General features: G+C 39.9%; 3 protein-coding genes across 4 annotated transcripts in view; 2 read left to right on the plus strand and 1 right to left on the minus strand.

The window, feature by feature from the left end:
- Positions 1-3,798: 3,798 nt before the first annotated feature.
- Positions 3,799-36,994, plus strand: VSIG1 (V-set and immunoglobulin domain containing 1). Its single transcript, XM_029930276.1, has 7 exons — positions 3,799-3,920; positions 17,142-17,305; positions 26,884-27,082; positions 32,537-32,692; positions 33,315-33,434; positions 35,080-35,233; positions 36,046-36,994. The coding sequence occupies exons 1-7, from the start codon at positions 3,872-3,874 to the stop codon at positions 36,341-36,343; spliced, it is 1,140 nt and encodes a 379-aa protein (XP_029786136.1). The 5' UTR covers positions 3,799-3,871; the 3' UTR covers positions 36,344-36,994.
- Positions 36,995-45,101: 8,107 nt separating this feature from the next.
- On the minus strand, positions 45,102-53,349 carry PSMD10 (proteasome 26S subunit, non-ATPase 10). Of its 2 annotated transcripts, none has more exons than XM_029931107.1 (5): positions 52,754-53,334; positions 50,203-50,301; positions 49,176-49,322; positions 48,915-49,081; positions 45,102-46,045 (listed from the first exon to the last, which is right to left on the minus strand). In XM_029931107.1, the coding sequence occupies exons 1-5, from the start codon at positions 52,865-52,867 to the stop codon at positions 45,892-45,894; spliced, it is 681 nt and encodes a 226-aa protein (XP_029786967.1). In that variant the 5' UTR covers positions 52,868-53,334; the 3' UTR covers positions 45,102-45,891. The 2 variants fall into 2 exon arrangements, with proteins under 2 accessions (XP_029786967.1, XP_029786968.1); XM_029931108.1 differs by having other exon boundaries at positions 45,957-46,045; positions 48,994-49,081; positions 52,754-53,349.
- The window catches only part of ATG4A (autophagy related 4A cysteine peptidase), a 70,612-nt gene continuing 51,502 nt past the window's right edge, over positions 52,980-72,089 (plus strand). The window contains exon 1 of the mRNA XM_029931104.1: positions 52,980-53,178. Coding sequence (XP_029786964.1) covers positions 53,169-53,178 — 10 coding nt within the window. The 5' untranslated portion in view covers positions 52,980-53,168. The remainder of the gene's footprint in view (positions 53,179-72,089) is intronic.

The raw sequence follows: 72,089 nt of genomic DNA on the forward strand, positions 1-72,089 counted from the left end.
CGGCATAAGAATTGGCCAACAATACAGTGGCCAAGTAAGTTGTGGAACATCGGCCTGTGAAATATCATCCAGCCTTTAGGCAGATGAGGCAGCTCTATGGATACAGTTGGACATGCTGACCTAAGGAGACCATAAAAATGTTTTTTCACGGGGAGAAACAAACTATAGAACAGCATGTGTGGCATGATGACTTTTATGATTTAAAAAACTGCCACCATGCATGTTTGTGTGTGTGTGTGTGAGTGTGTGTAAATTCATAGAAGCTCTGAGAAGAATGTGAAACTCCTATTGCTTGTGAGTGTGGCATGGGCTTACACATGTGGGTGAGAGAATAGAGCCTTTCTTCTTATTCTCTGTATAGTCCTTTGTTCTTTGAAACCACTTTACAATCAAAATGTATTATTTTTGTAATTTTTAAGTTTAAAAAAATGAAAAATATGTCAGAGACTGCAGATTTCTGAAAGTTCCCAAAGAAGAATCCTGGAAGCAGTAACATGTTTGTTACATTAAATTCACATTGTGTGGCTGTGATGGGAGGGACAGCATCTAATGCGTGTTATGTGGCCTTGGGAAGGACACAACGTTTCTGAAGCTCTTTTTTTTTTTTTAATATGGAAAATGTAGATAATACCTGCCTTGTGTGTTTTCATCAGTTGCAAAGATAAAATGGAAAAGCAGTTAAAAATTATAAAGCCTTGTAAAACTATGAAGGATACTTAACAATACTTCATGTCCTAGTTAATGGCCCAGTTCTTTGTCAGTAACATCGATATTCAATACCAAGAAGAGAATTTAGATGATCTCTTTGAGTTGATTTTAACAGAATCCTTCCTGTCCCGATTAGGTCCTACATAGAAGCAATGTAGGCATTGAGAGTTTTGTGTTTGTGTGAGACATTCTGGTGCAGATGGGCTTGGGCAATAACCTTATGTCCTACTCTTCAGGCCACCCATTGCAGGGTCAGCTCGCTTGGTCGTAGTGAATGAATGAGAAAGCTTTTACTTAGAACCTGCTTTGTGTTTAACATTCACCATGAACAGGTAGCCAGCCATCCAAGATTGCCTGCAACTGTTACATTTTACACAGTCCCATCCCATGGAATGGCTAACAGCAGTCTACTCACTCTCAAAAGTGCCCTAGTCACCTAGGGGGCATGGAAGGAAACACAAGAAGACCCTGGCTTCAAACACCAGTCTTAGAAATTTCTTTCCTGGCCCCAGCTCTTCACCACTGGAAAAGCCAGTATTACATTCATGAATTTTTTTAGAGACATAATGGAATCAGAACAAAGGCTGAGAAGAGCTGATGCGGACCTCCAGAGAGCTGCTCCCCAAGGTGCCCTCCTCCACGAAACCTCCTCCCTCATACCATTTCTCTTTATTGCTTTGCCTCATTCTCCCGGCCAGAGATTTATTTGGGGTGGAACAGGGGAGCAAGCGTCCCCTTTTCAATACTGAGAACAGGTTGGGGAACGTTTATGGCAATTGGTTTTTTTCCCTCCTAACATGGAGCTGATTCCCCAGAGGAAGGGGATTGGAAGACTCAGGTTGGAATGGAAAAGGTAATCTCAGAGTGTGAGTAGTTACCCTACCTCAAGGCAACCAAGAAAATCGAGAGGTCAGGGGGCCATTAAAGTTGGGAGTAGAAAGGAAGGTGGGTGTCAGAAACATGCAATAGTTATTTGGGGGAAAATTGTTCTTTTGTACTCAACCCATGTCTTAGGAACGGAAAAGAATGTTCTTATTTGACCACCTACTGATCCTTCTCTTCTTCCCCTGCTCTAAATGGCCCAGCAGCCAGAATTCACACCAGCGGCAGACTATGTGCCACGTAAGTCTGGGAATGAGACTTCCATTTAAAGCATCCTGCTTTGGCAGGAATGGGTGTTCTTGGATTCAGTCAATGGGCTTACCAGTACATTTTGGTATATGCCCTTTCTTTCCTTATTTATTTTTTTAAGTTTATTTATTTATTTTGAGAGAGAGAGAGAGAAAGAGAGTGCACGTGGGGAAAGGTCAGAGACAGAGAGAGAAAGAGAGAGAGAGAGAGAGAGAGAGAGAGAGAGAGAATCCCAAGCAGGCTCCACACTGTAAGTGTGGAGCTCGATGCAGGGCTCAAACTTATGAACTGTGAGATCATGACCTGAGCCGAAGTCGGACGCTTAACTGACTGAGCCACCCAGGCGCCCTGAGAAAATTCTAAGTGCTGGAATTGAGCTGGAGCCAAGGTTTGGCGCCAGCCATGCGCATGGAGAAGAGAGACTGTGGGAAGGTATCAGGCCTGATGGAAGCAGTGGGAAATTGGCCCAGCTCAGCTGAGCTGGGCTCAAACATTTCCTATAAATTTAAGTTCACAGAACATATCACTGCAACGCATACCTGTTTCAGAGCAACCGAGGAAATAAATCATGGCAGCATGTTTCAGGGTGGGAGATTTAATGTGACTGAAGCTCAGATGAGCTGAGGGTCAGATCTTGGAAACTTAGGGAATCCAGATGAAGGACTTTGGTCTTGTTGGAAGTCGTCCTTAATGGTGTTAACTGGAGATGCTTAGTGAGGGCTGGAACATCAGGAAGTGGCTGGCATACAGGACGAAGGAGGAAGAAGTCAGGAAGACCATTTAGGAAGCTGCCACAGGAGACCAGAGCAAAGAGCTAAGTCCCTGGCCCGGGGTGAAAGGACAAATCTGAGAGCCACTGCACAGGTGAAAGCAACAGGACTTAGAGACTGTGAAAGAAGAGCCAGAAGAGGCCTTGCTGCATCTGAACTGAAACACGAGAGGAACACGGTTAGTGAAGGCTTCTCGCCTATATGCAGCCTGCCATTGCCTCCTGGGGAACCCCCTTTCCAAACAAACCCTATTGCACTTACTCAGTGACCTCTTTCTGCAAAAATTCAGATTATCTGGTGAACAGTCTTTATTATCATTATTATTATTATTATTATTATTATTTAAGGTTATTTATTTCTTTTTGAGAGAGTGAGCATGAGTGGGGAAGGGACAGAGAGAGAAGGAATGAGAAAATCCCAAGCAAGCTCTGCACATTCAGCACAGAGCCTGGTGCAGGGCTTGTGCTCTTGAACTGTGAGGTCGTGACCTGAGCAGAAATCTAGAGTGTGAGGCTTCACCACCCAAGCCACCCAGGCTCCCCTCCAGTGGAAGTCTTAGAGTGTTTATTCATTCACCTGATTTTGCAAAGTTAGGAGGGTGAGTAAATGCTACAATATTTCTAACCAGGGAGGCGAAAGCATACTATTCATTCCACTGCCAAGGTAGCGAGAACCACCAGGTCTTCAAAAACAGGTGTGACGTGTCCACAGTCGGTTCACCCAAGAAATGAACACTTTTTGCTTCATAACCCCTGCGTCCTTCCTGTGAGCCCCATCTCCTGAGAAAATCTCAGAGCACCGATTTACTAACGTAATTTGTAAAAGGGGGTTAGTGGATCCATACTGTAAGTCTTTTCTGGAAATATTTGAAATTAATTAACCTTGTTGGCTTTTATTTGTATAGGCTCACTTCCAACTATATAGCCCCCCCCAAGTTTAACTTTTTAATAAGATTGATTTTAAACAATAAAATTTAGAGAATCTGTGTGCAAAGAGCTTGAAGAATTTAAATACATGGGTTTATTATTAACACAGTAGCAAATATATCAAGGAAACACGCCCCATGAAAAGTGTTTCAAAGAAACACAAATCTGCTGTGAGAAAGGAGTATAGCCAATAAGTAAGCCCGAAGAAGCTGTTTGCTTCGTGATACTGGCAGATAAGCCTGGCAAACCTCGGTGTGATTGAAGAAGCCAGTCTGAGACTCAGCCTAGTCCACGCCAGCTACCGGCCCTCTCCTGAGCTCAAGGAACCTGGACACAATGGTGTTCGCATTTTGGAAGGTCTTTCTGATCCTAAGCTGCCTTGCAGGTAAGGGAAGGCTCTCCGAACCAGCAAAGGTGATTGGGAACAGAGTTTTCTTTTAAAATCAAATCGCGAATTTCTATGTCAGTGTTCTCCTCTTGCACTTCGGAGGAATTATCATTCGTTTTGCAGAATAAAACAAATTTCAGAACTCTAGCTTAGCAAATATAGGACGTCGTAAATGTAATTGTTTTATGTAGCATCTGAATTAAAAATTTTTCTTAGCAAAATCACAGTAACTTTCCTTTTGGTAATTGGGAAGGCGAACAGATTAATTTACTCAGAAGCTGAAGTTTGCACTAAGGATAGTTTTTTTTCTTCTGTTTTAGTTTAGTGTTTCCTTTAAAGGGACTCACCATGATCAACTTGCTTTGTTACAACAGGCAGAACCTGGCTTGGAGGGCCTGCTGTGCTTCTCTCTCTAAGATTTCTTTAGGCATTGCTGTTTTCTAAGCCTAAGACGGTATTTTGCAAAATCTTTGAGTGATTTGTTGTTGTACATGGTATGGGTGTTTTTAAGGATCTGAGCAAACCAAAATAATTTTTAGAGTCAAAATCCTGATGTTGGTTTCGACCCAGGAGAGATCGCTAATTCAGAAAATCTCGTGGCTCATTTTTTCAAATATCAGATACATTTATATCTGTTTCTATGATGTTAGCTAGATACAATAATATTGTTTACAGTCATGCTAATATTGTTAAGCCATTTGCTGTATTAGGCAGTCATTAGGATGAGGTTTACTAAGCATATTTAATAACATAAGAAAATGCCCAGGATAAATATTAAGTAAAAGAGCAGATACACACATTTGGCTAGAAGAAATTGCTAGAAGGTTATATACCAAAGTGCTCATGGTGAGTACCTCTGGCCGATGGGATTATAGATAATTTTTATGTATTCCCCAGCGTTTCCGTATTTTCTGGGGTTTCTACAAAGAATATTATACTGTTTGTATTATTAAAAGTGCTACTTTTCAAAACTATATGGTAGTTAGTAGTACTTCTCTAGATATCCCTTAGTAAATGTTTAAACATATGTGTTCTGTGGAATCACCAGAAGGCAATATTGCACCTATCCTGTGATCTAACCAGGACTCAGAGCAGGAACAGGCCACCTTTCTCAGCTTCTATCCTAATGGGACTATGTCATGTCATAATTTTCCCTCTCCTGCAGGAATATTTATTTTAAACCTTAACCGTAGACAGTGCAAGTCTTTGTTCCTTCTTTTTTCAAAAAAATTTTTTATGCTTTATTTATTTTTGAGAGACAGAGAGAGAGTGAGAGCAGGGAAGGGACAGAGAGAGAGGGAGAGAGGGAGAGACAGACTCCGAGCTCTGAGCTAGCTATAAGCACAGAGCCCAATGTGGGGCTTGAACTCACAAACTGTGAGATCATGACCTGAGCCAAAGTCAGACCCTCAACTGATTGAGGCACTCAGGCGTCCCAAGTCTTTGTTCCTTCTTAAAGAGGTTCTAGTCATTAGCTAATTTGGTTGGCCCTGGGTCTTCTGCACCAGCGCCCTGAAATCACACATGAAGTGAATACCTATTTCCTTGTGTGAGGAGTTATGCAGGCCTACACTAGACAGCGGTTTTGGAATAGTTACAAGTATGGTTTTTACTGTAACTAACTAGCTAACTGACTAATAATCAGTTAGTGTATATATATATATATATATATATATATATATATACATACACATATATATATACACACATACACACACATATATATATAATTTACTGATTACAAATGTAGTGTATGGTCATTGTGGAAAGGTTGAAACTATGAAAACATATAAATAAGAAAATAAAAATCACCAGCAATCCTACCACTCAAAGATTTGGGTGGATTTCTTATATATATACATTTTTTCCTTTACAAGTATATATATCACATTACAAAATTGGGTTTATACATTGTATACAATTTCCTATTGTTTAAAAAATAGATGATATCAGGATTTTATTTGGTTGTGACTTTTAGAACAAGGCCCAGTCAGAGTGACCAATAAATGCTTCAGAGCCTTTGTTCCTAAATGACTATATAACTGGGTTTGCTGGTATATAGTTTACACTTCATATCTATACATAGACAATCTAGCTGGCCCATAGCAAAATATGATGGTGTCAGTCTAGCAGATGGAATGGAAATATGGTATAATATATGCCATATATATGGTATATTATTGCTTACATATGTATGGAGGTCTGAGAGAGGAAGATTCCAGTAATCTGTACCTGGCATTGGTAGTGTCCCTCAGTTGATCCAGATGTGGCTGTGAAACGATTGATGATGTTTTTATCAATGTGCAACTTGATGTGCTACTTAGATTTATTTCCTGGGCAGAAAGAATGTCCTGTTTTTTGGTGTCAAGTTTGGTACCTAGCACATAGTGGGCTCATAGTAAACATTTGGTGAAAGAATGAATCATCTGAAATGCTGCCATTTAGAACAACATGGGTGGACCTTGAAGGCATTCTGCTAAGTGAAATAAGTCAGATGGAGAAAGACAAATACTGTAGGATATCACTTATAAGTGAAATCTTCAAAATCCAAACTCCTAGAAACAGAGTAGAATGATGGCTACTAGGAGCTGGGGGGTGTTTGTCAAAGATAACAAACTTCCAGTTAGAGGATAAGTAAGTTCTGGAGATCTAATGTACAGAATGGTGACTCTAGTTAATAATACTGGATATGTACTTGAAATTTGCTAAGAAAGTAGATCTTAAATGTTCTCACCACAAAAAAGAAATGATAATGATGTGATGTGGTGGAGATTTTAGGTAACACTCTGCTGGTAATCATTTCATAACATGTAAGTGTATCAAATCAGCGCATTGTAAACCTTGCGCTTACGCATTATTATATGTGAATTATATGCCAGTAAAGGCTGGAATTACCGTCTCAAGCCTTAAGCATTCAGAAATAATTTTCACTTACATATTTAAAATCAGTTTTCTGTACAACTAAGCAAGACAAATTTTAATCAAAATCCTTCTGTATAATGTTATATGTCAATTGTACTTTAATAAAATTGATTTGATAAAAAAATCTATCTGATGACTTCTTAGGAAGTCTCAGGTTCAATTTTATTGCAGGAAAATCATTTTCATCAAAAACGTCTTCTGAAAAAAGTTCATATTCATATTTAGATACTTGTAATCTATATTAGTCACCTTTTAAGAAGATATGTTAATGTTTTCATTTTCTGGCGGTACTATGCATTTTAAAGCAGTAATATACTTGAACTTCGGTTTCGCAGTCAAATCCACAAAGTAAGTGATCATTTGGCTATATGATAAATCAAAAATGAAGCAAATATATGTAAAGTTTCTGGAAACTAAATCACTTCAAATGCATCATGTTAAATATGGTTATTTGAGGAATATTTTTGTTCTGCTATATTAAAAGAATAATTCCCCTATAAGCAAAGCACCTGCCATATTGTAGGCATTAAGTACCTGGGTGAAAAATCACTACCAAAACATGAGCCATTACAAAAAATCTCTTAAAAACAGTGGTTAATTTAAGTAAAAAGCATACCCTTTGGTTGAGCTTCTTTTAGTAATCAGCAGTAATTTTTAACAGTCATCACACACATTTCAACCACATGTGTTGCTTGTTTGGCTTTTTATTTATTTTTTTAAAATGTTTATTCATTATCAGAGAGAGAGAATCCCAAGCAGGCTCTGTGCTGTCAGTGCAGAGCCTGACATGGGGCTTGAACTCACCAACTGTGAAATCACGACCTGAGCAGAAATCAAGAGTCGGCATCCCTTGTTTTGCTTTTTAATCCAGCCAGGGTAGTGAGGGAGATTGCAGTTCTGAGTTTTGTTTAAATCAGGTACTAATCTTCATGTTGCTGTTTATTCACAGTCTTGTTAATATAGAGATTTTCCCCTGACTTTTTCACTTTTAAAGTAATTTCCCAATGTAGAGTAAATTTATCCAAAGGGAGGAAACTTTTTTTTTTTTACCTGCCACTCACAGAATCACTTTAGGTTTACAGGAAATTCTGTTGGACGGGCTAGAGAATGATCTCAATGGTTTAAGAAATATATGCTAATGGATCATGTGACATATCTTGTACATATATATTTTTTAATTTTTTCTTGAGAGAAAACGAGAGAGAGAATGAGTGGGGGAGGGGCAGAGGGATAGAGAGAAAATCTTGAGAAGGATCCATGGAGCATGACTTGGGGCTCCATCCCAAGACCCTAGGATCATGACCTGAGCAGAAATCAGGAGTGGGATGCTCAACTGACTGAGCCACCCAGGCTCATGTGACATATTTTTTAAGAATTCATCTGGAAACATGTAGCTTTTGGCTCTGAAATGTGTTATTACTGTATTTGGGATGAGCTATTTTATTTTATTATAATTTATTGTCAAGTTGGTTTCCATATAACACTCAGTGGTCATCCCAACAAGTGCCCTCCTCCATGCCCATCACCCATTTTCCCCTCTCCCCTCCATCAACCCTCAGTTTGTTCTCAGTATTTAAGAGTCTCTCATGGTTTGCTTCCCTCCCTCTCCTTAACTGTTTTTCCCCTTCCCCTCCCCCACAGTCCTCTGTTAAGTTTCTTCTGTTCCACATATGAGTGAAAACATATGGTATCTATCCTTCTCCGCCTGAATTATTTCACTTAACATGACACCCTCGAGGTCCATCCATGTTGCTACAAATGGCCAGATTTCATTCTTTCTCATTGCCATGTAGTATTCCATTGTATAGATAAACCACATCTTCTTGACCCATTCATCAGGTGATGGACATTTAGGCTCTTTCCATGATTTGGCTATTGTTGACAGTGCTGCTATGAACATTGGGGTACATAGAGATAGACAATTTCTGAACACCATCTTTTCTTCACAATTTAAAGATTGATTATGGTGCTGAGGATCAGGAATTACGGCAATAAAATGGTCTGGAGGCATTGTCTTGCCAACTGTTACTTGTTTACAGGACACTGTGTAGAAGTCTTAGAAAATACTGTCTCACACTAGATTTGGAGGTTGCTATCCTTATTCCAAAGTGATATTGTTGAGCTTCTATAGATCTCAACTGCTTTGGGCATTTCTATGTCCTCTATTTTAAAAATAGAAGTGTGGAAATGTTGAAATAGTGTTTATAGTCCCCAAATCCTTGATTTTCACTTGCCTTCATTTTGGTCTGTGCTCAAAATGACTTCCCGCTGTGTTGATAAGACAGGCAGAGATTGTCGGTCTTGTTCATTATTGCTTCCCCAATGGCTAGTTAGTTATATATGATACAAAATAGGCTCTACAGGTATTTGTCAATAAGCACCATGGCCTCTTCCATGGCTTACCTTGTGTGAGAATTAATGCTTACTCTGTCTTCAAGCACTTTATGCTGAGAGCAGCCATTAAAGGGTTTGCGGAGGGCCAGGTGCTTACTTTGTTATAAGCTCCCACCATGAGCCAATCCCATAACAGATATTGCAACCCAAACTAGAAGACAAAAATGATGGCCAGATAAAACCTGCAAAATCTTTGAGGGGGAAAGTTCCTGGGAACTTTAATGGCCATAAAATCCGCATGTTGTCCTTTTTATTTTGGACACTTTAAGGACATTTGAAAGTCATCACTTAAGCACAGCCAGAGATGTGTCTAACTTCCAGAAGAAATGAGATGGGATCTTTGAGGGCAGGAGAGAGCTACTTAGCCTTCCCCAATAGTTTCCATTTGAAAGAGTAGCTGTTTTCTATAGGCAAATTTTGTTTTTTGGAAAGGCATAACCAGAACCAAGAGAGCATGGCAAAAGCGCTGGGAAGAGAGAAACTGCATAGAGTTAGAAGGTGCTGCACTGTGTCTATCCTAAATCACTTGTCTCAACTTATCATGGTATCGGTTGCCCTCTAAACAGCCAACCGCTGGCAGAGAAGCTGCTGGACCAGGTGGCCAAGAACTTGCCTATTGAATACAGAAAACCAGGGGTCTCAGTACAATGGTTTGCTTTTTCTTCTAATTTTTCAAAATGTTTGTCAATTCCCTGATTCCTTTTGGCTGTCACTAACTAAGAAAAAATAAAATGAAAGAAGTCTTTGGGTATGCAGAATTAGAAAGGGGGCCAGGATTTGGCTTTCTGTACTCTTTCCTCTGATCTTCCTTCCCATGATTGCTGTATCTTCATTCTACTGCAACTCCTTGTATGTAACCCTCCAAGCAGCTAGAACTCTCACTCTAGTTGCCCTGCAGCACAGACAGCATCTCTTATACTTGACCTTTTCTTCTAATACCTATCTGACAGTCTTATGTTCCATCCTGGAGAAGTTCTATACTCTCTGACTTTGCAATGGATAATAAGCAGTTAATCAGATGAGCCAATGCCTCTATAGCATTCCCCAAAGTATTGTCCCTTATCACAGCCCTTTGATAGATGCTTGTATAGTACTGAGAATTTCAAGTATGGTGGTAGGCTGGGTTTTTGGGTAGGGTGCTCTTGGGTGGTCCTCCAAATCATAGGGGCAGCTCACTCTTTTGGAAGGCCAACAGTTTTCAAACTTTGTGGTCTGAGGACCTTTTTACACTCTTAAAACTTGAGGGCTCCCCAAAACCAAGAGCATACTGTACACACTATGTTAGCCAATTTGATAATAAATTATATTAAAAAAAACTTGAGGGAAATTTCTGTTCTGGATAAAAGGGCATAGATCATGCTTCTTCTTGCTTCTTTCTGCTAAGCCCAAGTATAAACCCTCCTTGGAAATAATGCAAGAGACAACCAAGGGAGAACTCTGAAAGACAGTAAGAAGAAAGCAAAGTGGTGTGGGGCCCTAGGAGTAACAAGTGTTTTATGTCTTTCTACCCAAATGAAGAAAAGTAACCTGTTCTGGCATTTTCCGATCCCAACCTAGCAACAGAGGGCAGCCCAGGGAGGGTTATTTTCCACAAGATCTAATGAGAGGCCCTCTGACATCATGTGAGCCCAAAACCACTGGGTGAGTCATCAGAATCCACACTAACAATAGTAGACAAAGGAAGCAATCTCTTTCTGCACTGGGCCGGAGAACTCACTTTCATCTAGAGATATTGAGGTGGAAGGGTAGAGCAGACAAGAGGAATGAAATCACAGCAAATGTTCACTTGTGGAAGGCTCTTTGTGTGTGTCTGAGACGCTCCCTGCCCCCAGAGACAAGGGAGCAGTCGGGGGTGCCAGTAGGAGTGTCCCACCATACCAATGCCCCACTGAGAGACACCCAGCAGCCTGACCTGGAGAAACCCTTCAACCCTCTCAGGCAATGGAATCAGGGATAAACAGAAGCCCTAGTGACAGTGAATAAGCCACAAAGACCAAAACAACAGTGCCGAGATCCTGAAAATTAAACTAACATTTAGAACCACAGCCCACAAAAGTAGGCTATGACCTGGTGTGTAAAGGATAAATAAAACAAAATAAAAAAGGCTGTCTGCTAAATGACATATTTAAATAGGAGTTCCCTAACAAAATAGACAACATTTCTGTGGGTTTGGACAAATGTATAATGACTTATATGCACTATTATATTGTCATGCAGAATATATTCACTGCCCTAAAAATCCTCTGTGCTCCACCCATTTATGCTTTCCTCCCTTCTCACCCCTTGAATTCAATGGTCTTTATATTGTCTCCATAGTTTTGCCTTTTCCAGAATATCAAAATTGAAGTCACGTAGGATATAGACCTTCCAGATTGGCTTTTTCATCTAGTAATAAACATTTAATGTCCCTCCATATCTTTTCATTGCTTAATAGCTCTTCGTTTTAGCACTGAGTAATAGTCCATTGTTTGTATACACCACAATTTGTTGATCCATTCACCTTCTGAAGGACATCTTGGTTGCTTCAAAGTTTGGGCAATTATACATAAGTCTGCTACAAAAAATTCATGTGCAGATTTTTCATGAGTATACATTTTCAACTTTTGGGGGGTAAATACCAAGAAGCAGAATTGCTGGATAGTATGGTAGGATTATGTTTAGCTTTGTTAAAAAAAACAAAAAACAAAAAACACCAAACTTGTCTTCCAAAGTGCCTGTACTAGTTTGCGTTCCCACCAGCAATGAATGAGAGTTCCTGTTGCTTCACATCTTCACCAGCGTTTGGTGCTGCCAGTGTTCTGGATTTGATAGGGAACATCCTTGTCTTGCTCCTGATCTTATTAGGAAAGCTTCTCGTTTCTCACCATTAAGGATGATGTTAGCTGAAGGTTTTTTTGTAAATGTTCTTTATCAAGTTGAGGAAGTTCCCACATATGCCTAGAGAGTTTTTATCACAAATGGATGTTGGAGTTTGTTAAACACTTTTTCTGCATATACTGATATGATCATGTGATTTTAAGAAACCTGTTGATGTGATAGATTGCATTCATTCATTTTCAAATTTTGAGCCTGTCTTGCATACCTGAGATAAATCCCACTTGGCCCTAGTGTGGAATTCTTTTTTTACATTGTTGGAGTTGATTTACTAGTATTTTGTTGAGGATTTTTATATCTATGTTCATGAGAAATATTGGTCTATAGTTTTCTTGCAATGTCTTTGCCTGGTTTTAGTATTGGAGTGATGTTGAGATCATAGGATGAGTTAGGAAATATTCTCTCTGTTCTATCTTCTGAAAGAGACTGGAGAGAATTGGTAAAATGTCTTCCTTAAATGTTTGGTAGAATTCAACATGAACTCACGTGGGCTTTTGTTTTGGAAGGTTAATTATTGATTCAATTTCTTTTGTAGATACCGAGTAGACATAGGGGTGCCAAAATTGTCTACTTCATCTTGTGTAAGTTTTAGCAGGTTGTGTCTTTCAAGGAATTGGTCCATTTTATCTAGGTTATCAAATTTGTGGGCAGCGAGTTATTTCTAATATTCTTTTATTATCCTTTTGATGTCCATGGTATCTATAGTCATGACCTTCTTTCCTTTCTGATACTAGTAATCTGTGTTCTCTTTTTTCCTTAGTTAGCCAAATTAGAGTCTTATCAATTTTATTTATCGTTTCCAGTAACCAGTGTTGGTTTCATTGGTTTTCTGTATTGAATTCCTGTTTTCAATTTTATTGGTTTTTACTCTAATTTTCATTATTTCTTTTCTTCTCTTTACATTCAATTTGTTCTTCCTTTTCTAGTTTCTTAGGGTGCAAGCTTACATGACTGATTTTAAATCTTTTCTTGTTTTCTAATATACACATTCAATGCTGAAAATCTCCCTCTAAGCACTACTTTTGTTGCATACTACAAATTTTTATAAGTTGTTTTCATTTCCATTAGTTACAAATATTTTTAAATTTCTCTTGCACTTTCTTCTTTGACCCATGTGTTATTTAAAAATGTGTTGTTTAAAAACATAAAAAATGTATTCTTTAATCCCCATGTATTTTGGGACTTTCCAGTAATCATTTTGTTAATTTATTTCTACTTTAATTCCATTGTGGTCTGGGAGCAGACATTGTGTGATTTCTCTTCTTTTAAATGTGTTAAGATGTGTTTTAAGGCCCCTAATGTAGTCTACCTTGGTGAGTATTCATTTTTTGCATAAAAGACCACCCAACAATAGCAGAATGAAGCACCAGCAGAATATTACCAAGATAGAATATCTGCTTGGCCATAAAACAAATCTCCACAAATGTAAAAGAATTGAAATCATGCAGAGTCTGTTCTCTGAGCACAATGGAATCAAACTAGAAATCAAGAACAGAAAGTCAAGAATGTCTCTAAACACTTGAGAATTATACTACACACTTCTAAATGATCTAGGGACCAAAAAGGAAATCTCAAAGGAAACTTACAGAATATAGATAGAACTAAATTAAAATGAAAATATAACATATGGAAATATGTAACATGCAACTAAAGCAGTGCTGAGAGACAAAATTATAACACTAAATGTTTCCATTTGAAATTAAGAAAAGTGTCAAGTCAATAGTTGGAGTTTCTACATCAAGGAACTGGAAGAAGAGTAAAATAAGTCCAGAACAAACAGAAAAAAAGGAAATAATAAAGAGCTGACATCACTGAAATTGAGATAGGAAAACTATTAGATAAAATAAAATCTGGTTCTTTGAAAACAAAATTGATAAATAATATTGACAAACCTCTAGCAAAACTGGTACAAATAAAAAGAGATAAGACATAAATTGCCAATATCAGAAATGAAATATGGGATATCACGACTGATCCCGTTGTCATTAAAAATATAATAATGAGCTACAACCAACAGATTTACATTCATGTATTTGACAACTTAGAAGAAATGTACCAATTCCCCCCAAATGGCAAACCACTAAAACTCACCCAATATAAAATGGATAATCTGAATATGCTTATAACCCTTAAATAAATCGAATTCATCATCTAAAAAGATGCTGAAAAAGAAATATCCAGGCCTAGATACTCTTACTGGATAATTATACCAATCATTTAAAAGATAATTAACAAGAATTTTACACAATCTCTTCCTAAACACTTCCAACTCATTTTATGAGCCTAACATTACTCTGATACCAAAACCAGACGAAGATAATACATACACTATAGACAGACAGTCTGTCTTTCTCTCTCTCTCTCAAAAATAAATAAACATTAAAATTTTTTTTTTAAAGGAGAAATTTATTCTCTCAGAGTTCTGGAGGTCCAAAGTCTGAAGATAAAGCTTTGGCAATATTGGTTCTTTCTAGAAGCTCTGAAAGAGAATCAGTGCCATGCCATTCTGCTACTTGACTGGTAGAACTTCTTGGGGTTCCTTTGTTTGTATATACAATGCTCCAATTTCTTTTTTCTTAACTTTTTAACATTTATTTATTTTTGAGAGAACGAGACAGAGCTTGAGCAGGAATGGGGCAGAGAGAGAAGGAGAGACACAATTAGAGGCATGCGCCAGGCTCTGTCAGCACAGAGCCCACTCAGGGCTTGAACTCAAAAGCGGTGAGATCACGACCTGAGCCAAAGTCAGATGCCCAACCATCTGAGCCACGTAGGACCCCCTACAATGCTCCAAATTCTGATTTTATCTTCATATGGCCTTTCTTTTTGTGTATCAGTGTGAAATCTCCCTCTTTTTTCTTATGGGGATAATAGTCATTGGATTTAAGGCCCACTCTAAATCCAGAATCATCTTGTCCCCAGATCCTTAACTTAATTACAGTGCAAAGATTCTATTTTCAAATAAGGTCACAGTCACAGAAACCTGGAATTAGAACTTGTACATATTTTCAGTGGAATACAATTCAACCCATGGCAGAGGAGAATTACCTCAACTTGATAAAAAGCATCTACAAATAACATATTTTGTATTGCGTTATGTACAAATTGCACATGTAAAGTACTGAAAGTTATAGCAACTGCAATAAGGTCATAAAAAGAAATAAAAACCCTATAAATTGGAAAGGAAGAAATAAAACTGTCTCAATTGGAATCTAGATTATATGGAGACTCAAAATTCAACAGTTGAAAATTAAACAATCCAGTTAGAAAATGGATTAAAGATGTGAATAGACCTTTCAATGAAGAAGATATACAAATGGTAAATTATCACATAAAAAGTTGTTTAGCATCATTAATTTGCATTATGGAAATGCAAATTCAAATTACAGTGATATATTACTACACACTTATATAATGGCTGAAGTAGAAAACAGTGACAACACCAAAGGCTGAGGAGGATGTGGAGAGACTGGACCACTCACACATTATTGGTGGAAATGTATATTGGGATAGCCACTCTGGAAAACAATGTGGCTCATTTTAGTTTTAGTTTTTAATAAAATGCTAAACATGTAACTACCATCTGACCCAGCAACTGCACTCTTCAGAATTTAGCCCATGGAAATGGAAATGTTCACACAAAAATCTGTACATGAATGTTCATTGGCATTTTATTCAATACCCCACACTTGGAAACAACCCAGATGTTCCTAAATGGGTGAATTTTTCAACAAATTGAATGCTGCTAATCAATTAAAGGTAATTAATTACAGATACACACAACAACTTGGGTTCACTGCTAGGTAATTATGTTGAATGAAAAAAAAGGCCATCCCAAAAGGTTACCGTGCTTCCATCTATATATAACAGTTGTGAAATGACAAAATTTTAGAAATGGAAGACATATTATTAGTGGTTACCAATGCTTAGAATCAGGGATGTGGTGCAAGAGGGAGGTGAGGGTGATTATAAAAGGGCAATATCAGGGATCTTCATAGTGATGAAACTGTTCAGTATATTCATTACGATGGTAGATACATAAAAGTACCCATGTGATGAAATTGTATAACATTAAATGCATACACACACACACATGAGTACAAGTAGAACTAGTGCAATACAATAAGATCAGTGGGTTGTCTCAATGCCAGTGTCCTAATTGTGATATTATAGTATAGTTTTAAAAAATACCATTGTGGGAGGCTGGGTAAATTGTACATGGAATAACTGTGTGATTTTTTAGAACCGCATGTGAATGAATCTACCATTATCTCAATAAAATTTTCAATGAAAAATTATTGAGGGCTCCCAAAGAGTTTTTGCTGTGTCACTTATTGCCATCTATATTCACTGAATTAGAAATGAAAACTAAAAATTACTGAAACAAAATTCCACAAGCACACATTTCATTAGGTGCCAAAGCAATGACGTCACCTGCCATGTAGCTAGTGGAACACTCCACTGTACATTCATGAAAGGATGAGAGTGAAAATGACAAATAACATCTTGGCATTATTATGAATATCATTTTGATCTTGAAACCTCTCAAAATGGTCTTGGGGTAGGGTGACCAAATCATCCTAGTTTTCCTGGGATTTTCCTGGTTTAAGTACTGAAAGTCCTAGCAAAACTAGTATGGTATGCCTGAGACTTACTTGATTTTAAAACTAAAAAGTTCCACATCCAAGAAATATGTTAGTCCTGGTCAAACTGGATGTGTTATTCTCCATACTTATGAATCTTTTTGGGTCCCTGGACTACAGTTTAAGAAACTGTGTGTAAGGCCATCCTTATACAGAAGAAATTCCCAGTTTGGTGTTATTACCTCACCACCACATAGGATTTGAGTATTGTCCCACTGATATTTGTTAGACCCCCAAGGCCCATTGCTTGCTCGGTTTTCCCATATAGCCCATCATACCTTCTCCTTCCCTTGGATTTCTCAAAAAACATGTCTTTGAAAGTGCTTTGTAATGAAAGAGTGTCATCAAAATATGAGTATTTTCTTTTTGATGATTGTCTTTTCAGGTCAAGGTAGTACGGTGCAGGTGACCATCCCAGACAGCATCGTGAATGTGACTGTTGGATCTGATGTCACACTTGTCTGCACCTACACCAGCACTGTGGTCTCCCGTGACAAGCTTTCCATCCAGTGGTCATTCTTTCATAAGAAGGACTTACCACCAACTTCCGTAAGGATTTTTCCCTCGACTATACTCCTGTGGTAGTTCTGACTTAAACTGTTGGAATCACTATGTGAAGGAGTGGTAAGCCAGTGACAACCGTGGCAGAACCTCAGATACAAAGAGTTTGAAGACAGCTGTTTAGGGAAGACTATCATCTATGTGACTTGGCCTTTGTCCTCTTTTTATATTCAGTTATAGCCTGTTATCTCAAATCTGAGTAGGTCAACATTGTTTTCTAGAGTAGATAAGAATGGTTCTTCTCATAGATGAAATGAGCAGCACTTATGAAAGGGTTTTCCCTCCCCTCAAATAATCTCTCTATTATTTCTAGAAGACCCCAGTTCAAATACATATCCTTCCTGATCTACAGAGCTCTGCTAAATGTAGTATCTGGGATCTGCCTGTCAAGTGAGCTAAGTCATTGTGTCTGACTGAGTCCTGATGGGATGATACTCCCAGATGGGCAGACAAGGGCCAAGGTAGAGATTACCCTGGGTAATCCAACAGGAAGCTAGAGAATACAGGATAGGCTAGGGTCTGGGCTAAGAGGTTGCTAGAAGAGGATGCATGAAAGTCAAAAAATAATCATTCTATCTGTAAGCTGCCTAGTCTCAGGTTTTATTCATCTGGCCTTAAGGATAATTCCTTTTTAAATTAACCCAAGGACTAAAATTATCTACTCAAAAGTGTGTGTGTGTGTGTGTGTGTGAGAGAGAGAAAACGAGAGAGCACGTGTAGCAATCTGCATGAGTGTGCAACACGTCTGCCAATGCATATCCCTTGAGAGAAAAGGCCTATAACTTTCATCAGATTTTCAAAAGTATGTATAGTCCAAAACAAGGATTTCAGAAAAGAAAGAAATGAGTATGGTTTGGAATAGTTGGATGTAGTTGAATTGGGCCTTGAAGGATTTTGATTAGTAGAAAAATGGAGGGCAAGTTGAGTGGGCTAAGGGAGGTTTAAGGGCAGAGGTAGAGAAGAAGGAGGGTGCTAGTTCAGAGGAGCCACACTTTGACCCGTGTCACTTCAGCCATATCTGCTCCTGTGGAAGCACTAGTTGTTTCTTCACCAGAGGGCCTGAAGAATTTTATCCCAGCTCAAGAGGTGATTTCATTCATGCCACTCTCCAATCAACTTTCAACATTTTTGCTCAGTACTGGTTACTTCAGACAAGTGTCTGAATCACTCTGTGCCTCTCTTCAAAATGCGGTGGAGCACTAACACTGTCCTGCAATCTCATGGGGAATCCGCTAACACAATGTGGAAATGCTTGGAAAAAATATAAAGGCCTGTAAGTTTTCTCCCTTGTAAAGAGCTTTATCACCTTAATCAGCAGCAGCAGCAACAACAGTAATTTTGCCACTTCTTGTCACCCAAATGCCTCGACCCAAGACCCCACATATTGCAATCAACTGAGAAACCCTCCCTTTCCTTTGCAGGCTGCTCTCTCAGATTGTGGATGGCAATAATCACGTGAACTTTCTTCCTTTTGGAAATTCAGTTTCCTGAATAGTCTTTTCAATACATTCTTTATCTGCAGGCATGAAGGCTTTCCCATTTTGCCAGTAGGGGGCGAATTTAGAGTGGCCTTGCAACTGTGTTTTAATTTTTTTTTTTTTTTTTTTTTTTAATGCTTGGTACTCAAATCCAGATGTCCTTAACTGCCTGGAAGTGAGGCTGAAGCCAATCTAAGGTCAAAAATACAAATTGTTCTTTATGCCTCCTCTGATGCTGGAATTTACAAGGCCACCTCTTGGTTGAACTATGTAGTGGTGGGTTGGGAGACAGATGCAGGGCAGGAGGATCTTGTGACCAGCAATGAGTTTTTTGTAGACATGGAGATACACAGAAGGTGTAGCTGATTGAACTGAGCATGGCTTGAGCTCAGGGCATCTCTTAGGGGCACTTTGGAAAGAATCTATTAAAACGTGTTTGTTGAGTAGCTGATTTCTTGCCATTTGCCTCATTCTTCAAGATAGCAGGTACAGGTAAGGCAAGGAACTTAAGGTTTCTAGTTTTTTGGGAGGTCCAAATCAAAGGAGATCCTCTGCACTGAGCCACTGACTCAGTGAGAACATGCTTCTTGATCTTAAAACATTAATTTTTTTAATGTTTATTTATTTTGACAGAGAGAGAGAGAGGGAGAGGGAGAGAGAGAGAGAGAGAGAGAGAGAGAGAGAGAAAGAGGGCGAGAGAGAGACTGTGAGCAGGGAGGGGGCAGAGAGAGAGGAGGACACAGAATCTGAAGGAGGATCCAGGCTCTGAGCTGTCAGCACAGAGCCTGATGGTGGGATCGAACTCATGGACTGTGAGAGATCATGACCTGAGCTGAAGTCAGACGCTCAACCAACTGAGTCACTCAGGTGCCCCATTAATCTTAAAACACCTTGGATGCCTCTCCAAGTGCATGAGACCTGTGCTATGCCTGTGCCTCACTTGCATAGATGACAGGGTAGAGTAGGTCTAACTCTTGGCTTAAAGACAGTGAAAAAATTTCCTCTATAAGGTCAAGGTTTCTCTTCTTTCTTTTTCTTCCATCTTGCTTCAGCTTACCCCAGCGAGATCCCCATTTCAACCATCCTTGGGTGTCGACTTCTAGAGAACTGGAGTCCCTCCCCTCTTTCCCCATCCCCTGCAGGCATGTGCTTCTCTCCACTTTTCCACATGAGTAGTTTTGGAGCACCAGTGGAAACCTCCTGATGGATGTTGGTTCTACTCCTTGCTTTGCTACTTACTTGATGGCTGGGTGACCTTAGATAATTCACTTGACCTTTCAGGGGGTCCGTTTTCCCATCTGTGTAATGGGGCTACTTACCCACCTGATAGGTTTACTGTGAAGATTAAATGAAATGATGCTTGTAAAGCACTGAGAAGCCTTCCACGTAGTAGCCATTCAGTGAATGTGTAGTAATTGAATGTGTAATTCAATGAATTCAATTCAAAGTGAAATTCAATGACTTAGTAGTATCATTACTTACAAAATGGTAATTTTGCAAAATCCCCATCCCATCCATGCCCCCTGCGTCATGGGCACTAGGGAATCCAGCCCTACAAGAGACATTTAGTATCACTTAACACCTGGGACTGAGCTCTTGGGGGAAACCTGGCCCAGTATTGGTTTCCTGTTCCACTGACTGCTCCATCCCGGGGGCTAAAGAGAGGGGTCAGGCTTTAGCCTGCTTCTATTGTTGAACAGAGAGCCTGGTCAACAATGAAGCTGTAGACATCTTCAGTTGAGACAGTATTTTTCAAAATGGGATTTGGCCTCTATTTCAAATTCATTTCCTCTGAGTATGTCCATGCATCCAGAATTCTGTAGACCATGTTGTTTATTAGTCTAGGGATGGCTAGTGAACATTTGGGGGATGGTAAAAAGAGACAGCTGTGCTATTAGACAATTCTATGATTTATGGGAGTAAGATGTTGCCAGACTGATCACTGAGTGATTCAATTCAACTCCTGGGTTGATGTGGCAATTTACCATGTAGCATTCAGCTCTCAGATCCACCCATTTCTGCTCAAACACAGCACAGCCCGTGCCTCAATACTGAGGGTATGGAGGAAAAGGCAGTCAGTCAGTGTCTAAATATGGCGCATGCAAGAGACGCTCGGGGAAGATGTAGCTGGACCTCTCAGGTAAGAACACCTATTGGTGTACTACCAGACCCCTTCATTGTTTGGAGTATGTAGGGCAATGACACCAGCCTTTAGGAGTGGGATGATACGGTCCAAGTGTGGTAACAGTCCAGATCAGCGCAAGCCCCTGGCAAAACTGGGACACTCTTGAGTTTTCATTCTCATGCCCATGTCTGGAATTCTTTTCAGCCTCCTCCAAAAGGCTCAGGGACTTACTGCTGAGAAGGGAAGTGGCCAAATCTTTTCATAGGCTCATATTTTTCTCCTACTCCAATATCATTGTGTTAAAGGAGCAGTTGACTCCAAGATCTAGAGATTCTCAATACTTAGGGGAGGGTGTTATTTCTTTCTGATTATCCCCTCCAAAACGTTCCTTTGCTGAACGGGGAATGCAGAGGTATCCCATAAGTCTTCTGACCAGGAGGGTCAAGATATTTATTAGCATGGCCCTTATCTTAGAGACTACCTTTTTTCAGAAGACATGCACAGCTTTAGATGATCAATCCCTCATCAATGACACTCAGTTGAAGACTAGGCCCTGGAACAGGCAGACTAGCATGGAAGTTTGGGGTGGTTTTGTGCCCCTCTAATCACACTAATTTTCCTCCTCTTCCACCCAGACACTAACTGGTAAAATTAAAGCGATCTCACCTGCCCATGAACAGAACAGGCATTGATCCTACTTAGGAGGGGTCTCACAGACAGTACTTCTTCTTCTAGAATATCCATAGTGGATGGAACCCTTTGCCATTTTCATTTCCCCAGCACATTTAATGTGGACAACTTCCTTCCAGAACCTAATGTCTTCCTATTCTGTGGATGTTCAGATTCTTCCCACTTGGCCTCTCTTTTACAGACAGCATTCTATCAAATGCTTCTTAAATGTTGGCAGGGTAGGGGTGGATCATTTCCTCACATGCACTTGAAAATGACAGGTTGTAGGTTTAATTGTTACAAATGAGAGTCACTGCTGGCAGTTAGTAGGTGTTAGTAGGCTAGTAGGCAGCTAAAGATGCTGAATATCTTGCTGTATGTAGGATAAACCCACATGAGAAAGAATTGTTTCCCCAAAATACCAAGTGTCACTCCCATTGAGAAACACTCCAGGTTCTTCCCCTCCCACCATACCCTCCCATCAAAGTTTATCTATTCTGTATCCCATTACCTCAGTTGCATATTCTTCCTGAATCAGATAAATTAATTTAATGCTAAGGTGTTAGACACCAGTGATATTTTATTATTTTTTATTTAAAAAATCTTTAATGTTTATTTATTTTTGAGAGATAGAGACAGAGCATGAGCAGCAGAGAGGGTTAGAGAGAGAGGGAGACACAAAACTCATAGCAGGCTCCAGGCTCTGCACTGTCAGCAGAGAGCCAGATGCTGGGCTCAAACCCATCAACTGTGAGATCATGACCTGAGCTGAAGTTGGACGCTTAACCAGCTGAGCCACCCAAGCACCCCTACTGATATTTAATTTTATTGTCTTCCAAAAAGACCCTGTAAGCATAGACTTTCTGCACCTTCACCCAAAAGAAGCCATTCAAATGGTGGGATCTTGGGCAACTAGCAGGCTGGGAAAGGAGTAGTTTGAAGGCAGGGATGTCTTTCTTTTGGTGTTCTTTCCCTCCCATGCACAACCTGTCCACTAGAACAGTCCAGAAAAAGTGCTGGGCTTGAGACCATTACCACTCCATACTTTTCCCTTCCCAAGGCTAGACCCTTTATGAATAGGGCAGAAAACAAGAAGCTGAAGGGAAAGAATGGGTGGTTGCTGTGGACTTCCACACCCTCCACATTTCCAAAAGGAGCCCACAAAAGCAGCTCTGGAGGCTAAATGCATTTATGAATTCTAACTCAAACTCAAACAGAAAGCAGACTGAATTCTTTCAACCCTTCTTGTTTATACTCCAGCCTCTAGTTAGAGAACAATACCACAAAGCTGAGGGGGAAAAAATCTTGTTGGACAAATCTGGCTCCCAGCTGCATGGTGTTCTGTGAATAGGAACTTGGCACAGTAGGAGGGGAAAGGCTGTGATTGCAGCTGGCAGATGTCGAAGGCATCAGGTGGCGAGACCACTCGGCATGGGAAGCATCATGCCAATGAATAGCAGCAATTGGCAGGAAAAGGGTCGGGCTGAAGTAGGGGATGGAATGGTCCCAAAAGGGAAAGATAACCTAGGAATCATCTTCCTCGCCTAAGGCAGGACTATGAATGCCATTTTCATATATTCAGGGAGAGTCAGGAAGAAGGTCTAGATTCCAGGTCTGGTCACAAATTGGGTGATCTTGGAAAAATCACTTTCTCTCTTGGAGCCTCCATTATCCTTTTCTGTTATAGAAGAAGATGAATCAGAGTTTGCAAATTAGAGTCCTTTAGGACCCAGTTTGGCTAGTGGATGCATGTTCTTGACCAGCCGGCTATTGTGTGTGTTGCTCCATGGTTTGAAAGCCGTGTTTGTATTGGCTCTCCAGTTCACCGCATTCCCCACTCTCTTCTATGATCTTACCACTATCCAGCATCCCTTCCCAGCTATTTCCCATATCTCCAATATCCATCTGGCTCCTGAAGGGTCATCAACTCTAGAAACCATAAACGAAGTGCTCTATAAGGGGGTCTTATAACTCATGTGTCTCCTTCTCAGCCTCTAACTTCACGAGGAACAGAGAGGACCTTGAGGGGAAAGTAGGGCATCCATGAAGGACAAGTGGCAAAAAACTAACAAGTACCACTTAAGGGAATACTTGGATAGGTTTGGTTTTCTTTAAGCAGATTGGATCTCCCCTACCTCCCAAAGGATATGGCCTGTTGAACATTCATGGCTTTTCCTGGACCTCAAGAGCTTTGATCTCTAAATTGACAGTGTAATTTCTTTGAAAAGGTACAAGCCTCACAGGATCATGGGCTAGGTCTTGGCCATTGTTCAGCTTTGATTTTTTAAATGAGTTATTCTTTTGTGGAAAATGGAACCAGGTTTCAGTACTTCCTGTGTGATTAGATAAGCAGTTTCAGGAAAACACTTTTTTTTTTTTCTTTACAAGGACATGTGACAGCATGGACTTCCCCTAACAGAAAGTCCCTCCATCTCTTTGTCTGGCTACTGGCTAGCCCTGGGTACTTTCCTTCTCAGGCCAAGGTCTTCTCCTTTTAGGAATTCGTTGTTACCCCTCCTTACCTCCATTCCTATCCCTGACACCTTTTAGTATTATCTGTGAAAGGGCAAGGTAGATGAGACTACAGTGTACGGAGCTCAAGTAGAACGGTTGGTGAAGATCCTTTTTATAATGAAGTTACAAGTCCAGGGCCTCATGACTTATTTGCTCATTTCACCTTGCTTCATGACCAACACTGCAATTTTACAGTGGAACATTCTGAATGTTCTAGTCCTGGCCTAAAACATGCTCTCGTGTCTCCCTGCTCTCTGCAGAAACCAGGTCATTCTCATAGACCCTCTGGGACTGACTGAGGGCTGTAGGCAGGGCTGATGTTGTAGCTCATTGTGATGTCGCCCAAGCCTCAGCATAAGACAGGCTGACTTACCCCCCATCCCCCAGTCTTCCTGGGAGCAGGGGTAGCAGCTAGATGTCTACAGTATAAAAACTCTTCCTTGATGAACTGAAAGATGTGTTTCAGGCAAAAGTCCACAAGACCTCAAATTGGTTTTTTTTCAACGTTTTATTTATTTTTGATAAGGAGAGAGACAGAGCATGAGAGGGTGAGGGGCAGAGAGAAGGAGACACAGAACCAGAAGCAGGCTCCAGGCTCTGAGCTAGCTGTCAGCACAGAGCCTGATGCGGGGCTCGAACCCACGAATGTGAGATCTGACCTGAGCTGAAGTCGGAGGCTTAACTGACTGAGCCACCCAGGCACCCCTCAAATTGTTGATTAGAATGTAAATAAGCCCAATGCTGGCTAGTGAAATGGAAAGCTGGACAGCTTTCTTTTACCAGATGAAGGTAATAGACCTTTGATGAGCATGAGCTTAACATGCTCCTGGACCTCTTACATGACTCCTTTGGGGCAAAAGTTTGTGATTTCAGTAGGTGTGAGTGGAGAAATTGAAATATAAATGGCTCATTTGTAGCAGGAAGAAAAGCTAGTTGATATTAGAGAACTGGGGGAGAGCAACAAGTCTTTTCTCCTTCAATATGCTCTTTGAATTTTCCCTCAGAATCTTTCTGCTTTAGTTTACATATATATTGGCTTTCTATTTGAATAGGAATATATCTGAATTTATCTTGACAATATCTTTTGGTTTGCTGATTGCCTTTCCTCCCTCATTTGATTAAGGTAAATAGCACTGGACAAGGAATTAAAAGAACTGGGCGCTAGACCATTCCCCATTGTTAACTTTGTGTGTGTCTTTTTTTTTTTTTAACCTCTCTGGGCTTCAGTTACTTCTAAAACGTTAGAAGAGGGAATTAAATGAGTAAGGTTCTTTGAGTACATTTTATGAAAACATTAATTAGTTCTACTAGACTAGGGTAATACCAGTTTATTAAATAATAAACAATCACTTGAACACACATTTGTATGAAACTAACAAAGTGTGTCCATAGACAGGGTATAATGAGGAAATCTTAGGGATCACCTAAGCCCAATGATTCCCAAGCTTCAATCCTTTATGTCTTTATAATTTTTTGTCTTAATTGTGCACCACCAGCAGAATTATTTAATGTCATTCTCTATACTGACTTGGTTTCTTCAAATTTTAAAAATATCTTAGTGTCACCTGAAACAATAATATCCATAAAGTCACAGACTTGATGTGCTAGATATGTGTCTTTCTAGTAAGTTTTCATTGATGTGCCACTTAAAATCAACTTCTCATTTATGTGCCACCTCAAATCACCTTATGTGCCTAGATCCTGGGAACATATTTCATAATTTGGAGGACCTTGCTCTGGCTCCTGTTCAGATGTGGAAACTCAAGGTTGGAGAGATGATTAAATAACATTGTTTCTTATCACAAAGCAGGTTGCCATGGAGGCATAACCAAAGGCCACCTTCTCTGAGTATGTCACAGTCAGAGGCAGAGCTGTGGCTAAAGCCCAGATCATCTGATTCCTAGACCAGGCCTCTTTCCATCTCACCATGCTGCTCTCGCGGTTACTGTTATGATCAAACTATTCATATCTCGAATAGAGATGGGACTAGAATCCAGGTCTTCCTTGACTGTGGTAAACTATAATAATAATAATTGAATCCTGTTACTTTGTATGAGCCATTTAATCTTTATGGATTCGAGTGCCCTTATTTGTCTAAATGAAATAATAATTCCGGGGAGATTGGTACTAGCTGCCATTGATGAAGCACTTCCTAGGCAACTGTGAGGGGACAGGACCAAATGGTTTCTCAGGGGCCTCTCTGCTCTGAAATGTTTCTCTTCTAACGAACAGGATAAACCCAAGTTCACTTATCCAAAGGAGTATGTGTGTGAGAAAGGAGTATGAATATTCTCTTAGGAAAACCAGACATTCCTGCAGTTCCACTGCATAAAGTAAAATCACATCAAATAAAGTCTATAAAGTGGGGGGTGCGGGAATGATGCTTTTGGTTTTCCCATCAGGCATTTGTGTCTCAGACACTAGGTTTCCTTCAGGTAGGCTCATCAGGTGAGCATCTTGATCCAGCTGAAGCGTAGGAGTTGAATTCTGTCAGCTTCAGCTGTTTATCATCTGTCAGATGGGCATGCATCCCTGCTCTGATGACATCACAAAACTGCTTTGTGCACAGGGAAGAGGTGGTTGTGCACAGCTGTGAGGAAGCTAAAATGCCCCACTGGCTTCAGCAACCTTTGCAGTGGGATCTGTTCCCTGAGTGAGGGGGCGGGTGGGGATGTTGCCTCTTACCAACAAAGGGAACATAGGGAAGAGGGTTCTTCCCAGTAGGTTACCTTAGCCCTGGCCGCTCTCCAGTTCTCATTTCTGCCATTTTTCTGTCCTAGATTTACTATTCTGAAGGTGGACAAGCTACAGCCATCGGACGATTTAAAGGTCGGATTGTAGGGTCCAACGACCCAGATAACGCATCTATCACTATTTCACATATGCAACCGGCAGATAGTGGTGTCTACGTCTGTGATGTTAATAACCCCCCTGACTTTGTCGGAAAAAATCAAGGCATCCTCAAAGTCAATGTGTTAGGTATGGGCAATTTTTTTTCTGTTTTTTTCTCTTCTTGGAAGAACTAAGACCTTAAATGAGCCAGGGCAGTGAATTCTGGTGCTAATTAAGTCCCAAGGGGTAAATATCCTCCTTGCTCCTTTTATTAGCAAGGAAAGAGAGATACACTACCATCCCACCCCTCATAGTAACACTGAGAAATCACTCGCAAAACATGTTGAAACAATTGGCAAACCATAAGTGCTGCCAAAATGTCAGAAAGCAGAAGATGACCCAACCTCCGGGGATCCGTATCTCTAATGGGTGGAATGGAAGCAGATGGGATGATGCACAGTCCCCACTAAATGATCACTAGCAACTCCTTCAAAGAGAAGCACTGATTGGAGCCAGCCCCCCTGGGGGAGAGAACTGTCCAGTTATTATCTCTCCTAAGACAGCCACAATTCCCACCACTAAACCATTCTTTTGAATAAAGGCAAGAGAGTTCCTTTTAAAATGGGTGGAGGCAGGGGGTAGGGGAAATGGGTGACGGGCATTGAGGAGGGCGCATACTGGGATGAGCACTGGGTGTTGTGTGTAAGCAATGAATCATGGGATTCTACTCTGAAAGCCAAGAACACACTGTATACCCTGTACACTACCTAACGACAATAAGTTATATTTAAAAAAACATTAACACTATTTGGAGAAAAGACCACATGTTAAGCCAGAGTTGAGAATTTATTTATATAGAGATATTCATTGTGTGTTATTCAGCAATTCCTACCTGCTTTTCAAATACATTTGGAATGGTTCATTTATACAGTATTTATTGAGTGCCTATTTTGTGCCAGGATGCATGAGGTTGACAGTGATCAAGGCATGGTTTCTGCTCCTGGAGAGTTCACAATTTTTGGTGGCTTCTAGCACTCCTCCCAGTCTCTGAGAGGACAATGAGAGCTTTGCTCCTGTCTGCAGGCCTGTGGAAGTACTGAAGGGAGAGAAAAAAAGGCTGTCAACCTCACCAATCAACCAGTTAACCTAAGGACACTCCCATTTCTAAGTAATCCCAAATGGAGCTGATCTAGTCATTGTTCCTCTTGAGCTGTGTACATCCATCACAGGAAAGAAGGACGTAGATCTAACCAGTGACTTGATAATTGACTAGCTTGGAATAGCAGCAGTTGGTAGCAAGGTACACACCTAGGAGAACCATCCAGAATCATGAACTTGCCTCCCAAGTGATTCCCAAAATGAATTGTGAGGTTTACCCCTGCATCTATCCACCTGGAGAAGAGGGAAAGGTCATCAGGAGCTGATTTTTAAGAGTCGGGTAGCTCAGTCAGTCTCTTATTTTGCTGAGCCCCATCCTAGGCATTGGGGTACAGGGGGAAGACAGAATTACACACAAGCCCTTTCCTGGGAGAGTTGATGCTCCAGTTTGGAAGACTAGTCATGTACATGGGAACTAAACAGTGTGGTATATACACTGGGGGCCAGAAGGCTTGGGTTCTAGCTCGTACTCCACTACTCAGTGGCCTAAGGGAAGTGAGTCCACTTTTCTCTGGCTATCTGGAGATGGGGTTGTCATTTCTGCCTTGTCTTTACAAGTTTGTGGATCCAATGATATACTGGGGTTTGAGGATCAAATGATATGCTGGAGATTCAACTTTCAAAGCATTTGGGGATTAGTCCTCTAAAGTTTTTCTGTGGCTCCCTGGCTCTGGGTTGTCCTTCTGACCAGAAATGACCTAAAGAAGCCAAGCCATGGTCTGAGAGGTTTGGCATGCTGGGGGCAGCAGGGGAGGAGGGAGTAGGGAGGCCGACTGTGGGGAGAGGTGTCGGTATTTCCTTCGAGATCACTCTTCCTAACAATGCATTTCCCAGAGACATTCCATTACCTAGTGATGGACACTCATTGGCATCCATGGGATGGATCCCATTCTTTGGCTCATTCATGCATAAATTCATTCAACAAATCCTGACCACGTGTTCCATTCCTGTGCTCCACAACGGTGATGGAAAGATGGAAAAGACAGGGTTTCAGCCCTCCAAACATTTAGGGAATAGGGACTGAGGTGTCAGGGCACGGTTTAGGTAAAGGAAGCAGCAATGAGCAAAGGCGCAGGTGGTTTGGACCACCATTCATTTGAGAGACTCCATTAGGTATGACAGCCTTGGAAAATGAAGCTTTGAAAAATACCCAGCTAGAAGTTTGAATCATTATTTTGTATGCATTTGGAATAAGCTTCCTAGTCCTTCTGCGATTTGGCACAATAAAAGAAAATGCTGAATTTAGAGAAGGGTTGAGAACACAATGAAGCATTTTTATTTACTTTGTGAGGTGAACCTCTTCCTCCCACCCCAGTTCTGTTGAAAGCAATTATGCTAAATGGTAGATCAATGGCTTTGCCAGTAAAACATCCAAGTTCTACTTGGGATGTTAACTGGATGATATGTGAATTCCATCCTGATTCAGTAGTTTTAGAAAATATATAGGTTTGGGATGTAGTTTAGAGTGATTCGCTAAGTGTTTTGCTAATAAAAAATAAAATGAGAAAAACGTGTCCTGAAAAAAAAAAAACCCTATCTGGGTTTGATTTTAAGCTCTAGAAACATCCTCCCTCATTTAATTTTCAGTTGAAAATGCTCTATTCTGCTATAAAGGAGATCCAATCAAATCATCATGGTGATAATCATGCAGTTTCTAAATCTAGGAGACGGTTGCTATGGGGTAAGGAAGAGAGAATAAAGAGCTAAATAGAAAAATACTTATTTTAATTTTAAAATACCGCCTGTTTAAATGATGGGGCTAGTGAAGGGTGTCAAAGAACTACAGTTGTATCCATCTGTCTTCTCGCTGGTGTGTAGAGTGGGTTAGAGTCCGACAGTGGGAGCTTAACTTCAGTAGCAAGCCATAAAATGTGGGAGCCCAAGCCCAACAGCAAGTCCATATGCAAGGCGTTACAGGCATTATTTTACTTACATAAATTCAGTATGTTTAATTAGTCGGAGATAAAGTCAATACACTAGGATACATAGTATCCAATATGTTTGGATGGTATGGATTACAGATGAGTCAACTAAGGGGTGATTATGTTAGCTTACTCACCTAAATACCATCAAGAGTAAAACAGCAGAGCAAGCAGTCCACAAGTCCAAACTGAGAACTGGAGTCCAGAGCGTTCAAGGCATAACAGGCCTAAGCTAGAGAACCTCTGTCTTTGGGTGTTTCAGATCTTGGGGAAGAGAAGGAAGGTAAGTTGGTAAGTATTGAACTTCAGATTATTCTCTATATGTAACATGAGGCTTCAACTAAGCTGTGGGCAGCAAAATGAATGAGGAAATTCAGATATGTGCTTTTCCATGGGACTTCTTTCTCCACGGAGATGTTTTCATCAGCAGCTAGAACTCAGTATGTCCCAAACTGAACTCATCCTTGCCCCTTCCTCCTCTGCCCTCCTTCCCTGAAAACCTGCTCCTTCTGTATTCTTTCTCTCAGGATGACAAGCCCATGCACCCAGCTGTCCAAATCAGAAACCTAGGAATCATCATTGCTACATCCTCTTCCTTCATGCCCCTTATACATCTGGTCACCAAGTCCTATCGATTTTACTTCCTTGATACCACGTGATGATGTCACCTCCTCGCACCCCCAGAGAACATTGAAAATGACCATCATCCTTCCCCTACTTAAATTCCTTCCATGACGCTACTGCTCTCTGTATAAAATACGTGAGGAGCGCCTGGGTGGCTCGATCGGTTAAGCATCCATCTTCGGCTCAGGACATGATCTCAAAGTTTGTGGGTTTGAGCCCTGTGTCAGACTCTAAGCTGACAGTGTGGAACCTACTTGGCATTCTCTCTCTGCCCCTCCCCCACTTGTGCTTTTTCTCTCTTTCAAAATAAATAAATAAACTTAAGATAAAGACACAATATACAAAGCCCTCCAAACTATGGCCTCTGCTACTCTCTGGCCTCATCTCTCACTGCTCCCCCTCCTCCACTAACGAAGTGTTTCAGGGGGGAGCACCTGGGTAGCTCGGTTGGGCATCCAACTTCGGCTCAGGTCATGATCTCATGATTCCTGGGTTTGAGCCCCACGTTGGGCTCTGTGCTGACAGCTTGGAACCTGGAACCTGCTTCCGATTCTGTGTCTCCTTCTCTCTTTGCCCCTCCCTCACTCTGTCTCTCTCTCTGTATCTCAAAAATAAAAAACCATTAAAAAAATTTTTTTAAAGAAGTGTTCAGGGTTACTCTTGAATTTCTGGTGCCTGGTCCAGCACCAGGCACATAGAAGGCACACAAGTAAATGCACATGGAGTGAAAGATGAATAAACATCTCAGCTTTGCATAGCACATCCTCTCAAAATGGGCTTCCACTACTGATGAGGAACACAGGCAAGATAAAAGCCTGCAATAGCTTTGTGTCACCCACCTCCAGAGAAATTAATGTCAAAAAAATGACTTATAAAGGAAAGGAAAAGTACAGCATTAGTAAAATCAATTTTGTAAAAAGAATAAAGAACAACTTCACATATTTAAGGGTCTTATTTTTCTTTAAAATTGTGCTTCAAAAGTATAAACTCTGTCCTTAGTCATTTAGTGTTTGCTGGCATTTGGCAGTTTTAATAAAGGCATATTTTAAGACACATTGCGGAGATCCATGGTTATGAATCTGGGGAGGAGGCCAACGGAAGAAATGCTGTTGGCATCTTAATGGCCGGTTGACTGGAAGGCCCTTGAACCTGAAGTGCTCTACCCCCACCTGGTGGTACAATCAGAAAATGGCAAACTAACATTTTATTTTTTTTTTTTTTATATAGTAGAATTTTATTATGGCCATTTATGATTACCTGGATTTATTTGTACCACAGGTCACATCACATCCCCTGAAAAATAGCAGCCTACAGGGAAAGAGCTTGAGTACCTACATAAGGCGCCAAATGGAATGAAGAGTTCAAAGTTTCAGGAAGTTGACAGAGTTTAGATTCACTGAAAACATTCATTGAACATCTGCTATAAGCAAGTCATGTTGCTAGATTCTTCTGTTACATTAAAATCTGGGTGACCTGGAGGACCATGGAAGAGTCAGGCCTAGTCTGAATCTTAGTTCTTTTTTTTTTAATTTATAATAGTTTATTGTCAAGTTGGTTTCCATATAACACCCAGTGCTTCTCCCCACAAGTGCCCCCCTCCATGACCATCACTCCCTTTCCTTCAGTCATTGGTTCTGCTGCTAGGGATTTATCCAAAGGATACAGAAGTGCTGATGCATAGGAGCACGTGTACCCCAATGTTCGTAGCGGCACTGTCAACAATAGTCAAATCATGGAAAGAGCCTAAATGTCCATCACCTGATGAATGGATCAGACTAACATTTTAAAGCTTTAAAAATGGAGTGCTCACATTCTACAAAATGACAGGAGGTGACTGCAGTATGTACAGATTGCAATTCCCCCTGAAGGACGTTTACTCTTTGTCATTGCCTTACAGTCAAACCTTCTAAGCCCCTTTGCAGCATCCAAGGATTACCAGAAACTGGCCATCCTGTATCTCTTTCTTGCCTCTCAGTCTTTGGGACGCCTTCCCCTGTGTACTACTGGTATAAAGTTGAAGGAGGAGCCCTCGTCCCAGCGAAAGAAAACTTCAGTAAGTACAGTACTCTGGGGGCCCTGGGTGGCCCAGTCAGCTAAACATCTGACTCTTGGTTTTGGCTCATGATATCATGGTTTCATGAGGTCGAGCCCCACATCTGCTTCAGTGCTGGCTGCATAGAGCCTGCCTGGGATTCTCTGTCTTCCTCTCTTTCTCTGTCCCTCCCTCACTCACACTATCTCTTTCTCTCTCTCAGGATAAATAAGTAAACTTAAATAAAAAGCACAGTCTTCCACAGTCCCTGGCAAGGCATGGTATGTGGTTGGCTAACAGCTTGTGTGTGTGGCTGGTTGCTCATCTTTAGAGCTCAGTGTTCAATCTTTCTGGAAAGGGGATGTCAAAAGATCTCCTAACAAGATGACTGAGGTCTGATCTTATCCCCAACCTCTACAAGTCAAGTCTGTTTTTGGCTCAGAGGTGGTGGGCATGGAGAGAATAGGGATGGTTCCAGATGGGCTACCTTTGGAATTGTCCTTAGGGGTCTAGTTGGACCCTGAACATCTCAGGGAAGGGAAGCCAATGTGGGGATGAGGGTGGGAATTGAGCGATTCTGCTACATTGACATGATCTGTACCCACATAAGAGATTTCAGAAGTCTATTTCCTGTTTCTGACAGACCCAGCCACTGGGACTTTGGTTATTGGAAATCTAACCAATTTTGAACAAGGGTATTACCTGTGCACTGCTGTCAACAACCTTGGCAATAGTTCCTGTGAAATTGATCTAACTACTTCACGTAAGTTGATTATCCAACTTCAATGGTTTCTCTTTAGGTCAAATACCCAGTAAATTAATTAGGATTCTGGTTAATCCTACCTGCCTGTCTGGAGATCTTGGTGGTTTATTTATAGGTTGATATGATGAATTCTTGCTATCTTAAAATCTAATGCTTACATAATACTCAATATGTGCCATAAACTGCCGTAAATCCTTTACAAAAATTTTGTTTACCCTCATAAAATTTCTAGAAAGTAGATATTATATTTAGTAAGTAAAACAACAGTCTTATTGCTAGGACCAGACTGAATTTTCTTTGTGATGCTGTTTGTGAATCTAGGTGAAACTGGCAATCTGTGTCACATATGGAGCTCACAAACTTTCCAGTTTTTCAGTAATTTGTTAAGATCTGCCTCTAATAAAAATAGCAATAATAGCACTTGTACCTACAGTTACACTAGCTAATATTTGTGAAGCACAAATGTTGTGCCGGAAAGTTGTGTCCTGTAACCACCCTGCCAAGGGGGCACAATATATTGTTAGCCTCATTTTACTGAAAAGGAGACTGAAACTCAAGGAGGCAAGTGACTTGCCCAAGGTCATCCAGGGAGTGACTGGCAGAGCCAGAATGCCTTTCAGGGGTGCCTGGGGGGCTCAGTCATTTCAGCTTCTGACTCTTGATTTTGGACCAGGTCATGACCTCACAGTCATGAGATCCAGCCCTGCACTGAGCTCTGTCCTGGTTGTGGAACCAGCTTGGGATTCTCAATCCCTCTCTCTCTCTCCCTCTGTCCCTCCCCCGCTCATAGATGCACCTCCACATGCTCTCTCTCTCTCTCTCAAAACAAAACAAAACAAAACAAAACAAAACACCCAAAACAAACACAACCTTTCAGTTCAAATGTGTTACTAAGCAGAGTTGAGGGCCCGAAGTTGTCAAATTGGGCCAGTAGGGGGCAAGCTCTCATAAGGGCTATCTTGCCACACCTTTGAACCATCACTTAATAACACTTAGTATCATGTCGTCTATTCATTATGTCTAACTCACTTTGAATCTGTGACTTAAACATATACCATATCCAGGTGGCCCGTTCCCTTGGACCATTGCTCTCCGATGAAGCGAAGCTTTCTTCCTTCCAGTTGTCGACATTTTCTCTCTACCCCTCCCTCCCCCACCCCCCTCATAATAAGTAAATCAACTTGAAAGCAAAGAAGTGAGAGTTTTACAAGGGGCGCCTGGGTGACCAAGTCCCTTAAGCATCCAACTCTTGATTTCGGTTCAGGTAATGATGGGGGTGCGGGACAGGGGAAGGGGGTGATGGGCACGGAAAAGGGCACTTGTGGGGAAGAGCACTGGGTGTTCTATGGAAACCAACTTGACAATAAGCTATTAAAGAAAAATAAATAAGTAAAAAATTTTTAAAAAGTGACCTCTTCCCCAAGTAGGCATATGTCTTCTCTATGTGTATCAACGTGAATGCATAACGAGTCCTTCATCTTTCTTCTCCCCCTATGAGTCTGGCAGAGTTCTTGTGGTTTCCAGCCTCTACAAGTCATTTGTCCACCGTACAAGTGCTCCAGATATTCTGCCCTGGTCACAAATGGCACATATAAGAAGCAGACAGTATGTTCTACTTTACCAACCAGCTGCTTATGTCTTCCAGATCCAGAAGTTGGGATCATTGTGGGGGCGTTGGTGGGCACCCTACTAGGTGCCGCCATTATCACCTCTATTGTGTACTTCGCAATGAGCAAGAGAAAGGCAAAGGCAAAGGGGAAAGGAAGGAAAAAAAATTCAAAAACCACCACAGAGCTTCTGTAAGATCTTATTTTGTTGTCTTTATGTGACAGTCAGCTCTTCCTAAGTGCTCCTTTTAGCCTAACATGTTGGGGGTATCTTTCTGCTCACTCTCACTGCTTATATGAAATAACAATGATGGCTGCCATTTCTTGAGACCTGTGTGCCAGATTCTGTTCTAAGCACTTTATGTGTATCAGCTCATTGACTCACCACAACAGCCCTTTTAGGTGTATGAAAATGTGTTCATATATCATGCTGACATACTGGTCTTTCTACCAGCATGGTCATAAAAAATAATTTTTAATATCTGTCCTGTAACAAGAGGACCACATAAAAAGAGTGTCCATGGCCCACAGAAGTCAACGTGTGGCTCTGCCCACGGCCCATTCTCTTGACTCCTCTACTATTTCTTCTTGAATGTGTATCACACTCGTTCCTTTGTTTCTCTCTCCATTTCTATGCTTCCACAACTGTGTCTTGTGTTGTGCAAATCTATGTGTGTATTGCGCTAGATAGAGTTAGGGCTAGCAGTGGCCCAGAGCCATGGATTTGGCCCTCAAACACATTATTGAGACCCTTTCGTCCTGACATCAGTTTTTCTACCTTTTGAATGCTAGTTTTTCTCTCTTGAACTCTCTTTATGTTGTTGAGACCTAACCTTTCTGGTCAGGAGACAAGATGAACTTGTGGTCTGACACTGAGTCAGAATATCAGAAATCACAAACGTTTTGAAGAGATTGGAACCTGCCGTCACTGAAGCAATACATCCTCTGGTTCCATGTGAAATGGCAAGTCCTAACTCCTTCTCCCTTTGGCCTTCTTCCTGTAGACCAATGACGAAGATAAACCAAGAGACAGGGTGCAAGGTCGTACCAGCTGAAGATGTTACCCACCTAGAGGAGCCTTTGCCACCTTCCATCCATGAGAATGACCCCGAGCCAGAGCCTGTCCAGGAGCCTGCCCCACAGCCTGCCTCAGGTCCTGAGCCTGTCCTGGTGCCTGAGGTTGAGATAGAGCGGGAGCTGGAGCCGGAAACAGAGCCCGAAGTGGAGCCGGAGCTGGAACCTGAGCCCAGGATTGGGGTTCAGCCTTTGCGTGGCAAGGAAGAGGGAGAGAATAAGCTATAAGCTGGTAGGCTAAGTACAGTGTTTGTCACTAAGGAACCCATAACTGCATTTGGAATTCAGCTGACTTAACCAATCTCCCACCATGTCCCTCCATTCTGACCAACCCTCTTCTAATAAGGTGCTCCCACCATCAATCTGAAATAAACAGGTCAAGATAACTACTAAATAAGCACAAGGGTTCCTGTGTTACTTACCATTTTACTAACATGTAAGCATAACTAAGGATAAGGCAAGTGATTTCTGATTCAGTTGAAAGTGTTTTGCAGCAACATCTATGTTGTATTTCAGAAAACCTTATTTCTCTATTTTTAGCTGAACTTTGTTACATTCCACATGCACACATGACAAGGTGGCATTAATTGGGTTCACTATTATTTCTACGATCAGTGGTCAAGGCTTCCCTATTCATTTTCACATTTCACATTGGCCCTGAAGACGAGTTTGCCAGCATTCTGTCATAGATTTGAACAAACAATCCTCAAAAATTCCCGAGGAGAATACGTAAAGGGTACATATTAATTGGTACATAGCATTTAAAACTAAGTCTTGAAATCAGTGCTACATTTATCACATTAGAGTTCTCCAAGACCCACCCTGCCATACAGTATCTTGAGCATAGCAACATTTTTAAATAAACCTAAGTTTAAAAATTTTTTTATGGTTTTTATTTTATTTTTGAGAGACAGGGACAGTGCAAGCAGGGGACGGTCAGAGAGAGGGAGACACAGAATCCGAAACAGGCTCCAGGCTCTGAGCTAGCTGTCAGCACAGAGCCCGACGCGGGGCTCAAACCCACGAATCGTGAGATCATGACCTGAGCCGAAGCCGGACCCTTAACTGACTGAACCACCCAGGTGCCCCTAAATAAACCTACGTTTTAAATGCAAAGTAATGGACAGGGAAACAATTCCAAATAGTATTTTCCTTTGGTGACTACACATCATAGGTGATGTACAATTTTGCTTTTAATGAGATACTATGTTAGTCCTGTGTCTGATGCTGTCTACATTGGAAGGGTGAGAAATAGGAAACTGTTCTAAATGAACACCTAAGATCTATTTTGGATAATCCTAACTAATTATTTGATCTGTTTCACTGTTGAGATATTCCACATGAATAGATACCATAAATGCTAAATATTAACTAAAGTGAATTGATGTCACTCTTCTCCACCTGTTAAAATGTTTTTTCCATTGATCATATTTTACCCACGTCCCACCTTGAAGAAATTTACAGGTAGACCTTTTCATCAGTGTAATCAGAGTTTCAATCTTATTTTGAGGTTCCATAAATAATACTAATAAAACCTTTTTTAATGATCCTCAGGTGAATATTTTATTAACATTATTGAGAGATACTTTACATACAATAAACAACACCTATTTCCAGTGTATAATTTGATGAGTTTTGACAGATGTATATACAACCATGAAACCACAATTTAAATAGAGCATTTCACGGGCACCTGGGCGGCTCAGTCGGTTAAGCATCCGACTTCAACTCAGGTCATGATCTCACAGCTTATGAGTTTGGGCTCCACACACACAAAAAAATAGAACATTTCCATCAATCCAAAATGTTTCCTATGCCCTTTTGTGCAATCCCCCCATCACACTGGACCTAGGCGACCACTGATTTGCTTTCCATCATTAGAGATTAGCTTTGCCTTTTCTTAACCTTTGTATAAATGGGATCATACAGTATGTACCTTTTTTTGTGACTTCTTTCCAAGGTGAATCCATTTTAAATGAAGTAATGAATCTCTACCTTATCACATCCAGGTTTTCATGTAGAGAATTTTCTTAAGCTGTGAAGTCCATTATTTATTTTTTAAATGTTCTTTAATGTTTATTTTTGAGACAGAGACAGAGCACGAGTGGGGGAGGGGCCGAGAGAGAGGGGGACACAGAATCTGAAACAGGCTCCAGGCTCCGACCTGTCAGCACAGAGCTCGACACAGGGCTCAAACCCAGGAATCATGAGATCATGACCTGAGCCAAATTTGGAGGCTTAACCAACTGAGCCACCCAGGCGCCCATGTGGAGCCCTTTATATAGACATCATCCCTATACATTAGTTGAGTTAGAGTCTTTGGTTTTAGGGTAGATTGAACTTAAAATTAACATTACAGTTGTCCAGAGCCACGGAGAGAAATAACAGCTTTTACTTAGGTGTTTTCATTAATGTGTCAGTTTTCAGACACCCCCACTCTCGTGTGTGTTCTCCACTTCTCTACTCACATGTGCACTCTTGCTCTCTCAAAAATAAATAAACATAAAAAAATTTTTTTAAAGAGTGCTTGGGTGGCTGAGTCTGTTAGGTGTCTGACTTCAGCTCAGGTCATGACCTCACAGTTAGTGGGTTCTTTTCCTTTGTCTCTGCCTCTGCTGTGTGCTCTCTCTCTCAAAATAAATTAAAATAAACTTTAAAATATATATATATAATTCCATTCATATTAAATATAATATTATGATATAGAGTGTCTGATGGGTTGAGGAAGCAAAATGATGAAGGTTTTAAGAATGATCTAATATTTAAAGATTAAAAACTAAAACACCATCTGTGTGTAAAAATCTCAATGACCAGAACACCAAAATAGCTATAATTCACCTATCTTTGGCCCTTTTTTTATGTTTTTTATTTATTTTTGAGAGACAGAGAGAGACTGTGCGAGCAGGGGAGGTTCAGAGAGAGAGGGAGATACAGAATCTGAAGCAGGCTCCAGGCTCTGAGCTAGCTGTCAGCACAGAGCCTGATGCGGGGCTCGAATCCACAAACCATGGGTACATGACCTGAGCTGAAGTCGGACACTTAACCTATTGAGACACCCAGGCACCTCGAATTGAGACGCTTTAAAAGAGCCTTTAAAAAAGCATGCCAATGGCATACAAAGTGGCACATAGGTAGCACATATTTAATGGTGAAAGAGTAAATGATTTTCTCCTAAGATCAAGAATAAGACAAGAACATTTACTCTCGTCAATTTTCTTTTTTTTAATTTTTTTAAATTTATTTTTGAGAGACAGAGAGAGACAGCACGAGCAGGGGAGGGTCAGAGAGAGGGAGACACATAATCTGAAGCAGGCTCCAGGCTCTGAGCTAGCTGTCAGCACAGAGCCCGATGTGGGGCTCAAACCCGTGAACCATGAGATCATGACATGAGCCAAAGCAGCACTTAACTGACTGAGCCACCCAGGTGCCCCTCTGTTGCACTTTTATAATAGAGGCAAATCACAAGGAAAGAGACTTATACACAATAGTTAATTACTACACCCCCAAATTTCTGATGGATCGGTGCTGAGCAGGAAGGAAGTCATTCTCGGTGGTCTTTTAGAGCTCTTTGCCTAATAGCATTGTTCTGTTCAAAATACTAATGAATAATTGGATCAGTGGTTTTCAACTTTTTTTGAGGTCCTGGAAAATTCTGGACTCCTCCTCATACTGATATACACAAAGTGTTATGTATAGTTTTAGATAAATTAGACTCTCTGAATCCAAGATTAAGAGCTAGTGACTTAGGGTATAACACAAAAGGCACACTTACTAAATCTGTGGATGCCTTCCTTCTGGGGGGAATGGTTACGATGTTATATGACTCAAAATGATCTCCATAGCCTGGAAGCTGAGCTGAAATCAATAGGAATGCAGGGAAAAGACTGGATTTAAATTTATAAAGTACAGGGGCGCCTGGGTGGCTCAGTGGGTTAAGCGTCCAACTCTTGATTTTGGTTCAGGTCATTATCTCTTGAGTTTGAGCCCCGTGTCTCACTCTGCACTGATGGTTTGAAACCTGCTTGGGTTTCTCTCTCTCTTTGTCCTTCCCCTACTTGTGCCCTCTCTCTCTCAAAATAAATAAACCTTATAAAAAATATGGAGAGTACATGTTGTCCATGCAGAAACCTTAGCTGGGCAAAGTTGGGTTGTAGGTGAGGTTAATTTGAAGTGGTATCTTTGGATCTCTCCTTTTAGTACCCTTCCTGGCCAACTGGCGTCTTATTTTCTAGACACCCAGGACTTTCATGCACCTACTAGCTCAGCGAACCACTTAGCTCTGCATCCCTCAGGCAGAATTCATTGCTAGGACCTACCTCTACAGTTGACATCATTAAAAAAAAAAAAGCAGCTGTTCTGTGACCTGTTCTTGTCTAGTGAACATGATCTTTTATCACCCAGTGATGTCTCTTGAGTTGATAATGAGTTAGCTCTCTTTTGAGTATTTACCTTTTAGAAAGGGACTCTTCAACACATATAATTCCTTAATCCAAAGAGTCTAAAAGTAGGGGCACCTGGGTGGCTCAGTTGGTTGAATGTTGGACTCTTGGTTTTGGCTCAGGTCATGATCTCATGGTTTCATGGGTTTGAGCCCTGCATAGAGCTCTGTGTCGGTAGTGTGGAGCCTGCTTGGGATTCTCTCTTTCTCCCCCTCTCTGCCCTCTCCCACTGGCTCTGTCTCTGGCTCTCTCTAAATAAATAAACTTAAAAAGTCCAAATGGTGGGAAAAGAGTTTAAATCGCAGAATTTCATGCACTGAAACAATACAGAGGGGAGAGATTTCTGGGAAAAGGAGTCTTCTCAGCCCATCTCACATCAAACCATGTGGGTTAACCATCTACTATATTTTCAGTAAATTAAAAAGAAATTAATGTTTATTTTATTTTTGAGAGACAGAGACAGAGCAGTGGAGAAAGAGAGGGAGACACCGAATCTGAAGCAGGCTCCAGGCTCTGAGCTGTCAGCACAGCGCCTGATATGGGGCTTGAACCCATGAACCGTGAGATCCTGACCTGAGCTGAAAATTTTTCACTAAATTTTACTTGGGCAGGAAAATGGGCTCATATTGAAGGGCTTTCCAATAAGGGAACAGAACAAAGGTGGATCAGAAAATAAGTAATTGAGGGGTCTGGATGGCTCAGTCAGTTGAGCATCCGACTTCGGCCCTGGTCACGATCTCATGATTCGTGAGTTCGAGCCCCGCATCAGGCTCTGTGCTGACAGCCTGGAGCCTGGAGCGTCCTTCGGATTCTGTGTCTCTCTCTCTCTTTCTCTGCCCCTCCTCAGCTCATTCTCTCTCTCTCTCTCTCTCTCTCTCTCTCTCTCTCTCTCTCTCTCTCTGTCAGAAATAAATAAAAGCTTTAAACATTTAAAGAAAAAAAAGAAAATAAGTAATGGAATAGATCATTACCCAAACATTCTGATTACAAGTCAGCCAAATTATTTCAGCCTAATTCTCAGAGAGGGTACTACCAGATTTATTTTGCTGGAGGTCATTAAAATTTAAGTGGGTGGTCCCAATAAAATCCCAAAGCAGCCTTGGGTTACTTAATCACTTTGCACTACCCAAAAAGATTTCCAGGGACTTTTCTCCTCTGTTTCTGCATTTAGTAACTAAGATATGCTCAAGTCAACAGAACAGCTTTTTGGTTATAGGTCCTTCGTCTCCTCAAATTCATGTTTATTCAGTCACCTATTGGGTATTTATTGAATGGCTACTATGAACCAGATACACCAGTTGGTGATCCAATGATGAGCAGAAGCAGAGCAAGCTCTTGTCCCTGAGGAGTTCACAGCGTGGCTAACTTGGACCAGTTCCCGCACATGATCACCGGCAGCGTGCTGACCGCAGGCGAGGAAGGCTGGGCTTCCTCCTGCACTGGAGAGGGCTTCCAAATTACGTTGCGAGTGGTCTATGAAAAAGGGACTACAGTAATTTTTGCCCAATAGCTAAGAAATCATGTATATGGATATCTCCAGTGTCCTTCAGAGTACCAGGTGGCCTTTACCCCCAATATTATATGCTGAGAAGTTAATATTTGAAGCTCTTTTAAGTTTTAAATGCTTTTTTTGTTTTTTCTTTGTTTTTTGAGAGAGAGAAAGAGCTGGGGAGGGGCAGAGACACAGAATCTGAAGAAGCAGGCTTCAGGCTCTGAGCCATCAGCACAGAGCCTGACCCGGGGCTTGAACTCAACCGAACTGAGAGACTGTGACCTGAGCAGAAGTCGGACGCTTAACTGACTGAGCCAACCAGGCACCCAATATTTGCAGTTCTTACACTGGCCTCTGTGTAACTCAGGTCTGATGAACTTTCAGTAAGGAAAGCTGGAAGAGCTAGAAGGGAGCTTTGAGATAATAGCACTTGACTTTTTTCAACTGCAGCACCCCTGAGGGTAGTAACACATACAATGTGTGTTATTGTGATGGCCTATGATGGGGTGGAGGTGGAAGACAATACAGAATTATTTTCTGGGTTGAGGAGGCAGGAAGGGGTAAATGTTGTTTTAAAAAGCTGGACCAATCTGGGACACCTAGGTGGCCCAATCGGTTGAGGATCGGACTTCCACTCAGGTCATGATTTCATGGTTTGAGTTCGAGCCCCCACGTCAGTCTCTGTGCTGACAGCCGGGAGCCTGCTTTGAATCCTGTGTCTCCCTCTCTTTCTGCTCTACCTCTCCTTGCACTCTGTCTCTCAAAATGAATAAATGGTAAGTTTTTTTTTAAAGCTGGATCATTCCTTCTTATCGGCACCTGCTCCCCAGAGTAGACTGAAGAGAGAGAAAATAATCTGCATGAGATTATACAAAACCAAGACTAGATCCCAAATTCTGATTCCCAGTGTAATATTCTTTCAACTGCAACAAACTACAATGTAAATGAAACAAACTCAAAGCTTTTTAATTTTTTTAATGTTTATTTATTTTTGAGAGAGAGAGCACCAGTGGGGAAGGGGCAGAGAGAGCGAGACACACAGACACAGAATCTGAAACAGACTCCAGACTCTGAGCTGTCAGCACAGGGGACTGATGCGGGGCTCGAACTCCCAAAACATGAGATCATGGCCTGAGTTGAAGTTGGACGCCCAACCGAGTCACCCAGGCACCCCCAAACCCAAAATTTTAGTAAGAAAAAGATCATTTTACAATGTCTATGTGCTGGAAAACGGGTTAGAGCATCTCATGAAATGTTCAAATCAATCAATATTCACTAATCTTGTCTTTGATGTGTTGGTTTCAAAAAACGCAAAACAAAGAATTAGAGATGTTAATGTTAAGGTTCCAGGAAACCAAAAACAAACCACCAAATAATGAAAAGCAAAGCATAGGGGTGGGGGAGCAGGGGGAAGGTGTTACAACTAACAGGTTATTATCAAAATGTCACAGTACTTTCCATTTGGTCCAGTTTTTGAATAGAGGCATAAAGAAAATGGGCCAGGATCCAGGAAAGGTAGATTCCTCTAGCTCTGGGTTATCTTCTCAACTATACAATGGAGATGATTTTTGCTTTCTTAAAGACTGCAGTGGAGAATGGATTATAAATATTTATAAACTATACAGTGTGGTAGAACTATACTGTTGTAGAAACCACATTCCCTGATAAGTGGTTCAATATTATTTTTTTTCCCTCATGACCGAGGAATCAACCTTTTGGGGAATCACAGAACCCTTCGAGGATTTGATGAAACCTACAGAACCCTTTTCACAGAAAAATGCATAATTTTCTGCAGTAGGCCTGTGAGGCTCAAGCCTTAGAACCCAAAGCAAGGAGCCCATCAGATTTGCTCAGAGTGACCTGGGAGCCCTACAGTGTTAATAGGTCATGGAAACAGAAAACAACAGGCACAGCCATGTAATGAATTCACTGTAGTTGGTATAGTTAAGAAATTGGGAAATTAAAACAACGGGTCATACACTGCTGTGTCAAAGATTATGAAGTAAAATGCTAATTTACTTTGAATATCATAAGAATTCAAATTGCGAATTCAAAGATACTTAGAATTTTTCCACCGTTCCTATTTCCCCACACCTTTCAACTTCTTTTCAGTTAAGCTTTCATTTTAAATCCTTATCTTCCTTCAGTTCATTTGGAAGTGACTGTAAAACTTTCTGACCTTGAATCGGCTTCACCTCTGGTGGGTTTCCTTTATGAACAGATAACAATGTGATCCATATCCAATGCCCTTAACATCCTTAGTTTACACAAATCAGTGATTTATTGTTAACAAGACACTTCACTTAAAATGCCAATAGCCTACAAATTAACTGAGGCTCGGTTCCGGTTCCATCTGTTTCTTACTAAAGAACGAAGATCAGTTTTCTTTCACACCCACAAAGCCTACTACCTCAGACTGATAAAGTCAGCATTTACGAAGAAGAAGAAGAGTAAACGCCTCCAGACCTGACAGGCCCGATTAGACACCACCTTACTCTCTGATCATGCTAAAAATTGGAAAGAAATTATTTCCCTGGTCATCATTGCTAACCTTGGCATTCAACAAACAAAAGTTTAGTTCCTTAAGAAGAGGACTTCCTGATTAATATTTGTAAAGATCAGTACTCATGATATACGTACAGGTTTTGCATATTAACAACACGGAACACATTGACACAACTCATTTTAGCTACTGGATTGTTATGTCTCTGATCCCAAATTAATCCAAGTTTGTGCGCTCACCGGGATCCCTTATTTCAAGCAATATTTGCAGCATTAAGATTCAAAATAAAAAAATAATTTGAAGAGCCACTTGGGAGTTCATTAGAGTTTATGACTGGTAATCATTTGTCTCCCTAAATTGAGCTCAAGGTTCCACTTATTTTCTTTTGCTTCATATTTAATTGGCAATTCAGAAGATTACTATTTTTGAAGATTTTAGTGGCAGTTCAAACTTCACTAATATTATTAAGGACTTAAGAGCTGGCAAAAACTAAGAAATATCTTGAAGGATTTTATGGCTTGCATGAGTTCCTAACAGATCTCAAAGAAAAACTGGGAGATTCTCACACCATTTTATTTTTGGTTTTTGAAATACAAATCCGAATCCATTTTTGTTACATATCATGGTAACAAGCTTAACATTTCTTTGCAATACAGGATGATGACTTAATATACGTACTTTCAAACTTCCTTCTTAAAAACAATACATTTTATTTTGGAAGTGTTTATTAAAAAGATGCATGGGTACACAGGCTGTTATTTTTCATTATTTTAGTGTTTATGAATTCTGAACTCAGGTAGCATGCCTCCGACAAAAAATTTGGTCCTTTAAAATATATAGGTATTCTTCCTGTAAGAAAAATAAAGTTGCAGCACATGTTGTGAAAAACAGAAATATGTGGTATAAGCTTCTGAGTGGGCTTGAAAGACAAGTCAGGATGTGTTTCGACCAGACAGGGGGAACATGCGAGAACCTCCCTAGGAACACGTGGCGGGACAAATGGCCTGGTGCTACCAGGATTGTTCTGCCTCACAGGGGACTTGAGGGTGCCAAATACTCACAACAGCCACAGAATCACTTACTCGAAATTAACCAAGATTCAGTACAGAATCAGACGCAACAATAGAAGAACAATCTCAATAGTGAATTGATGCCTGGAAAGCAATTTGCAAACTTGGACCAAACACCTCAGCAGGAACGACATTCAACAGGTTTATAGGACACGCTGAAGACAAGAAAAGACCTCTGTCACCCGCAGATGGTGCTTTGGGCACGAGTCGTTCGCTTCCCAGGCACTGGGGACAAGCACGAGACGCACACAGGAAGAATGAATCTCAGCTGCTTAACTCTCCACCATCCTCTTGAGTATTAAACCCAGGCCACCTTTGGCCACTTGCAGGGGTGTCTTTTCTTCTTTGTTCTCAATGTAAATACTTGCTCCTTGGGACACCAGCAGTTTTGCTTCTTCCACTCTCTCCTCATCACAGGCTAAGTGTCTGGAATTGAGGACCACAAAGATCGATTACTCCCTACCAACTCCATGTAACAACGAGGATTTCCTGACACCTGGTCTGAACTGCATTAGGTAGGATACTATGAGGGTATTTAATCAGGAAAGGAAAACCAATTTGCCTGGGAAGGACTGCTTGTAAATTAAAACTCAGTGGAATGGCCTCATAGTACCCAATAACAAATCATAATTCTGGACACATAGGGATCGAAACGCCAGCCTAGGAGCAACTTCCATATCTTATGCAGATTAGGGCGTTTTTAAAAATTTTTATTTATTAAAAAAATTTTTTAAGGCTTATTCATTTTTTAGAGACAGAGAGAGACAGAGGACAAGTGAGGGAGGGCAGAGAAAGAGGGAGACACGGAATCGGAAGCAGGCTCCAGGCTCTCAGCTGTCAGCACAGAGCCAGATGCGGGGCCTGAACCCAGTCTCCTGAGATCATGACCTAAGCTGAAGTCGGATGCTTAACTGACTGAGCCACCCAGGCGCTCCTGAGTTTTGGATGGTTTACACCGAATGTACACAGTGATTCAGGGTTAGGATTCAGAGAAGCCCCAATCCGTAATGGGTTAATACCAAGTTGTGTGGTTTAAATTTTTGGAAGAACCATTTAAAAGATTATACCTCATGTGGTCCTTATACCCACCTTGTAAGTCAGCATGGTACTACTGTCACCATTTTACAGTTGAAACTGTGACAGAGGTTAGAACCCTTGTCTATAATGACACGGCTGAGCAGTAAATGAGGGAAACTTCGTCAGGCACTTACAGTTTATCAGGCGGGGTGTCAGGCACTTCCCATGTTATTTTATTTAAGCCTCAAAACAATGTAGTGGGGAAGGAATTTTTATTCTCATATTATAGATGAGGAAATTAGGACTCAGGAAGGTTAAGTGACTTCTCCAAGTTACCTAATACAAGTGTTTGGTGTAGTTGGTTAAGTAGCTGAGCTTGAATTCAGTACATAGTCTCCAGCTATTCCTCAATCCGAGCCTCTTCCCAGGACCTTTTCCTGCCCAACTCTTCAGTTTCCTCCTCGTTATGGAGAAAAGAGCTAGAAATCGCAAGTCTTTCTAACACAGTCACTCAGGACTAAAGAAAAGATTTTTATTTATTTATTTTAAAAATGTTATTTATTTATTTATTTTGAGAGAGAGAGCGCTAGAGAGCAAGCGGGGGAGGGGCAGAGAGAGAGGGAGACAGAATCCCAAGCAGGCTCTGCACCATCAGTGCAGAGCCGCATGTGGGGCTCAAACCCAAGAACCATGAGATCATGACCCAAGCTGAAAGCAAGAGTTGGACGCTTAACTGACTGAGCCACTCAGATGCCCCAAGAAAAGACTTTTAAAACTGAGACTTAAGGGGCGCCTGGGTGGCTCAGACAGTTAAACGTCTGACTTTGGCTCAGGTCATGATTTCACCATTCATGAGTTTGAGCCCAGCATCGGGCTGCGTGCTGTCAGCAAGGAGCCTGCTTCAGATCCTCTCTGTCCCCCCGCCCCCGCCCCTCCCCTGCTCTCTCAAAAATAAACATTTAAAAAATATTTTTAAAAACTAAGAATTAAAAATTTTTAAAAAACTAAGAATTAAGAAAACAGTATCTCATTTTGGACTAAAAAGGAGACTCACAGAATTTCTGGATCAAAAAAGTCACCACCCAGTAGGGAAGGAAAGTAGCCAAGTACTGCAGAAAAAAATACCAAGGCAGAGGGCGGCCTCAGGTCACACATGCAAATTGATTCCAGATGGATTTGAGTTAAAAGAAGAACAGTAAGAATAACTGTCAACCAAAACCAATTTGAATGTTTAAAAAAGCCTACAATAAAATACAGATAAGTATTTAACTAATTTCAGGGTGACAAAGGACTTTCTGGTACTGACGGACGATGAATAGGTTTGACTACTTACAAGTTGAAAAACTTTTGTTCTTTTAAAGAATGAACATGGCCAGACAAACTGGGAAAGACCAGTTTCAACTAACATGGCAGGTTAACATTTTTAGTATGTCAATCAAGGGAGCTTAAAAAAGTCACTAAAAATAATTTAATTCCCCGAAAGCAAACAGAGAAAGGGACACAAAAAGTTACAAGTTAGAAAAGAAATCTAATTAGCTGTAGGCATTAAAAAACGTTTAACCTCACTGATAATGAAAACAATGTAAATGGTAACTCTGAAGTACCAGTTTGTCAGAACAAAGGGTATTTCCAGGGTCGGCGAGGGGCAATGAGCAGGCTGAAGCTGCTGCTGGGTGGGCATAATGATAGTCCCTCTGGAAGCAATCTGTCAATATACAGCAATCCTCTTAAAATGTGGCTATTTGTTGACTCAGCAATCCTACTTTTAAGAGTCTATACTAAGGTAACAATGAGCAAGAGGGCAAGAGATTTCTATATGAACTTGGTCAGTGGCATTATTTATATTCATGGAAAACTCAAAAAAAAGCTGAAATGTGCAGGAAGAATTGTGATTACATTTTGGCACATCCATAAAATAGAATTGCATACGGCCATTCAAAAACATTTTAAAAATAGCAACACTGGAAAATGCTCACGATATACTAGGAGGTTAAAAGGACAGGATATAATTACATACATAGTATTATCCCAATTTTGCAAAAAAAAAATTTCAATATACACATCTGTGTATAAAAGAATGGGAGGAAATATATAAAAAGTTACATTGGCAATTTTAATTTTCATCTTCACACTTCTGTGTACTTTCAACTTTTTTTGGTCATAAACATGTATTACATTTGCAAGCAGAATAAAAAAAAAACAATGTGTAAAAATTAGTGAATTAGTGCAAGAGCGCGAATGTCAAGGAGAATACAAATGACTGCTACTTGTCACTTACAGAGGAGTGTTACCCTCAGTGTCTTGGATATTTGTGGATGCTTTGTAGTACAGAAGGATATGAATCATCCTCAAGTTACCCTTGGCTGCCGCCCGGTGCATTGCTGTGGCCTCATAATGGTCCTTCGCATCAGGATTAGCCCCGCCTTCCAGTAACATGACGGCGATCTGGACCCAGGGAGAAGAAAACAATGCAGGCGTCCGTTAGTGGTGGTAGACAGCTTCAGAACTCAAAAACAGCAGCCAAGGAATGGAACTCTACCTCGTGTCTGTTTTTGGAAGCTGCGTAATGAAGGGGAGTACAGCCATTTTGGTTAACAGCATTCACTTGGGCACCTTTACCCAGAAGGGCTTTCACAATCTCATCCCGGCCAGCAGACGCAGCAATATGAAGTGGAGACCAACCTGCCTGTGAAAGAGGTAGGCAGCACAAACATCGGCGGGGTTGGGCAGAGGGAGGAAAGGCACAGGGATTGATACTAGCATTCAGTTACGGCTTACCAGAGCTGTGTGTGAACAGTTAAAAAAAATATTTTTCCCTCATTAAGCACTGCAGAAAATGGGGAGAGTGGATACATACAAGAGGGGAGAGAAATCACCTATAATCCCCTAACACAGAAATAATGACATATAATGTGTTTTCAAACTGGGATGGCAGGATATAGAGTTCTGTGAGTTTGCATTTCCCACAATGTCCACTTAGCGTTTTGTTGTGAGACTTTTGCATGTCATTCTTTGGATTCTTAACTTCATTGGTTAAGGGATTCGCTTCATTTTATTACAGGGATATTCGTACTGTATTCAACCATTAGTGCATTAAATTGTTTTTATTTCTTGGCTATTAGAAGTATTACTTTGGTGACTATTCTCAAAGAGGAATCTTTGCCTACAAAACATTTCCGTGCTTATTCTTTACAAGTTTTATCTTAATAGAACCAATATCATTACGGTAACTCTAACAACAACAAAAGGGTATCCAGGTATTCAGGCAATATTCACCAAAAAAAAACAACCCAAAAACCTACAACTTCCCAACATAATAAAAAGGATCTGTAGTGTTACAGACTTGATTTGCATGTTAACCTTAACTTCCAGGGTTTGAGTGGCAGAATGAACTTTCTAAATGAGGCAACCTCTAGTCCTGTGCGTGGTCACCAGGGCCCCTTTCTGTGACTGCCTAGTTGTAAAGGTTACAATTTTGTTTGTGAGCTTAATACTCAGTTTTCAGTGAACACCAGTCTGGAGGCTACAGATAACTCGGGCATGTATCAACCCTGCCTAGCCCTCACATCATCTTTATCATTCACAGGCACTCCAAGCTGCAGCAAGAATTCAACAATTTCGGTGTGTCCAGCTGAGCAGGCCCAATGCAATGCGGTTCTGCTGTCCTGCAGGGGAAACAGAGACGTGAGAAGATCAACATTCTTGAAGCGACATAAAAGGTGAGAATGCATAAAACTTAATATTGGGGCCAACAAAATATTGGGACCAGTTTGGAAACAAGAAGTAGAGAGCACTGGACCCTCAAGTAGGTAAGCTTCAACCATATTACTTATTGCTGTAAGAGACACCAAGGTTTTAGTAACAGGGAAGAGAATCCATTGACGGATGTAACTCTGTGCAGAATATAGCCATGAGCCATGAAAATGGCAGAGCATTAAACTGATTTCACGGTTTGGCAGAAATAGAGCTTTGCTTATTTACTGTTACATTATTTATGTACTTGTATGCTGGGGCACTGCACTAGGAGTTTTACAAGTATCATCTCGTTTAATCTCCATGATCCTGTACAGTGGACATGAGCCCCATTTTACAGATGAGGAAACTAAGAATCCTCAGGGTAAGAAACTTGTCCAAGGTCACACAGCTGGTAGTAGTAAATGGTGAAGCTGGGACACAAACCCCTGACACAGAAATTTCTAGATGCTTTGGAAAGAACAAACACATCTTTTTTTAAAAAATTATTATGTTTATATTTATTTTTGAGAGAGAGAGGGAGAGAGAGTGAGCGAGAGTGCAGGGGAGGGGCAGAGAGAGAGGGAGACACAGAATCTGAAGCAGGCTCCAGGCCCTGAGCGGGCAGCACAGAACCCAATGCCGGGCTCGAACTCACAAGCTGTGAGATCATGGCCTGAGTTGAAGTTGGACACTTAACTGACTAAGCCGCCGAGGCACCCCGAGAACAAATGACTCTTATGGAAAAGAAATGTCTATAAAACTAGTTGAGATTACCTACATAATCATTTAAAAAACAGACTACACACAAAATTAGACAGCAACATTGCTTTAAAAAAGAACAATAAGCTAGGAGTCAGTCATGTTTCTCAAAGAAAATTTCTTTTTGCATTTTGAGAGCTGTATTTCTCAGCTCTACAGAAAAGAATGTGGTATTTTAAACTTTATTACAAAATAAAGTCATGCAGATAAAAACAGAGGGAATAGAATAGAAACCCATATGCTTAGCACCTAGATTTAATATTTTGCCATATTTGCCTCATTTAGTTTCCTCCATGTTGTTTTGAAAAACAAATCCTAAATATCATGACTTTTCAACTCTAGACATTTCAGTATCTAAAGAAGGATGCTGTCCTACATAGCTATGAGACAATTATTACGCCTATAAAAATTGACACTAACTCCTTTATAACATCTAAAGCTCAGTTTGTATTCAAATTTCCCCAGGTGTCCCCCAAATGTTTTTTTAACAGCTGCCTTGTTTCAATGAGGCTCCAAAGCCCATAATTTGCATATGACTGTTGGTTCTTAAGTCTTTTGATGTTGAATAGCTTCCCTCTTTTTTATGCCACTGACTTGATGAATAGATTATTAAAACTTCATTTGACATTAAGTTGAATTAAAATTATTAAAAACGATCAGACCATAATGAAGGTAAATTAAATAAAGGTAAAGCCATTTTCAGGTTAAGCAATGAAGGAAAGTTCCAGAATAAAGTCTCCTAACTTCTACTCTCCCCAAAGACACAAAATGGGGATTGGCAAGTATGTGACACTGTCTCGCTAGTGCTTGGCAGGGTACCTGTCATGTAGAATGCAATCTATAACTATTTGTTGGCTTGCTGAGGTCACCGTGAATCTCTCTCTAGAAACTCAGGGTGAAAGCATGGGGGTCCTCTGAACTGAACAGAAGTCTGCCTAGGAATGCCCGTTCACCACCCAGGAAAATCCCACTCATCCTTCAAGGTCTAACCAACCTTCCCTCTCTCGCAAAACCCAACAACATTCACTCCTGTGAAGGAAACTGAATCAGGTCCTGCCATTCTGTGTTCTGAAATCACCACGTAAACTTCTCTTCTGAGTATTCGTAGGACAATTTGTTACCGGATACATGATCCAGGGTTACTGTATTAGCGTTTGCTTCTTCCACTCGACTGTATCCCCAGCTCTGGCACTTGATCTTGGCCAAAAGGCCGAGAAGCGATGACTTTATCCCCAACTCCTACCAAACTGCCCGCCACAGAATTGGCATTCGGTCACACGTGTTTCATTTTATACATTTACTAGAAAAAGTAAATAAACCCATTAAAAAAAAAAGCTCCCTCCCCACGGGTATCTCAGAGTGGGGATTTCTGAGAAACGCGGTAAACGTTATCCAAAATTCAGCGTGCTTAGTATGTGCTTCCTCCTCCCCCAAATATTTGAGGTTTGCGGAGCTAGCTCCTACCGCCCGATTCCGAGTCCTGAGGTGACCCCGGGGAAGGATGGGGCGGCGGGGGCGGGGATCTGGCCCTCACAGAACCAGGCTCCGTCTGGGCCAGGCCAGGCGGCCACGTTGGGCCTCGTCGACGCCGCAGCCTGCGGAGGGGCCCCAGCGCTGCTTTACCTGGTCGGTTCTAATCGCCAGGGATTTATCAGCCAGGATCCTTTCCTTCAGTTCCTCCAGCTTCCCGCTGTAGGCCAGGTTGCAGACCATTAGGTTAGATACACACCCCTCCATTTCGCTTTTCTAGGATCTCCGTGCAGCACCGAGCCCAAAAGACCGCCTCACGTCCCCAGCTTTGACTGCCAATCAAAAGAGCCGACAGAGTTCCACCAATCACAGATCTTCCTCGTGCCCTTGCTCTTTCCCACCGCGGGGCGCCTCTGGGAGTTGCAGTTCGAGCGCAATTCCGGGCGGGGAGGCGCCTTTGCGGTTGTCGCGGGCTCTGCCCCTAGCAGCGCGGAACTACAAGTCCCAGGTCCTTGCGGCCGCCGTAGTCAAGTGGCCGGTGGAATTGGCCCAGGATGACAGCTGGAGAATGGAGTCAGGTACGGGAGCGGCTTCTTGTGGAACCGGGGTGGGTGGTCGCTGTTGGGCCATTGAGTTGGCCACGAGAAAAGGGTGCGGGGTTCTGGCAAGAGAGTTATGGGAGCCTTAAGGTCCTGTCCCACGGAAGCCCTGTGACCTGCAGTGGCAGGCGGAAGGGACAACTCTAGGAGCGGAGGACTACCTCCTGAGCTTGTGCGGGTGGCTGTGGCTACCCTCCCCCTCTCTGCCGCCGCCGAAGGAGTGTAAAGAAGTAGGGGTTAATTATTCTGACATATCGGCAGAACGGCATCAGGGCAAAATTCTGTCACAGCAGTGATAGCATATGACTTCATAGTAAGGTGATGTGCCAGGGTGATGCCAAAGGCAGAGTGTGAGGCCATAGGGGCTACTTGATATCTAATTGACCTCGGTGAGTTCACAGCTTGGTGACATCACAACTAGATGAGAGTCTTGATACTGTGGTATGGCGTTGGCCTTTACTGTCCTGATAACAACAGTGGCATGGAGGCTTTGCTAGAAATATTAAGCTAATAGTGTTTCTATTTATGGAAATCCCAAATGGTGCCATAGCAGAAGAGATGCAAGGCTTATCCTTTATAGGGCATATCCAGGAGGGCATTGTGCCAAGACTAGGTAATAATAAGAATACACTCAAGAAAGAGACTGATTATGTTTGTATGTATCCTGTCATAGTGTAGAACAGAGCTTGGCAAACTTTCTGTGAGGGGCCAGATAGTAAATATTTTAGGTGTTGGAGGCCAAAAGGCAAAATTGAGGATAATTTCTAGGCACGTATGTAACAAGACAGAAAACACATTTCAACAAATGTTTGTTGATGAAATCCAAAAAATAAAATAATAGTTGAGTACTTTTATTGTAATACAGGACTACCAATGAGAATTCTTTTTTGGAGGGATAACATTTTGTTTAATGGTGGCTCACAGTCAGTGTTCCCCATTGGAAGAATCATGTCAAATGTTCATCTGTTAATGCTGATCTCTAATGAGATTTCTTATTTCATCTTTGTAAATGTCTCTTCACATTGATAGGTACTGCCAAATACTGATATCAACCGACAAACATATCCTTGTTAACTTTTATTTGATTTTTAAATTTCAGCATAGCTTTAGTTTTATAGAAAAGTTGCAAAGACAGCGCAGAATTCCTGTGTGCCCTTCACCCAGTCTCCCCTACTGTTCCTTTCCTAATTTTAAATGCTTTTTTGAAATATTTTTTACACAGCATAAAATTCACTCACTTCAAATGGACAATTAAATGATTTTTAGTAAAGTTACTAAAAGTTTTAGTGAAGTTACTTAGTAGTGCGGCCATCCCCATAATCTATTTTAGAACATCTTCACTCTCCCCGTAAGACCCTCCTCATACTTATTTATCGTTAATCCTTATTCCCACTCCCAGCCCCAGGTAACCACTAATCCCACTTTATCTCTCTATAAGTTTGCCTATTTGTGAGATTTCATATAAATAAAATCATACAATATGTGGTCTTTCATGCCTGGCTTCTTTCACCGAGCATAATATTTTTAAGGTTCATCCATATTGTAGCTTGTATCAATACTTCATTACTTTTTATTGCCAAATAGTATTCGATTTTATGGCTATGTATGACATATTTTGTCTGTCTACTTACCAGTTAGTAGTTTGTTTCCAGTTGTTGGGTATTATGACTAATGCTGCTAAGAACATTTATGTGCAAGTCTCCCTGTGGACATATGTTTTTATTTCTTTAAATTTTTTTTAAACATTTATTTACTATTGAGAGACAGAGAAAGACAGAGCATGAGCATGGGAGGGGGAGAGAGAGGGGGAGACACAGAATCCAAAGCAGGATCCAGGCTCCGAGCTGTCAGCACAGAGTTGGACACAGAGCTCGAACTCACGGACTGGGAGATCATGACCTGAGCCAAAGTCAGACGCTTAACCGACTGAGCCACCCAGGTGCTTCTGTATGTTTTCATTTCTTGTTTGTAGATACCTAAGGGAAGGGTGGAATTACTAGAACATATGGCAAATTTACATTTAACTTTTTAAGAAACTGCAAAACTGTTTTTCAAAGTGGCAGCACTATTTTGTTTTTCCCCCAGCAATGAATGAGGGTTTCTGTTTCTCCAAATCCTTGTCAACAGTTGTTATTGTCTGTCTTTTTACTATAGCCATTTTAAACGGGTATCAAATGATAACTCATCGTGGTTATAATTTGTATTTCCTTAATAACTAATGATGATGCGCATCATTTTATGTGCTTCTGAGTCAGTTGTGTACCTTCTTTGGTGAAATGTCTGTTCATATATTTTTTTCCATTTTTGAGTTGAGTTATGATCTTTATTATCTTTTTATTGTTGCGTTGTAAGAATTGTTGATATATTCTAAATACAGGTCCCTGCCAGGTAGATGGTACATGGATATTTTCTTCTTGTCCATTACTTGTCTTTTCATTTTCTTAATGGTGTCTTTTGAAGTGCAGATGTTTTGAATTTTGGTGAGATCCAATTTATATTTTTTTCTTTTGTAGGCCATGCTTTCGGTGTTGTGCGTTTTTAAAAAATTTTTTTAAATTATTAATGTAATTTTGAGTTGTGTTGTGTTGCCATCACTGCAGTCTTACCTGAGAGATTTCTATCCCCCCAGAAAGAAACTTCATGCTCATTTTCAGTCACTCCCCATTTCTACTCCCCGCCTTAGGCAGCCAATACTTTCTTTTTCTATAGATTTTCTTTTTCTGGGTTTTCACATGAACAGAATGACACAGGTGTGGTCTTTTGTGTCTGTCTTCTTCAACTTAGCATGTTTTTGGCATGTATCCAAATTTTAGTATTTATCAGTAACTCAGTCTTTTTTATGGTTGAATAATATTCCAGTGTATGGCTCTACAACATTTCATGTTTTCATCAGTTGATGAGAACTTGGGTGGGTTCTACCTTTTTGTTTTTATGAATAATGCTTCCCTGTGAACATCCATGTGCAAGTTTCTGTGCAGACATGTTTTCATTTCTCTTGGTACATATCTAGGAGTAGAATTGCTGGGCCACAAGGCAACTCCATTTAACTTTGTGAGGAACTGCCAAACTATTTTCTACAACAGTCACACCATTTTACATTCCCACCAGCAATGCATGAGGCTTTTAGTTTCTCTGTATCTTTACCAATACTTGTTAATGCCCACCTTTTTTATTATAGCCATTCTAGTGGGTGTGAAGTGGTATCTCATTGTGATGTTGTTTTGACTTGTGACAGCAGGGGAGGTATATAAAGCACGTTGACATTACTTTTGATTCAAACGATGTTAGTTGTTGAAATGACTTTCCTGCAGTGTAAGTTTCACAAAGAAGCACTATTTGCCTTGTTATTTTAGAGTGAATTAATTAAGGAACATTATCAAATCTTCAGCAAAAACTCGCTTCCAGAACAATTCAGTGTTTGATAATAGTGGTTGACGGCAGTTTTCCCAGCTGTTAAAAATGTAAAAATCATTACTACCTTGTTTACCATAGAAAAAAACACGAGTGGACTTCATTTAGCCTGCCAGATGCAGTTTGCTGATGGGCTGGTGTGGAGTGAAAGTGTCCTGTATATAGCAGGTGTTCAGTAAATGTTTATCTTGTTGATTATAGAGTACAGCAGGCTTGTTGTATGGCATTCACACAGGATTGAATATAGTAACATTTTACCTTAACAATACATCAAGGAATTGGAATACATTGCTAAAAACAGCTGGAAAAACAACTCAAAGTACCTCTCCAACTGAGTGACTTGTTTCTGTAATCTTTTATAGATGATGTGCTGTACTTTTATTTTATTTATTCTTATTTCTTTTCTTTTTTTATTTTGATACAACATGGCAGTTAACTTTAAATTCTGAGTCCCTTCAGGCTAAGGGTAAGGTATCCCTTGACTTTCTGAAAGCTGAAAGACAAAGGGATATATAAGGGAGAAGGTCTCTATTGTCTCTGGGCCCCGAGTTATGAGTTATGGAAGAACAATGTGGTTCCTGTTTATCTATCAGGAGTCAAAGTCGCCCCCTGTTGGGACTGACTCCCTTGCTGCTCATATGATTGAATGTCTCCTACTGCCTTTTCTACTGGTCAACTAGATTGTAGGCCCTAAAACAAACCAAGTTCATCTTCTGGACTTAACAATGTTAATAATAACTAACATTTATAGACCACATGTCAATTATTGGTTATCTCATTTAATCCTTCACAACAACCCTATGAGGGAAGTACTCTTGTCCCTCCAGTCCCTACCAATTTAAATATGAGAACGCTGGTTCAGAGAACTACTATAATCTAACATATCTAAGGCCACACAATTCAGTAAAAGTTAGAGCTAAAATTGAAATCCAGAACTATTCTAACCCAAAACCCTAGCACTTAACCACTGCAACATACTACTTGGTATTGCTGAAGATGAAATTATGTATTAATGATAACCTCAAATAATGCAATACTAATTCCTGCAGCTCTTTGCGCTGTATCTCTGCCTCTGATTGTAGGGAAATGACATGGTTTTCATGCTCTAGAGCAATGCTGTTGTATAGAACTGTTTGTTATGATGAAAAAGTTCTGTGTCTATGCTCTTCTGGTATGGTAGTGCTAACTTTAAAACTGACAGTTATTTTAACAGCAAAAATGGGTTTATTCAGCAATAGCAGAGAATCACAATTCAGGACATGCAAGCTACTGCAAAACCATAGGCAAGTTTGGAGAACAAAGGAGAGGAAGACTTTTTTCTAGAGGAAAGGGGGCAGTTGGTAGAAGTGATTCTAAATTTTTAAAAATTTTTATTTATTTTTGAGAGAGAGCGTGAACTGGCGGGGAGCAAAGAGAGAGGGAGACACGGAATCTGAAGCAGCTTCAGGCTCTGAGCTGTCAGCACAGTGCCTGAAACAGGACTCGAACTAACAACAAACCTGAACCAAAGTTGGCCACTTAACCAAGCTACCCAGGCACCCCAGCAGGAGCTGGTCTAAGCAAAAAGTCCATTGGAGTTGTGACAGTCCCTCATTGGCTGGTCCAGTTTTACCTAAGGCGAAAATCTTTCTTCCTCCTGCTGGGATAGTAACATTTAGGGCTTTTTTTCTGTTGGGAATACAAGATAGGTCTCTTCCTTTTGGGGGTCTGCGATTAACAAGCTTCCCCTTCTGGCCTCTTGACTCCATTTTATTGATGTTTCTCTTTATTAATTTTTACAATTGCCACTATTCACATTGAGCACTTGAAATGTGTCTAGGAACTAAATTTTAAATTTTATTTAATTTTAATTATTTTAAATGTAAACAGCTTCGTGTGGCTAATGGTTATCATTTTGGACAGTGCCGAGAGAGCCAATTTCCCTCCAGGTGCTCCTTTCTAATTAGAAAGGTGATAAGTATCATGAAATATTTTACTCAGGGCAAATATTCTTTTTATAGCACAGCTGCAAATGAAAATATTATATAGTGCAGCAAACCTGAGGACACCTTACACAGTGGTGAATGCAAATCCATTAATGGTATAATAGTCTCAGGGATATGCTCTGGGGTATCCCGAATGACACTCCTCTGTCCCTACCACTTACTGGATAAAGTTTGAACAACTGGTGTGAAGATACCTCGCAATTCACTTTTTATTGTTTGAAGATGTAATTTGTCTATGTGGCTTATTGCAAGCATAATTGCCACTTGCCTGGTTTAAGAGGAGATATTTTAATCTGTGGCTCTAATATTTAAAAATTTTTTAATGTTTATTTATTTTTAAGAGATAAAGAGAAAGTGTGAGTGGAGGAGGGGCAGAGAGAGAGAGACAGAGAGAGAGAGAGGGAGAAAGAATCCAAAGCTGGCTCCAGGCTCTGAGCTGTCAGCACAGAGCCTGATGCTGGACTTGAACCCACAGACTCACGAAATCATGACCTGAGCTGAAGTCAGATGCTTAACTGACTGAGGCACCCATGCAACCCTAATATTTTTTAAGCACATATTTTGATCTTACCGATAAATGTCTTTGGTATTGCATGTTGCTGGCCTATATAAACCTTCCCCATTTGAAAAAACATTTTATTTATTTATTTCTTGGCTTTTAGCTTCCACTTTGTTTCTGAATTATTTGCCTTCTAAGTGGTTTAACTTTTTATTATCAATAATAAGAGACTCACAGGTTGTGAAAATATTAAAAAAGTCTCCATATGCTTTTCATCCAGTTTATTGTGCACATTTTTATATAATCATAATACAATATGAAAAGCAGGAAATTGACATTGGAATGATGTGTGTGTACAGTCTTGTGTTACATTATCACATGAGTGGATCTGTGTAACCATCACAGCAATCAAGATACAGAAATATTCCATCATTAGAAAGCTGCCCTTTTACAGTCACACCTACCACTTAACTTCCATCATCGGTACCCCTGACAAATATTACTTTGTTTTCCTTCTCTATTAATTTTGTAATTTTGTGAATGTTATGTAAATGGAATCATCAAATAGGAAACTTTTCCAATTTTTTTACTGCATAAAAATGACCTTCAGACCCACCCAAGTTGATAGGTGTATCTATCGTTTTGTTTTTGTTGTTGTTGTTGTTGTTAAGAAATATTCCATGCTTTGGATATACTAAAATTAGGGTTAAATTGAACCCTTCTATTGAGGGACATTTTGATTTCCAGTTTGGGGCTATTACTAATAAAATCGCTATGAACACTTGAGTATAGGATTTTGTGTGGACCTAAATTTTCATTTCTGTGGTGTAAATGCCCAGCAGAGCAATTGCTGGGTCATGTGGTAAGTATATGTTTAGGTTTTAAAGAAACTGACAGACTATTTTTCCAGAGTGGCTATACCATTTTACATTCCTGCCAGCAATGTGTGAGAGTTCCAGTTTCTCTCCATCCTTGCCAGTAGTGGTATGGTCATCGTTTTTATTTGAGCCATTCTGATAGGTGCATAGTGATTGATACCTTATGATTTTATTTGAATGTTTCTAATTTTAGTATATGTGCTGCCAAAGCGAGCACTATTTGAGTGTTTCTAATGGCTAATGATAGTAAACATTTTTTATGTGTTTATTTGCCGTCCCTGTATCTTCTTCCATAAAATGTTTCTTCATGTACTTTGCCCATTTTCTAATTGCATTGTTTGTTTTTTTTTAACTGTTGTGTTTTGAGAGTTCTTTGTGTAGTTTAGGTATAAGTGCTTGGTCATATATGTAATTTGCAAGTATTCTATAGCAGTCGGTGGCTTGTCTTTTCATTCTATGAATAGGGTTTTTTACAGAGCAAGAGCATAATTGTGGTGATGTCCAATTCATAGATTTTTCTTCTTTTATGGATTGTGCTTTTGTTGTTATGCCTAACTCTTCATTAAGCCCTGTATCTCAAAGTTTTTTTCCTAGATTTTTTCTAAAAGATTTATAGTTACATTTTACATTTTAAGGCCATGATCCATTTTTGGGTAATTTTTATATAAAGTGTGAGATTTGAGTTGAGATGAGTTTTTTTCATGTTTATTTTCGAGAGAGAGAGAGAGAGAGAGAGCGAGAGAGAGCACGAGCAAGGGAGGGGCAGAGAGAGTGGGAGACAGAGGATCTGAAGCAGGCTCTGTACTGACAGCAGAGAGCCTGATGTGGGGCTCAAGCTCTTAACCATGAGATCATGACTTTAACTGAAGTTGGACATTTAACTGACTGAGCCACCCAGGTACTGAGATTAATACTCTAAACTATGGCTTTTCAATTGCTTCAGTTTCATTGAATTGCTTTTGTACCATAATAAAAAAAATGAGTATGCTGAATTTGAATAGGCCTATTTCTGGGTTTTCTGTTCTGATTCACGTGTCTGTCTATGTGCCTGCATGTCAATGTGTCTGTACTCTGCTGTACCCCAGAGTCTTAATTACTATAGCTGTATAATAAGTTTAAAAGTCAGGTAGAGGGGCGCCTGGGTGGCTCAGTTGGTTAAGCATCCAACTTTGGCTCAGGTCATGATCTCACAGTCAGTGAGTTCGAGCCCCATGTCAGGCTTCGTGCTGACAGGTCACCTTGGAGCCTGCTTCAGATTCTGTGTCTCCCTCTCTCTCTGACCCTCCCCCATTCATGCTCTGTCTGTCTCTGTCTCTCAAAAAATGAATAAATGTTAAATAAAATGTTGAGTAGAGTGATTCCTCCTACTTTATTATTTTTTCAATATTGTTGGTTTCTTTTCCTGTTCCTATACATTTTAGAATAATCTTGCCTATATCTAAAATTTTTTTTTGCTAGGATGTTGATAGGAATTTTATTAGACCTGTATATCAGTTTGGGGAGAGATGACATCTTTACTGTGTTGAGACTTCCAATCCGTGAACAGTGAATATCTCTCCATTTATTTAGATTTTCTTTCATTTCTTTTATCAGCATTGTGTCATTCTCAGCATTGTATAGTTTACAGTATACAAGTCCTGTACATGATTTTTGAGCATGATAACTAACTACTTAATTTAGGTGAGTGACTCTTAATAGTATTGTATTTTGAATTTTGGTTTCCATGTGTCCATTGCTAGTATATAGTAATGCAGATGATTTTTTGTATGATAAGCTTGTATCCTGCAATGTTGCTGAATTTGCACACTCTGTTCTAGGGGGTTGTTTTTGTTTATTTGTTTATTTGTTTTGGTCAATTTGTTGGAATTTTCTTTGTAGACTATCTTGTCATCTGCAAATATGGGCAATAATATTTCTTCCTTTTTACTCAATGGCTTTTTTTCCCCCTTATTGTTCTGTCTAGAACTTCTAGGATTGGGTTGAATACCAGTGGTGAAAGCTGAATCCTTGCCTTATTCCCAATCTTAAGGAAGCGGTCAGTTTCTCATCATTAAGTATGATGTTAGCCATAAGGTTTTTGAGGGGTTTTTTTTTTTTGGTAGACATTCTTTCTAAAGTTGAGGTGATTCCTCTTCAATTTCTAGTTTTCTGAGGATTTTTATCATGAATGAGTGTTGAATTTTGTTAAACAGCCTTTTCTGTATGAGATGATATAACCATATTATTTTTCTTATTTAGTCTTAATATGGTGGACTATACAGATTGATTTTCAAATACTGAACCAGCTTTGTATCCCTGGAATAAACCCACTGGTCATATAGTGTGTAAATTTGTTTATATATTGCTGAATTCTATTTGCCAGTATTTTGTTAAGGATTTGTGCGTGTGTATTCATGAATGATGTTGACTTGTTATTTAATTTTTTGTGCTGTCTTTGTCTGATTTTAGTACCAATGAAATGTTGGCCTTATAAGAGTTGGGAAGTAGTCACTCTTCTATTTTCTGGAAGAGATTGTGTAGTATCAGTATGAATTTTCCTTTAAGTGGTTGGTGGAATTCTGCAGTGTGACCATCTGGACCCAGAGGTTTCTTTTTCTGGAGCTTTAAAAGTGCAGATTCAATTTCCATAATAGTTATAGGGCTACTCAAATGATCTGTTTCATATTGGGTGAGTATGTATTTACATTTTTCAAGGAATTGGTCCCATCTATCTAAATTGTGAAATTTCTATGTGTAAATTTGTTTGTAGTATGCCCTTATTATCATTTTGGAGTTTGCAGGGTCTCCAGTGATATCCCCTGTCTCATTCTGATATTAATTTGTGTCTTCTCTCTTTTTGAATTTGTCACTCTTGCTAGGGGGTTATCTCTTTTATTGATCTTTTCAAAGAGTCAGCTCTTTATTTCATTGATTTTCTGTATTGATTTCTAGTTTTCAATCTTATTGATTTCTGCTCTTATCTATTATTTCCTTCCTTTTGCTTTCTTTGGGTTTATTTTGTACTTCTTTTTCTGGTTTTTCGAGGTGGGAAATTATATTTTTTAATTTGAGACTCTTCCTCCTTTCTAAAGCAAGCATTTAATGCTATCAATTTCCCACTCAGCAGTGGTTTTAGCTGCACATGTCACATATTTTTATTGTGGTAAAAAGTACATAATATGAGATCCACCCTCTTAACAAATTTTTAAGTGTACATTACAATATTGTTAACTATAGGCATGACGTTGTATGGAAGATATTTAGAACTTTTTCATCTTGCATGACTGAAACTGTATACCCTTTGAACAGCAACTCCCCATTTCTCCCTACACCCAACCCCTGGAAACCACTGTTCTACTTTTATTTCTTTGAGTTTGACTACTTTAGATACCTCATGTAAATGGAATGATGCAGTATTTGATCTTCTGTGCCTGGCTTATTTTACCTAGCATAATATCAAGGTTCATCTATGTTATAGCATGTGACAAGATTTCTATATACAGCAGAATAATATTCTATTGTACGTATATACCGCATTTTTTAATCCATTCATCTATTGAGGGACATTTAGGTTCTTTATACCTCTTGGCTATTGTGGATAATGCTGCAGTGAACATGGCAGTGCAAATGTCTTTTCAAGATTCTGATCTTAGTTCTTTTGGATAAATACCCAGAAATGGGATTGCTGGATCACATGGTAGTTCCAGTTTTGATTTCTTGAGGAGCTGCCATAGGGTTTTACATAGCAGCCATTCCATTTGTTCATTCCCACCAACAGTGTACGAGGTTTCCAGTTTCCCCACATCCTCACCAGTATTAGTTATTCTGTATTTTTTTTATACTGGTCATCCTAATAAGTATGAGGTGATTTTGCATTGCGGTTTTGATTTGCATTTCCCTGACAATTAGCAGTGTAGTTTTCATTTGCATGTCCCTGACAATTAGTAATGTAGAGGATCTTTTCATATGCCTGTTGGCTATTTGTATGTCTTCTTTGGAAAAATGTCTTTCCAAATCTTTTGCTCAATGTTAAATAAAGTTATTTAGGTATTTTGTTTTTGTTTTTGCTTTTGAGTTGTAGGAATTCCTTACATATTTTGGATATTAACCAATTATCAGATACCTGGTTTGAATATATTTTCTTCTACCCATAGGTTGCCTTTTCATTCTGTTGATTGTTTTCTTTGCTGAATAGAAGCTTTTAGGTTTGGTGTAGTCCCACCCATCTGATTTTGCTTTGGTTGCCTTGCCTTTTTTTTTCCCTTAGTGTCATATTCAAGAAGTTCTTGCCAAGACTAATGTCATGAAGATTTGCCCTGCTTTCTTTGATGCATTTTATAGTTTTAGAGCTTATGTTGAAGCCTTTAATTTTGAGTTGATTTTTGTGTATAGTGTAATGTAAGGGCCCAATTTTTTTTGGATGTGAATGTTATTTTCCCAACACTGTTTGTCATAGAGACTGTCCTTTCTTCATTGTGTACTCTTGGAATGCTTGTCAAAGGTCATTTGACCATATATGTGTGAGTTTATTTCTGGGCACTAAGTTCTATTCCATTAGTCTATGTGTCTGTCTTTTTGCCAGTACCATATTGTTTTGATTGCTGTAACTTAACGTATTTTGAAATTAGGAAATGTGTGGCCTCTAGCTTTGTTTTTCTTTCTCAAGAGTCTTTTGTCTATTGAGGTCCTTTGTGATTTTATATGCATTTTAGGATTATTTTTCTATTTCTGTAATAAATGCCACCAGGATTTTGATAGGGATCACATTCATTGTGTAGATTGATTTTGATAGTGTGGAAATTTGCACAATATTGTCTTCTAATCCATGAATATGGGATGTCTTGCAATTTATTTGGGCCTTTAAATTCCTTTCAGCAGTGTAATTTCTTTATAGACATGTAATTTACATGACTGTCACCTCTTTGGTTAAATCTATTCTTAAGTATTTTATTATTTTTGATGCTATTTTAATGGAAACATTTCTAAATATTTTTTCAGATAGTTCATTGTTGTTATATGAAAATATACCTGATTTTTTGTATATTCATTTTGTATCTTATAAAAACTTAATATTTAGAGTGTATGCTAAATTCACTTATTCACTAACAATTTTTATGGAGTCTTTAGGGTTTTTACATGTAAGGTTATGTCATGCACAAAACTAATTTTATTTCTTCCTTTCTGATTTAAATGTCTTTTTTGTCTTCTTTTTTTTGCCTAATTGCTCTGGCTGGGACTTCTAGTACTAGACTGAATAGAAGTGGTGACAGTGGGTATTCTTGTTTTGTTCCTGATCTTAGGAGAAAAGCTTCCAGTTTTCCACCATTGAGTATTATGTTATCTATGGACTTTTTATATATGACCTTTATTATTTTGAGGTAATGTCCTTTTATCCATAGTTTTTTGAATTTAGAATACTCAACGTTTCACTATGAAAAGGTATTGAATTTTGTGAAATGCCTTTTCTGATTCGGTTGAGATGATCATGTGATCTCTCCCTTCGTGCTGTCCATGTGGTGTATCACACTGACTGATTTGCGTATGTTGAGTCATCCTTATATCCCAGGAGAAATCCTACTTGGTAATGGTGTATGATTTTTTAATATGCTCTTGAATTTGGTTTGCTCATATCTTTGAAGTTTTTGCATCTATATTCATCAGAGATGTTGGCCTGCAACTTTCATTTCTTTTAGTGTCTTTTTCTGGTTTGGCATCAGGGTAGGGCCAGCCTCACAAAATGACTTTGAAAGTATTCCCTCCTTTTCAGTATTTTGGAAGAGTTTAAGAAAAATTGGTTTTTGAAATTACTTTTTAAAGAGAATAAAGTTACTTCTTTAAGAATTCACTTAAAGAATATATTTAAAGTTAATTCTTTAAAAGAAGTTAATTATTTTTAAAATGTTTGATAGAATTTATAAGTTTATCATGATAGAATTTATCATGATTCCATATGAGCCTAGGTTTTTTTTTGTTGGGAGTTACTTTGATTACTGATTCAATCTCCTTACTAATTATACTTCTGTTCAGATTTTCTGTTTCTTTGTGATTCAGTACTGATAAGACATATGTATTTAGGAATTTAACCATTTCTTCTAGTTTGTCCATTTTGATGGCTTATAATTGTTCATAGTAGTTTCTTATAATCCTTTGAATTTCTGTGCCATTGGTTGTGATATCGCGTGGGTATTCACTTTTCTTGGCTATTATAGCTAAAGTTCTGTCAATTTTGTTGCTCTTTTTATTTTTTTCTTTTAAAGGCTTATTTATTTTGAGAGAGAGCAACATGAGTGGGGGAGGAATAGAGAGAGAGGGAGAAAGAGAATCCCAAGGAGGCTCCGTGCTGTCAGCATATGGAGCCCGACGTAGGCCTCGGATCTCACAAACTGTGAAATCATGACCTGAGCCAAAATCAAAAGTCAGATGCTTAACCACCTGAGCTACCCAGGCATCCCCTGTTGATCTTTTTTCAAAACCACCTATTAGTAATTGATAAACATCTAGCCAGACTCACCTAAATAAACAGATAAGTATATAAATTAATAACATGAGAGAGAGAGAGAGAGAGAGAGAGAGAGAGAGAAAGAGTAAGGACTCAAACAATATCACAAAGGAAAGAGGAGAAATAGCAACCAACACCATAGAAACACAATTTTAAGAGAATGTTATGAAAAATTGTATGCCAGCAAATTACATAACCTAGAAGAAATGGATAAATTCCTAGAAACATATAACTTACGTAAACCAAAGCAGGAAGAAATAGAAAATTTGAACTGACCAATTACCAGCAAGGAGATTGAATCAGGAATCAAATCGAAAACCTCCCAACAAACAAAAGTCTAGGACCAGATGGCTTCACAGGCAAATTCTACAAAATATTTAAGGAGTTAATACCTATACTTCTCAAACCATTCTAAAAGATAAAAGAGGAAGGAAAACTTCCAAACTGATTCCATGAGGACAGTATCACCCTGAGACCAAAACCAGATAAAATACCACACAAAAAAAGAGAACTAGATGCCAGTATTTCTGATGAACATAGAGATATGTTCAAAAATCCTCAGCAAGATACCAGCAAGCTGAATCCAACAATACATTAAAAAAAATAATTCACTACAATCAAGTGGGATTTATTTCTGGGATGGAAATAGGTTCAGTATTCGCAAATCAATAAATGGGATACTTTGCACGAATAGGAGAAAGGATAAAAACCATATGATTATTTCAGGAGATGCAGAAAAAGCATTGCACAAAGTACAATGTCTACTCATGATAAAAGCCAAAACAAGCTTGAAAAAGAAAAGCAATGCTGGAGGCGTCACAATTCTGGACTTCAAGTTATATTACACAATTCTGTAGCCATCAAGACAGTATGGAACTGGCACAAAAATAGACATGTAGATCAGTGGAACAGAATTAAAAAAAACAGAAATAAACCCACAATTATAGGACCAATTAATCTTTGGCAAAGGAGGAAAGAATATCCAATGGGAAAAAGATAGTTTCTTATTTATTTATTTTTTATTTTTATAATAGTTTATTGTCAAATTGGTTTCCATACAACACCCAGTGCTCTTCCACCCAAGTGCCCTCCTCCATCACCACCACCTCTTTTGCCCCCTCCCCCTTCAACCCTCAGTTCGTTTTCAGTATTCAATAGTCTCTCAAGTTTTGCGTCCCTCTCTCTCCCCAACTCTCTTTCCCTCTTCCCCTCCCCCTGGTCCTCCATTAGGTTTCTCCTGTTTTCCTGTTAGACCTATGAGTGCAAACATATGGTATCTGTCCTTCTCTGCCTGACTTATTTCGCTTAGCATGACACCCTCAAGGTCCATCCACTTTCCTACAAATGGCCAGATTTCATTCCTTCTCATTGCCATGTAGTACTCCATTGTGAATATATACCACATCTTCTTGATCCACTCATCAGGTGATGGACATTTAGGCTCTTTCCATGTTTTGGCTATTGTAGAAAGTACTGCTATGAACATTGGCGTACATGTGCCCCTATGCATCAGCACTTCTGGACTCCTTGGATAGATCCCCAGCAGTGCTATTGCTGGGTCATAGGGGAGTTCTATTGATAGTTTTATGAGGAACTTCCACACTGTTTTCCAGAGTGGCTGCACCAGTTTACATTCTCACCAACAGTGTAGGAGGGTGCCTGTCTCTCCACACCCTCACCAGCATCCATAGTCTCTTGATTTGTTCATTTTAGCCACTCTGACCAGTGTGAGGTGGGGCATCAGAATTGGCAAAGAAGAAGTCAAACGTTTACTTTTTGCAGATGACATGATACTCTACATGGAAAACCCGATTGACTCCACCAGAAGCCTTCTAGAACTGATCAATGAATTCAGTAAAGTTTCAGGGAAGAAAATCAATGTACAGAAATCAGTTGCATTCTTGTACACTAAAAATGAAGCAACAGAAAGAGAAATCAAAAGACTGATCCCATTCACAATTGCACGAAGATAGTTTCTTCAATAAATGGTATTGGGAAAACTGGCCTGCTACATGTAAAAGAATGAAACTAGATCACTTTCCTACACCAGACACAAAAATAAACTCAAAATGGATTAAAGACCTAAATGTGAGACCTTAAACCATAAAATTCTTAGAAGAGAGCACAGATAGTAACGTCTCTGACATTAGCCATAGCAGCACTTTTCTAGATATGTCTCCTGAGGCAAGAGAAATAAAAACAAAAATAAATTATTGGGACTACATCAAAATAAAAAGCTTCTGCATAGCAAAGGAAATAATAAACAAAACGAAAAGGCAACCTATTGAATGGGAGAAGGTACTTACAAATGACACATCCGATAAAAGGTTAGTATCCAAAAATATATGAGGAACTTATACAACTCAACACCCAAAAAAACCAAACAATCCAATTAAAAACGAACAGAAGACATGAACAGACATTTCTCCAAATAAGATCTACAGATGGCTAACAGGCACACATTGCTTGTGATCAGGGAAATGCACATTGAAATCACAATGACCTCGAGGGTGTCATGCTAAGCGAAATAAGTCAGGCAGAGAAGGATAGATACCATATGTTTGCATTCATCGGTCTAACAGGAGAGACCTGGCAGGGGACCATGGGGAGAGGAAGAGGGAAAGAGAGCGAGGAAGGGTGAGGGACACAGATCAAGGGAGACTACTGAATACTGAAGACGAACCATGGACTGAAAGGGGAGGGGGAGCGAGGGAGGGCGTGATGGTCATTGTGGGGGACACTTGTGGGGAGAAGCACTGGGTGTTATATGGAAACCAATTTGACAATAAACTATTATAAAAAAAAAAAGAAACCACAATGAGATATCATCTCATACCTGTCAGAATGGTTAAAATAAAAAACACAAGAAACAACAGGTGTTGGTGAGGATGGGAAGAACAAGTGTTGGTGCCCTATGGATGGGAATGAAACTGGTGCAACCACTCTGGAAAACAGTACACAGTTTCATCAAAAAGTTAAAAATAGAACTACCCTTTGATCCAGTAATCACACTACTATGTACTTACTCCAAAAATGCAAAAACACTAATTCAGGGAGATATACACACCCTTCTGTTTCTAGCAACATTATTTATAATAGCCAAGATATGGAAGCAGCCCATGTTCATCAATAGATGACTGGATAAAGAAGTGATACACACACACACACACACACTCACACACACACACACACACACACGAATATTATTCAGCCATAAAAAGGAATGAAATCTTATCATTTACAACATCATGAATAGAGCTAAAGAGTATAATGGTAGGTGAAATAAGTCAGTTACAGAAAGACAAATACTATATAATTTCACTCATATGTAGAATATAAGAAAAAACAACAACAAAGGAGCAATGGGGGAAAAAAGACAAACCAAAAAACAGACACACTAATGATTACCAGAGGGGAAGTGAGTGGGTGGATGGGTGAAATAGGTCATGGGGATCAAGGAGGGCACTTGTTGCGATGAGTACTGGATGATGTATGGAGTTGTTGAATCACTATATTGTACAACTGAAACTAATGTAACACTATGTGTTAACTCTACTGGAATTGAAATAAACATAATAAAAAATTTTTTCTTGGATGATTCAGATGTATGTATTATCTCACTGTTGGTTTCTGTTGATGGCCTTTTCTCACTTAACTTTAAATGTTCCTGATTTTTTGTATGATGAGTGATTCTTTGTTGTATTCTGGAGATTTCAAGTATGTTTTGAGACTCTGGATCTTATTTCAGTCTTCTGTTTCAGCAGGTCTATTCTGAGACTGCTCTGGTGAGGAAATGGGGGCATGGCTTCATTATCGCCAGATAGGAGTGGGAGTCAAGGCTTCCCAGTCACCATGCATTGATACTGGGGTAGGAATAGGGACATCTCATTATTACTGGGCAGGGGTAGAGTTTCAGGCTCCCCCTAGGCCTCTGCTGACAGAACCGTGGCTTGGAGAGAGAAGAGCATCTTGCTATTGCTCATGGCCTCTTTTACCATCATGTACTGGGGACTTTATTACTGCCTGGCAGGGATGAAAGTCCCAGATACCTACTAAGCCTTTTCTGAAACCACCTCATGGAGAGGGGGAGGGGTCTGTGTGACTCTTTACACAGATGAAGGTGGAAGCCTAGGCTCTGCACTTGGTCTTTGCTGATGGGTGTGGAGTAGGGCCACAGTTTTTTCTGTGGCACTTGGCTAGAGTATGGAGGTTATTGTCTTGTTAGGCTGCTACTTTTTAGTCCTTTGGCTAGAGAATTTTTGGGGTCTATTTTTGTCTACAGCCATTGGTATTTCTGGGTTGCTGACTTCTCCGTCACTGGGTCCAGGATGTATTACTCAAAAACAAAACCCAGGGAACTTACTTAGGTCTTGAGGTCCCTAGCCAGACTATCTTCTCTATACCATTAAAAAAATTTTTTTATGTCTTTATTTTATTTTGAGAGACAGAGAGTGAGCAGAGGAGGGGCAGAGAGAGAGGGACACACAGGATATGAAGCAGGCTTCAGGCCCTGAGCTGTCAGCACAGAGCCCAACGCGGGGCTCGGACCCATGAGATCATGACCAGAGCCAAAGTTGGACGCTGAACCGACTGAGCCACCCAGTCACCCCTTCTCTCTACCTTTCAGTGTTATATAGTATACAAAATATTATGTGATGTGAATATATTATATCTGTAGTATAGAAAATGATGTCTATTGTTTTTGTATATATTTTATATATATAATGTCCAGTGGTTTTTTTAGCCATATTTATTGTATTGGTAAGAATAAAAAAAGTATGTTTATTCTATTTTTTCTTGGAACCAGAAGATGTATAAGTGGTTAAAGAAACCATGAATACTGTGTTAGTGATAGCCTTTCTCACTGTGAAAATCTAATTAAGAATGGATAAAATTGCTCTGACTCCTACCCCTATGGTATGCTACTTTTCAATTTTTGCCATTTTTACACTGTGCTAAAGAACACATAACAAAAAATTACTATCTTAAGTAATTTTAAGTGTATAGAAATGTTAAATATATTCACATTATCATGAACTAGACTTCCAGAACTTTTTCATCTTGAAAATCTGAAACTCTATACCTACTGAACAGCAACTTTCCTTTTTTTCTAGTCCCTGGCAGCCATTATTCTACTTTCTGCTTCTGTAAATTTGACTAGTTTAGATATTTAAAGTAGAATGATACAGTATTTTTTGTTTCCTTCTTTAACTGGCTTATTTCACTGAGTTTAATGTCTTCAACGTTTATCCATATTGTAGCATATGTCAGATTTCCTTCCTTTTTGAGGCAGAATAATATTTTATTGTACATATGTATACATATATACCACATTTTGTTTATTCCTTCGTCTCCTGATGGACGTTTGGGTTGTTTCTACCTTTTGGTTACTGAGAATAATGCCACTATGGAAATGGGCATTCAAATGTCTAAGACCCTTATTTCAATTCTTTTAAGTATATACTCAGAAATGGAATTGCTGGATCATAAGGAAATTCTATTTTTAATTTTTTGAGGAACCTCCAATATTGCTTTCCAATGTGGTTGCACCATTTTACAATCCTACCAACAATGTACAAGGCTTTTAGTTTCTCTGTATCTTTGATAACACTTGTTATTTTCTGTAGCCATCCTAATGG

This window comes from Suricata suricatta, chromosome X (assembly GCF_006229205.1).
Source record: "Suricata suricatta isolate VVHF042 chromosome X, meerkat_22Aug2017_6uvM2_HiC, whole genome shotgun sequence".
Taxonomy (NCBI): domain Eukaryota; kingdom Metazoa; phylum Chordata; class Mammalia; order Carnivora; family Herpestidae; genus Suricata; species Suricata suricatta.

Bases quoted from the DNA above. Each gene is read 5' to 3' on its own strand.
- VSIG1 (XM_029930276.1), top strand. From the start codon at position 3,872: ATGGTGTTCGCATTTTGGAAGGTCTTTCTGATCCTAAGCTGCCTTGCA. The intron at 32,693-33,314 runs GTAAGTACAGTA...TGTTTCTGACAG, and splicing joins CCCAGCGAAAGAAAACTTCA to ACCCAGCCACTGGGACTTTG. The intron at 35,234-36,045 runs GTAAGATCTTAT...TTCTTCCTGTAG, and splicing joins AAAACCACCACAGAGCTTCT to ACCAATGACGAAGATAAACC.
- PSMD10 (XM_029931107.1), bottom strand. From the start codon at position 52,867: ATGGAGGGGTGTGTATCTAACCTAATGGTCTGCAACCTGGCCTACAGC. The intron at 50,302-52,753 runs GTAAAGCAGCGC...TTTCCCCTGCAG, and splicing joins TGGCGATTAGAACCGACCAG to GACAGCAGAACCGCATTGCA. The intron at 46,046-48,914 runs GTAAGTGACAAG...CCTCAATTCCAG, and splicing joins ACTGAGGGTAACACTCCTCT to ACACTTAGCCTGTGATGAGG.